General features: G+C 42.7%; 1 protein-coding gene across 3 annotated transcripts; it reads left to right on the top strand.

Moving 5' to 3' along the window:
* The first annotated feature begins 32,574 nt into the window (after positions 1-32,574).
* On the top strand, positions 32,575-43,709 carry LOC120027809 (solute carrier family 22 member 17-like). 3 transcript variants are annotated; one of them, XR_005473344.1, is made up of 11 exons: positions 32,575-33,074; positions 33,871-34,380; positions 37,263-37,366; positions 37,910-38,064; positions 38,938-39,103; positions 39,611-39,726; positions 39,847-39,952; positions 40,436-40,659; positions 41,777-41,888; positions 42,080-42,639; positions 43,059-43,709. XR_005473344.1 is itself a non-coding variant. In XM_038972851.1 (10 exons), exons 2-10 carry the CDS (start codon positions 33,931-33,933, stop codon positions 42,354-42,356), a joined length of 1,710 nt encoding a protein of 569 aa, XP_038828779.1. In that variant the 5' UTR covers positions 32,575-32,752; positions 33,871-33,930; the 3' UTR covers positions 42,357-43,070. The 3 variants fall into 3 exon arrangements, 2 of the variants coding, with proteins under 2 accessions (XP_038828779.1, XP_038828778.1); XM_038972851.1 differs by having other exon boundaries at positions 32,575-32,752; positions 42,080-43,070; XM_038972850.1 differs by having other exon boundaries at positions 42,080-43,070.
* Positions 43,710-70,128: the final 26,419 nt, after the last annotated feature.

Here is a 70,128-nt window from a genome sequence, read left to right as displayed (position 1 = left end):
TTCAATCAGTGTAGATGACGGTGAGGAGACGGGTTAAAGAAGGATTTTTCAGCCTTGAGACATGGATTGTGTATGTGTACTAGAGGTCGACCGATTATGATTTTTCAATACCGATTATTGGAGAACAAAAAAAGCCGATGCCGATTTATTAAAAAAAAAAATATATATATATATTTTTTAATTATATATATATATACTGTATATATATCATACACACACACATTTTTGTAATAATGACAATTGCAACAATACTGAATGAACAGTGAACACTTATTTTAACTTAATATAATACATAAATATACACACGCAGACAGCTCTGAAGTGACAATGATACTGAAGAGTCTGCTTAGGAGACAAATACTCTCAACTGTTTGAATAAAAATAGAGTTTAAGTTACCTGTGATGAATGTTGAAAACAAAAACTTTAATTTCTATATGCAGGAAATCCTATTTTAATAATGGGCATGGTAAGAATTGACAACCAAAGTGCGAGTCATAATTCCCATGACACCTAGCAAAATCTGAAAAGCGGTTCCTTCATTTATTCCATAGGATATTTTTTAGATTCACTTAAAATAAGGTCTGTGTTTCGTGTAGGCTTACATCACTGTGCCAATTTTATAACTGTAGATATCCATAGGACAAGGTAACTCTGATCAATATTGGCTAAATATAAGCGAAGATAAAAAAAATTGTAGAGTGGATTTATGAAAATATGTTGACAAACGTTACCTTATCCTAGTGAGATTTACACGGGTATCAAAACGTCGAGGCGGTTTAAGCCTGCACGAAACACAGACCTTATTTGAAATAGATCAAGACATTCTCTATGGAAGACATGAACGGTAAAATAACGAAGGAACCCCTTTCAAATTCAGCCGCAAGTTATTACAGGAATTATAACGCGTCGACTATTTCTCTCTAAACCATATACCTTTGACTAATCCGGAAACTATCACCTCGAAAACAAAACGTTTATTTCGTTCCGTATTTTATCTAACGGGTGGCATCCATGAGTCTAAATATTCCTGTTACATTGCACAACCTTCAATGTTGTCATAATTACGTAAAGTTCTGGCAAATTAGTTCGCAAAGAGCCAGGCGGCCCAAACTGTTGCATATACCCTGACTCTGCGTGCAATGAACGCAAGAGAAATGACACAATTTCACCTGGTTAATATTGCCTGCTAACCTGGATTTCTTTTAGCTAAATATGCAGGTTTAAAAATATATACTTGTGTATTGATTTTAAGAAAGGCATTGATGTTTATGGTTAAGTACACATTGGAGCAATGACAGTCATTGATTGATTGTTTTTTATAAGATAAGTTTAATGCTAGCTAGCAACTTACCTTAGCTTACTGCATTCGCTAACAGGCAGGCTCCTCGTGGAGTGCAATGTAATCAATGCAAGATTGGATCCCCCGAGCTGACAAGGTTAAAAATCTGTCGTTCTGCCTCGTTCTTAGGCCGTCATTGAAAATAAGAATGTGTTCTTAACTGACTTGCCTAGTTAAATAAGGATTAAATAAAGAATCGGCGCCCAAAAAAAACGATTTCCGAATGTTGTGAAAACTTGAAATCGGCCATTCCGATTAATCGGTCGACCTCTAATGTGTACCCTTCAGAGGGTGAATGGACAAGACAAACTATTGAATTGCCTATGAACGGTTCATGGTAGGTGCCAGGCGCTCCGGTTTGAGTGTCAAGAACTGCAACGCTGATGGCTGTTCCACGCTCAACAGTTTCCTGTGTGTATCAAGAATGGTCCACCACCCACAGGACATCCAGCCAACTTGACACAACAGTGGGAAGCATTGGCGTCAACATTGGCCAGCATCCCTGTAGAACGCTTGACTTGACACCTTGTGGAGTCCATTCCCTGACGAGTTGAGGCTGTTCTGAGGGGGGAAACAGCGGGGTGCAACTTGGTGTTCTTAATGATTTGTACACTAGTATTGATCACTGCATGGCAGTAAGGAGTGGCATGTCACTGAAATGTGTCCAACTCACCTGTCCCCCTCTGCCCTTCAGGGCTGTGATGTCACTGAACCGTGGGATGTCACTTAGCTGACCAGACATTCCTAGCATGCATGCCTCTAAGTGTTTCTCTCATTTTGGGGCACTTGCAGACGCATCATTGACTCAAGTTTTTTGTAAAGGAAAATAATTACATGAAGGGACCAAATGAGAGGACAAACTACTGTAGTACTATACAGTTTAAATGAGAGGACAAACTACTGTAGTACTATACAGTTAAATGAGAGGACAAACTACTGTAGTACTATACAGTTAAATGAGAGGACAAACTACTGTAGTACTATACAGTTAAATGAGAGGACAAACTACTGTAGTACTATACAGTTAAGTGAGAGAACAAACTACTGTAGTACTATACAGTTAAATGAGAGGACAAACTACTGTAGTACTATACAGTTAAATGAGAGGACAAACTACTGTAGTGTTATACAGTTTAAATGAGAGGACAAACTACTGTAGTACTATACAGTTTAAATGAGAGGACAAACTACTGTAGTGCTATACAGTTAATTGAGAGGACAAACTACTGTAGTGCTATACAGTTAAATGAGAGGACAAACTACTGTAGTACTATACAGTTAAATGAGAGGACAAACTACTGTAGTACTATACAGTTAAGTGAGAGAACAAACTACTGTAGTACTATACAGTTAAATGAGAGGACAAACTACTGTAGTACTATACAGTTAAATGAGAGGACAAACTACTGTAGTGTTATACAGTTTAAATGAGAGGACAAACTACTGTAGTACTATACAGTTTAAATGAGAGGACAAACTACTGTAGTACTATACAGTTAAATGAGAGGACAAACTACTGTAGTACTATACAGTTTAAATGAGAGGACAAACTACTGTAGTACTATACAGTTAAATGAGAGGACAAACTACTGTAGTACTATACAGTTAAATGAGAGGACAAACTACTGTAGTACTATACAGTTAAATGAGAGGACAAACTACTGTAGTACTATACAGTTAAGTGAGAGAACAAACTACTGTAGTACTATACAGTTAAATGAGAGGACAAACTACTGTAGTACTATACAGTTAAATGAGAGGACAAACTACTGTAGTGTTATACAGTTTAAATGAGAGGACAAACTACTGTAGTACTATACAGTTTAAATGAGAGGACAAACTACTGTAGTGCTATACAGTTAATTGAGAGGACAAACTACTGTAGTGCTATACAGTTAAATGAGAGGACAAACTACTGTAGTACTATACAGTTAAATGAGAGGACAAACTACTGTAGTACTATACAGTTAAATGAGAGGACAAACTACTGTAGTACTATACAGTTAAATGAGAGGACAAACTACTGTAGTACTATACAGTTTAAATGAGAGGACAAACTACTGTAGTGCTATACAGTTAAATGAGAGGACAAACTACTGTAGTGCTATACAGTTAAATGAGAGGACAAACTACTGTAGTGCTATACAGTTAAATGAGAGGACAAACTACTGTAGTGCTATACAGTTAAATGAGAGGACAAACTACTGTAGTACTATACAGTTAAATGAGAGGACAAACTACTGTAGTACTATACAGTTAAATGAGAGGACAAACTACTGTAGTACTATACAGTTAAATGAGAGGACAAACTACTGTAGTACTATACAGTTAAGTGAGAGGACAAACTACTGTAGTACTATACAGTTAAATGAGAGGACAAACTACTGTAGTACTATACAGTTAAATGAGAGGACAAACTACTGTAGTACTATACAGTTTAAATGAGAGGACAAACTACTGTAGTACTATACAGTTAAATGAGAGGACAAACTACTGTAGTGTTATACAGTTTAAATGAGAGGACAAACTACTGTAGTACTATACAGTTTAAATGAGAGGACAAACTACTGTAGTACTATACAGTTTAAATGAGAGGACAAACTACTGTAGTACTATACAGTTAAATGAGAGGACAAACTACTGTAGTACTATACAGTTAAATGAGAGGACAAACTACTGTAGTACTATACAGTTAAGTGAGAGAACAAACTACTGTAGTACTATACAGTTAAATGAGAGGACAAACTACTGTAGTACTATACAGTTAAATGAGAGGACAAACTACTGTAGTGTTATACAGTTTAAATGAGAGGACAAACTACTGTAGTACTATACAGTTTAAATGAGAGGACAAACTACTGTAGTGCTATACAGTTAATTGAGAGGACAAACTACTGTAGTGCTATACAGTTAAATGAGAGGACAAACTACTGTAGTACTATACAGTTAAATGAGAGGACAAACTACTGTAGTACTATACAGTTAAATGAGAGGACAAACTACTGTAGTACTATACAGTTAAATGAGAGGACAAACTACTGTAGTACTATACAGTTTAAATGAGAGGACAAACTACTGTAGTGCTATACAGTTAAATGAGAGGACAAACTACTGTAGTGCTATACAGTTAAATGAGAGGACAAACTACTGTAGTGCTATACAGTTAAATGAGAGGACAAACTACTGTAGTACTATACAGTTAAATGAGAGGACAAACTACTGTAGTACTATACAGTTAAATGAGAGGACAAACTACTGTAGTACTATACAGTTAAATGAGAGGACAAACTACTGTAGTACTATACAGTTAAATGAGAGGACAAACTACTGTAGTACTATACAGTTAAATGAGAGGACAAACTACTGTAGTGCTATACAGTTAAATGAGAGGACAAACTACTGTAGTGCTATACAGTTAAATGAGAGGACAAACTACTGTAGTGCTATACAGTTAAATGAGAGGACAAACTACTGTAGTGCTATACAGTTAAATGAGAGGACAAACTACTGTAGTGCTATACAGTTAAATGAGAGAACAAACTACTGTAGTGCTATACAGTTTAAATGAGAGGACAAACTACTGTAGTACTATACAGTTAAATGAGAGGACAAACTACTGTAGTACTATACAGTTAAATGAGAGGACAAACTACTGTAGTACTATACAGTTAAATGAGAGGACAAACTACTGTAGTACTATACAGTTAAATGAGAGAACAAACTACTGTAGTGCTATACAGTTAAATGAGAGGACAAACTACTGTAGTGCTATACAGTTAAATGAGAGGACAAACTACTGTAGTGCTATACAGTTAAATGAGAGGACAAACTACTGTAGTGCTATACAGTTTAAATGAGAGGACAAACTACTGTAGTGCTATACAGTTTAAATGAGAGGACAAACTACTGTAGTACTATACAGTTAAATGAGAGGACAAACTACTGTAGTACTATACAGTTAAATGAGAGGACAAACTACTGTAGTACTATACAGTTAAATGAGAGGACAAACTACTGTAGTGCTATACAGTTAAATGAGAGGACAAACTACTGTAGTGCTATACAGTTAAATGAGAGAACAAACTACTGTAGTGCTATACAGTTTAAATGAGAGGACAAACTACTGTAGTACTATACAGTTAAATGAGAGGACAAACTACTGTAGTACTATACAGTTAAATGAGAGGACAAACTACTGTAGTACTATACAGTTAAATGAGAGAACAAACTACTGTAGTACTATACAGTTAAATGAGAGGACAAACTACTGTAGTGCTATACAGTTAAATGAGAGGACAAACTACTGTAGTGCTATACAGTTAAATGAGAGGACAAACTACTGTAGTGCTATACAGTTTAAATGAGAGGACAAACTACTGTAGTGCTATACAGTTTAAATGAGAGGACAAACTACTGTAGTGCTATACAGTTAAATGAGAGGACAAACTACTGTAGTGCTATACAGTTAAATGAGAGGACAAACTACTGTAGTACTATACAGTTAAATGAGAGGACAAACTACTGTAGTACTATACAGTTAAATGAGAGGACAAACTACTGTAGTACTATACAGTTTAAATGAGAGGACAAACTACTGTAGTACTATACAGTTTAAATGAGAGAACAAACTACTGTAGTACTATACAGTTTAAATGAGAGAACAAACTACTGTAGTACTATACAGTTTAAATGAGAGAACAAACTACTGTAGTACTATACAGTTAAATGAGAGGACAAACTACTGTAGTACTATACAGTTAAATGAGAGGACAAACTACTGTAGTACTATACAGTTTAAATGAGAGAACAAACTACTGTAGTACTATACAGTTTAAATGAGAGAACAAACTACTGTAGTACTATACAGTTAAATGAGAGGACAAACTACTGTAGTACTATACAGTTAAATGAGAGGACAAACTACTGTAGTACTATACAGTTAAATGAGAGGACAAACTACTGTAGTACTATACAGTTTAAATGAGAGAACAAACTACTGTAGTACTATACAGTTTAAATGAGGACAAACTACTGTAGTACTATACAGTTAAATGAGAGGACAAACTACTGTAGTACTATACAGTTAAATGAGAGGACCAACTACTGTAGTACTATACAGTTTAAATGAGAGAACAAACTACTGTAGTACTATACAGTTTAAATGAGAGGACAAACTACTGTAGTACTATACAGTTAAATGAGAGGACAAACTACTGTAGTACTATACAGTTAAATGAGAGGACAAACTACTGTAGTACTATACAGTTAAATGAGAGAACAAACTACTGTAGTACTATACAGTTTAAATGAGAGAACAAACTACTGTAGTACTATACAGTTTAAATGAGGACAAACTACTGTAGTACTATACAGTTTAAATGAGGACAAACTACTGTAGTACTATACAGTTAAATGAGAGGACAAACTACTGTAGTACTATACAGTTAAATGAGAGGACAAACTACTGTAGTACTATACAGTTTAAATGAGAGGACAAACTACTGTAGTACTATACAGTTAAATGAGAGGACAAACTACTGTAGTACTATACAGTTAAATGAGAGGACAAACTACTGTAGTGCTATACAGTTAAATGAGAAAGGTATCAATAACAATCTGATTGATTGTGTGATGAATGCACTGACCTGCTCTCGGCCCTGTGGTGGCGGATCTCTACGAGAGCGTCGCTGTACCGGAGCTTTTGGATCACAGAGCTAAGGAGGGCGGCAAGTCTCTGCTTTATATTTGTCTGCGTCGTTCATGTCTCCCTCTGTGGGTCAGGTAAAGATAAATAAATATACATCACAGCCATGGTTTTGTAAAAGCACACCACAGAAATATGGCAGCTTTGGGAAGATTTGGGTATGGTTTTTAAGAGGGGGGTGAGTATATAAGATTTAACAGGAAGAGGAAATGGTGTTATATTGACATTACCATCAGTGCATTGGAGCAATCTTGGGGGAACATGTTTCTTGCCACTAGATGGAACTTTTCTAAGCGCCTTCAGCCTTCTCCATTTTTACCCTCGGTCTTCTGATTCATTTAGCTTTGGAATTAAATAAGACAAGGTGAAGACATTCAGAAGCGAAAAGAACAATAATGATATAATTGTATTCATTTTACACAGATTGAGATGCCAGGAGATTAGAAGTGGAAAGGAGGGCATTTTACTGTTCTTTACTGAACTTTTATACGGTCCCAAGATGCACAGAAATGCAACAACAAAATGAGAAACGGTGTCTCTTTTTTGATTTTTTTTTAATCGCATTTTTGGAAATGAGGGCATCTTACCGTTCCAACGGTGGCCAGTCTGTGAAGGGCGCCGTTGTCTAACACTTCCCTCTCGTTTGAGACTGATCAGGTGAGTGACATCTTAGGTAAACAGCAGCTGCTGCTATCACACGTCCAGGAAAGACAAACCCTACAAGATAATGGGGAAATTAAGTTTTTCATAAATTAACGGTTTCATTAATAATTTTAGAGACATAATGTTGCCTGTGAGTCCACGCCATTGTGAACTTTCAATGACCTAGTACAGTACTTACCTTGGATGTTTAGAATGTTCTGTTTTGGACCCTCGTGCAAATCTCAAACATGCACTGTAACTGAAGCCACCTAGGATTGAATGTGTACAGACCTTATACATCTGTGTGACTGGTAATAGATCTCAGTAAGTAGAAATATATATACACTGCTCAAAAAAATAAAGGGAACACTTAAACAACACAATGTAACTCCAAGTCAATCACACTTCTGTGAAATCAAACTGTCCACTTAGGAAGCAACACTGATTGACAATACATTTCACATGCTGTTGTGCAAATGGAATAGACAAAAGGTGGAAATTATAGGCAATTAGCAAGACACCCCCAAAAAAGGAGTGATTCTGCAGGTGGTGACCACAGACCACTTCTCAGTTCCTATGCTTCCTGGCTGATGTTTTGGTCACTTTTGAATGCTGGCGGTGCTCTCACTCTAGTGGTAGCATGAGACGGAGTCTACAACCCACACAAGTGGCTCAGGTAGTGCAGTTCATCCAGGAGGGCACATCAATGCGAGCTGTGGCAAAAAGGTTTGCTGTGTCAGTCAGCGTAGTGTCCAGAGCATGGAGGCGCTACCAGGAGACAGGCCAGTACATCAGGAGACGTGGAGGCGGCCGTAGGAGGGCAACAACCCAGCAGCAGGACCGCTACCTCCGCCTTTGTGCAAGGAGGTGCACTGCCAGAGCCCTGCAAAATGACCTCCAGCAGGCCACAAATGTGCATGTGTCTGCTCAAACGGTCAGAAACAGACTCCATGAGGGTGGTATGAGGGCCCGACGTCCACAGGTGGGGGTTGTGCTTACAGCCCAACACCGTGCAGGACGTTTGGCATTTGCCAAAGAACACCAAGATTGGCAAATTCGCCACTGGCGCCCTGTGCTCTTCACAGATGAAAGCAGGTTCACACTGAGCACATGTGACAGACGTGACAGTCTGGAGACGCCGTGGAGAACGTTCTGCTGCCTGCAACATCCTCCAGCATGACCGGTTTGGCGATGGGTCAGTCATGGTGTGGGGTGGCATTTCTTTGTGGGGCCGCACAGCCCTCCATGTGCTCGCCAGAGGTAGCCTGACTGCCATTAGGTACCGAGATGAGATCCTCAGACCCCTTGTGAGACCATATGCTGACATGCACATTTGTGGCCTGCTGGAGGTCATTTTGCAGGGCTCTGGCAGTGCACCTCCTTGCACAAAGGCGGAGGTAGCGGTCCTGCTGCTGGGTTGTTGCCCTCCTACGGCCGCCTCCACGTCTCCTGATGTACTGGCCTGTCTCCTGGTAGCGCCTCCATGCTCTGGACACTACGCTGACTGACACAGCAAACCTTTTTGCCACAGCTCGCATTGATGTGCCATCCTGGATGAGCTGCACTACCTGAGCCACTTGTGTGGGTTGTAGACTCCGTCTCATGCTACCACTAGAGTGAGAGCACCGCCAGCATTCAAAAGTGACCAAAACATCAGCCAGGAAGCATAGGAACTGAGAAGTGGTCTGTGGTCACCACCTGCAGAATCACTCCTTTTTTGGGGGTGTCTTGCTAATTGCCTATAATTTCCACCTTTTGTCTATTCCATTTGCACAACAGCATGTGAAATGTATTGTCAATCAGTGTTGCTTCCTAAGTGGACAGTTTGATTTCACAGAAGTGTGATTGACTTGGAGTTACATTGTGTTGTTTAAGTGTTCCCTTTATTTTTTTGAGCAGTGTATATATACAGTATAACTGTTAAACAACACTACCGTAGCTATATCATATTATTAGCAAGAAGGCTACAGAAGACAAATAGCTAGCTAGCTATTAGCCCAAGAATGGACTAAAGGAGCCTAACATTAATCCTTATAAGGACCTTACATGTTCAGTTTAGAGGTGAATTGGCTCTGGCAGCCAAAACAGCCAAATACTCCATCTAAACGTGAATCGATTCTCAAGTGCAGTATGGTTCTAGAAATATAAAGAACTGTACTTTCATATCACATCAAAAATAATTTCATAAATGCAAAATACACATTTACTATACACCAGAGGAGGCTGGTGGGAGGAGCTATAGGAGGACAGGCTCATTGTAATAGATGGAATGGAACAGTCTGTGGTTTCCATGTGTTTGAGACCGTTCCTTTTATTCCATTCCAGCTATTAATAAGCCCATCCTCCTATAGCTCCTCCCACCAGCCTCCACATGAGTATTCTTGAAGTAATAATGTATTATTGGTTTGGTTTTTGCTAAATCTGTTTGGGTGGGCCTTTTCAGGGCCTGTGTTCACCCATGCCTATATCCCTGCCTCCCAGTGTACAATAATTCTAATTAGTCTTCCAAACAGGACACAGTAACACAGGCCTATTCTGTATGTAGGCTATACATACAGTCCAAAACACAAAAAAAGCAGACCAAACTATAACAAAAAACATTACTGTAATGTAAAAGCAATATACTAGCCTAAACAATGCAAACAGTGGGACACAGGTAGGCTACCTTTAGAGACAGAGTAACAATGGCCTCTCCAAAGTTCCACAGAATATATTCAACTTTTACCAGCAAACTAATGTGAAATATATACAATATGTAACTCCTTTGAAATTATATACAGGATATAGACTACACAGGACAGGACATCTGATAGACAGGATATAGGTTACACAGGACAGGACACCTGATAGACAGGATATAGGTTACACAGGACAGGATACCTGATAGACAGGATATAGACTACACAGGACAGGACACCTGATGGACAGGATATAGGCTACACAGGACAGGACACCTGATACACAGGACAGGACACCTGATAGACAGGATATAGACTACACAGGACAGGACACCTGATGGACAGGATATAGGCTACACAGGACAGGACACCTGATGGACAGGATATAGACTACACAGGACAGGACACCTGATGGACAGGACACCTGATGGACAGGATATAGGCTACACAGGACAGGACACCTGATAGACAGGATATAGACTACACAGGACAGGACACCTGATAGACAGGATATAGACTACACAGGACAGGACACCTGATGGACAGGATATAGACTACACAGGACAGGACACCTGATAGACAGGATATAGACTACACAGGACAGGACACCTGATAGACAGGATATAGACTACACAGGACAGGACACCTGATAGACAGGATATAGACTACACAGGACAGGGCACCTAATAGACAGGATATAGGCTACACAGGACAGGACACCTGATGAACAGGATATAGACTACACAGGACAGGACACCTGATGGACAGGATATAGACTACACAGGACAGGATACCTGATAGACAGGATATAGACTACACAGGACAGGACACCTGATAGACAGGATATAGATTACACAGGACAGGACACCTGATAGACAGGATATAGACTACACAGGACAGGGCACCTAATAGACAGGATATAGACTACACAGGACAGGACATCTGATAGACAGGATATAGGTTACACAGGACAGGACACCTGATGGACAGGATATAGGTTACACAGGACAGGACACCTGATAGACAGGATATAGACTACACAGGACAGGACACCTGATAGACAGGATATAGACTACACAGGACAGGACACCTGATACACAGGACAGGACACCTGATAGACAGGATATAGGCTACACAGAACAGGACACCTGATGGACAGGATATAGACTACACAGGACAGGACACCTGATAGACAGGATATAGGCTACACAGAACAGGACACCTGATGGACAGGATATAGACTACACAGGACAGGACACCTGATAGACAGGATATAGACTACACAGGACAGGACACCTGATAGACAGGATATAGGCTACACAGGACAGGACACCTGATGGACAGGATATAGACTACACAGGACAGGACACCTGATAGACAGGATATAGGCTACACAGAACAGGACACCTGATAGACAGGATATAGGCTACACAGAACAGGACACCTGATACACAGGATATAGGTTACACAGGACAGGACACCTGATAGACAGGATATAGACTACACAGGACAGGGCACCTAATAGACAGGATATAGGCTACACAGGACAGGACACCTGATGGACAGGATATAGACTACACAGGACAGGATACCTGATAGACAGGATATAGACTACACAGGACAGGACACCTGATAGACAGGATATAGGCTACACAGGACAGGACACCTGATGGACAGGATATAGACTACACAGGACAGGACACCTGATAGACAGGATATATGCTACACAGGACAGGATACCTGATGGACAGGATATAGGCTACACAGGACAGGACACCTGATGGACAGGATATAGGTTACACAGAACAGGACACCTGATGGACAGGATATAGGTTACACAGAACAGGACACCTGGTGGACAGGATATAGGTTACACAGAACAGGACACCTGGTGGACAGGATATAGGTTACACAGAACAGGACACCTGGTGGACAGGATATAGGTTACACAGAACAGGACACCTGATAGACAGGATATAGGCTACACAGGACAGGACACCTGATGGACAGGATATAGGCTACACAGGACAGGACACCTGATAGACAGGATATAGACTACACAGGACAGGACACCTGATAGACAGGATATAGACTACACAGGACAGGACACCTGATAGACAGGATATAGGCTACACAGGACAGGACACCTGATGGACAGGACACCTGATGGACAGGACAGGACACCTGATACACAGGACAGGACAACTGATAGACAGGATATAGACTACACAAGACACCTGATGGACAGGATATAGACTACACAGGACAGGACACCTGATGGACAGGATATAGACTACACAGGACAGGACACCTGATGGACAGGATATAGACTACACAGGACAGGACACCTGATGGACAGGATATAGGCTACACAGGACAGGATACCTGATAGACAGGATATAGACTACACAGAACAGGACGCCTGATAGACAGGATATAGGCTACACAGGACAGGACACCTGATAGACAGGATATAGGTTACACAGGACAGGACACCTGATAGACAGGATATAGGCTACACAGGACAGGATACCTGATAGACAGGATATAGACTACACAGGACAGGACACCTGATGGACAGGACAGGACACCTAATAGACAGGATATAGGCTACACAGGACAGGACACCTGATGGACAGGACAGGACACCTGATAGACAGGACAGGACACCTGATGGACAGGACAGGACACCTGATAGACAGGACAGGACACCTGATGGACAGGACAGGACACCTGATAGACAGGACAGGACACCTGATAGACAGGACAGGACACCTGATGGACAGGACAGGACACCTGATAGACAGGACAGCTGATGGACAGGACAGGACACCTGATAGACAGGACAGGACACCCGATGGACAGGACAGGACACCTGATGGACAGGACAGGACACCACTATACTGGAAATAAAAAAAGAAGCAGACTACAACTATATAAAATATACTAAACACATATAGTAAACTATAGAAAGTTATACAAAATAATTGACTTACAGATCTAAAACTGAATCCAGTCCTTCTAGAAAACATTTTCCTCCACCCGAGTCATAGTGATCTTGGTCCAGGTTGCTCCCAGCATCTGTCTGACTCACTAAGAAATTCCTTCAAAGCTTCTTTCTCAGTATACCTGGCTATTGTCATCTTTTTATACCCTCCTGTTAGATAGTTTGCTTGGTTTTTCGCTTTCTTTTTACATCCCTGATAAGCCATTTTTATGCTAAAGCAATGATAGAATCTGTTCAAAATATACCGAACAAAAATATAAACGCAACATGCTACAATGTCAAAGATTTTGTTGAGTTACACTTCATATAAGGAAATCAGTCTGCAATTACACATGGTCTGTGGTTGTGAGGACGGTTGGTACTGCCAAATTCTGTAAAACGACGTTGGAGGTGGCTTATGCTAGAGAAATTAACATGACATTCTCTGGCAACAGCTCTGGTGGACATTCCTGCAGTCAGCATGCCAATTGCACACTCCCTCAAAACATGAGCCATCTGTGGCATTGTGTTGTGTGACAAAACTGCACATTTTAGAGTGGCCTTTTATTGTCCCCAGCACAAGGTGAACCTCTCTAATGATCATGCTGTTTAATCACCTTCTTGATATGCCACACCTGTCATGAATGCGCCTCTGCCTAGTTATGTCAAATCCATAGATTAAGGCCTGATTGAATTTATTTCAACTGACTGATTTCCTTATATGAACTGTAACTCAGTACAGCATTAAATATCCCAGAATGTTCCTTTAAAGATTCCCAGGTACAGCCACATGTCACTTTTAAAATGTCAGAAAACATGTAATAATGACAGGATGTGATGCTAAAAAGGGAGAAGCAAATTGAAAACAAGATTAAAAGAAAATACATACCAGCCCATGTGTGGTGTAAAAGAGAGGTAAGTCAGTCAGTATTCTGGTGTATATATTGAAACACACTTATAACAATGTAGGCTACGTGCGCAAAAAGACATTTGCATCAGAGATGGAAAGAAATGTTGACTAAATGTTAGTGAATGTTCGCATTTAATGAATGTTTGCATTTATTCGGCTTGTTTTATAACATTTTAAAACATTTCAATAGCCCTACAGTTCTAAAGTTATTCATTCACAATAGACGTGATGATTAATGTGTCTGGACGTGATTCTAAAATGAGTCTGAATCCCAAATAGTTGTCTCAGTCTTCTGTGATTCAGTCGTCCTGCTTCTGTCCCATTCACAACCTTCAGTCACATTACCACCCACGCTACTACAACCCTGGCCTCAAAACCAGACCCATCGACCCCGGCACCCTTAACCAATCATATGCCCCAGATGGAGGAGATTCCATACAACCAGTCGCTGAGGGCTCAGGGATTGGTCAGGACTGGCAGTAACAGAATAGCAGAGCAGATGATGGGATTGTCATACCTGTCCGACGCACCTTCCACAGAGACACCTGGCCAACAGAGTCTCATACTGCAACAGGTATGTGGATACTCCGCTATGTTTCTGTGTTCATCAGAATACATAATGTTGCAGTTCAATGTTGAAAATCTTTCTAATTTCTAATGCATCCTATTTTCTCCTTCTTAAAGGGAATGTTATTTCCTCCCTCCAAACCCTTACATCCCAACTCCCTCTCCTACAGAACTTTTCTCCCTTCCTCCCGGCCCCCCTGCGAAGCCAAGTACACCATGGAGTATTGAATGCGGCGGGAGAGGAACAACATTGCTATGAGGAAGAGCCGAGACAAGTCCAGGCGGCACATACAGCTCACCCACCAAAGGGCTCTGCAGCTGCAAGAGGAGAACCACCGGCTGCAGATACTCGCGGGGAAAATCACCCAGCAATTGGACACATCTCAAACACATCTTGTCACAGCGTCACCTACGGCCCAGGGGTGAGAATGTAGCCAGGGAAGAGGGCTGTTGAGTGTGTTGGGGAGTGTACATTTTACATTTTAAATAATTTAGCAGAAGCTGCTATCCAGAGGGACTTACAGCAGGAGATTAGTGGTAGAGAATTACAGCAACAATTTTTTGTTCAGTGAGGTTCTGTATGAAAACATGTTATTTTGTTGTTGGAAATTGTACATTCCTATACATTGAAACAGTCGTATACAGTTGAAGTCGGAAGTTTACATACACCTTAGCCAAATACATTTAAACTCAGTTTTTCACAATTCCTGACATTTAATCCGAGTAAAAATTCCCTGTCTTAGGTCAGTTAGGATCACCACTTGATTTTAAGAATATGAAATGTCAGAATAATAGTAGAGAGAATGATTTATTTCAGCTTTTATTTCTTTCATCACATTCCACTCCAGAAGTTTACATACACTCAATTAGTATTTGGTAGCATTGCCTTTAAATTGTTTAACTTGGGTCAAACGTTTCGGTTAGCCTTCCATAAGCTTCCCACAATAAGTTGGGTGAATTTTGGCCCATTCCTCCTGACAGAGCTGGTGTAACTGAGTCAGGTTTGTAGGCCTCCTTGCTCGCACACACTTTTCAGTTCTGCCCACAAATTTTCTATAGGATTGAGGTCAGGGCTTTGTGATGGCCACTCCAATACCTTGACTTTGTTGTCCTTAAGCCATTTTGCCACAACTTTGGAAGTATGTTTGGGGTCATTGTCCATTTGGAAGATCCATTTGCGACCAAGCTTTAACTTCCTGACTGATGTTGCTTCAATATATCCACATAATTTTCCATCCTCATGGTGCCATCTATTTTGTGAAGTGCACCAGTCCCTCCTGCAGCAAAGCACCCCCACAACATAATGCTGCCACCCCCGTGCTTCACAGTTGGGATGGTGTTCTTCGGCTTGTAAGCCTCCCCCTTTTTCCTCCAAACACAACGATGGCCATTATGGCCAAACAGTTCTATTTTTGTTTCATCAGACCAGAGGACATTTCTCCAAAAAGTACAATCTTTGTCTCCATGTGCAGTTGCAAACTGTAGTCTGGCTTTTATATGGCGGTTCTGGAGCAGTGGCTTCTTCCTTGCTGAGCGGCCTTTCGGGTCATGTTGATATAGGACTCGTTTTTACTGTGGATATAAATACTTTTGTACCTGTTTTCTCCAGCATCGTCACAAGGTCCTTTGCTTTTGTTCTGGGATTGATTTGCACTTTTCGCACCAGAGTATGTTCATCTCTAAGAGACACCGCTCAGGAAGGGAACGCGTTCTATGACAGCTGTGTGGTCCCATGGTGTTTATACGTGCGTACTATTGTTTGTTCAGATGAACGTGGTACCTTCAGGCGTTTGGAAATTGCTCCCAAGGATGAACCAGACTTGTGGAGGTCCACCATTTTTTTTCAGAGGTCTTGGCTGATTTATTTTTGATTTTCCCATGATGTCAAGCAAAGAGGCACTGAGTTTGAAGGTACGCCTTGAAATACATCCACAAGTACACTTCCAATTGACTCAAATTATGTCAATTAGCCTATTAGAAGCTTCTAAAGCCATGACATAATTTTCTGGAATTTTCCAAGCTGTTTAAAGGCACAGTCAACTTAGTGTATGCAAACTTCTGACCCACTGGAATTGTGATACAGTGAATTATAAGTGAAATAATCTGTCTGTAAACAATTGTTGGAAAAATGACTTGTCATGCACAAAGTAGATGTCCTAACCGACTTACCAAAACTATAGTTTGTTAACAAGAAGTTTGTGGAGTGGTTGAAAAACAAGTTTTAATGACTCCAACCTAAGTGTATGTAAACTTCTGACTTCAACTGTACACACACACACCATCTGGAAGTGTTGGCATATCTATCTAAATATATGTAAAGTGTAAAGTCAACAAAGGTTGTGAGTCAAAGAACAAAACGTTCCAAGTGCTTTAAAAGGTACAGTAGGACATTTAAAAAAAATCTATGGTTAAATGTGACACAGATTTCAGTACACTATCTACTTACAATGTTTTCCTTTGGAAATGACGTGGCAAGAATGATTGACGAATCTGATTACCCAATACTTTATATGGTATCAAAAAGATTCACTGAAATAAGCACCACTACGTGTAAGACTGTTGTCACCACTACGTGTAAGACTGTTGTCACCACTACGTGTAAGACTGTTGTCACCACTACGTGTAAGACTGTTGTCACCACTACGTGTAAGACTGTTGTCACCACTACGTATAAGACTGTTGTCACCACTACGTGTAAGGCTGTTGTCACCACTACGTGTAAGTCTGTTGTCACCACTACGTGTAAGGCTGTTGTCACCACTACGTGTAAGGCTGTTGTCACCACTACGTGTAAGGCTGTTGTCACCACTACGTGTAAGACTGTTGTCACCACTACGTATAAGACTGTTGTCACCACTACGTGTAAGACTGTTGTCACCACTACGTGTAAGACTGTTGTCACCACTACGTGTAAGGCTGTTGTCACCACTACGTGTAAGACTGTTGTCACCACTACGTGTAAGTCTGTTGTCACCACTACGTGCAAGGCTGTTGTCACCACTACGTGTAAGACTGTTATCACCACTACGTGTAAGAATGTTGTCACCACTACGTGTAAGACTGTTGTCACCACTACGTGTAAGACTGTTGTCACCACTACGTGTAAGACTGTTGTCACCCCTACGTGTAAAACTGTTGTCACCACTACGTGTAAGACTGTTGTCACCACTACGTGTAAGACTGTTGTCACCACTACGTGTAAGGCTGTTGTCACCACTACGTGTAAGACTGTTGTCACCACTACGTGTAAGTCTGTTGTCACCACTACGTGTAAGACTGTTGTCACCACTACGTGTAAGACTGTTGTCACCACTAAGTGTAAGACTGTTGTCACCACTACGTGTAAGACTGTTGTCACCACTACGTGTAAGACTGTTGTCACCACTACGTGTAAGAATGTTGTCACCACTACGTGTAAGACTGTTGTCACCACTACGTGTAAGACTGTTGTCACCACTACGTGTAAGACTGTTGTCACCACTACGTGTAAGACTGTTGTCACCACTACGTGTAAGACTGTTGTCACCATTACGTGTAAGACTGTTGTCACCACTACGTGTAAGACTGTTGTCACCACTACGTGTAAGACTGTTGTCACCCCTACGTGTAAGACTGTTGTCGCCACTACGTGTAAGACTGTTGTCGCCACTACGTGTAAGACTGTTGTCGCCACTACGTGTAAGACTGTTGTCGCCACTACGTGTAAGACTGTTGTCGCCACTACGTATAAGACTGTTGTCACCACTACGTGTAAGAATGTTGTCACCACTACGTGTAAGACTGTTGTCACCACTACGTGTAAGACTGTTGTCACCACTACGTGTAAGACTGTTGTCACCACTACGTGTAAGACTGTTGTCACCACTACGTGTAAGAATGTTGTCACCACTACGTGTAAGACTGTTGTCACCACTACGTGTAAGACTGTTGTCACCACTACGTGTAAGACTGTTGTCACCACTACGTGTAAGGCTGTTGTCACCACTACGTGTAAGGCTGTTGTCACCACTACGTGTAAGGCTGTTGTCACCACTACGTGTAAGGCTGTTGTCACCACTACGTGTTAGGCTGTTGTCACCACTACGTGTAAGACTGTTGTCACCACTACGTGTAAGACTGTTGTCACCACTACGTGTAAGACTGTTGTCACCACTACGTGTAAGGCTGTTGTCACCACTACGTGTAAGACTGTTGTCACCACTACGTGTAAGACTGTTGTCACCCCTACGTGTAAAACTGTTGTCACCCCTACGTGTAAAACTGTTGTCACCACTACGTGTAAGACTGTTGTCGCCACTACGTGTAAGACTGTTGTCGCCACTACGTGTAAGACTGTTGTCGCCACTACGTGTAAGACTGTTGTCACCACTACGTGTAAGAATGTTGTCACCACTACGTGTAAGACTGTTGTCACCACTAAGTGTAAGACTGTTGTCACCACTACGTGTAAGACTGTTGTCACCACTACGTGTAAGACTGTTGTCACCACTACGTGTAAGAATGTTGTCACCACTACGTGTAAGGCTGTTGTCACCACTACGTGTAAGAATGTTGTCACCACTACGTGTAAGACTGTTGTCACCACTACGTGTAAGACTGTTGTCACCACTACGTGTAAGACTGTTGTCACCACTACGTGTAAGACTGTTGTCACCACTACGTGTAAGGCTGTTGTCACCACTACGTGTAAGGCTGTTGTCACCACTACGTGTAAGGCTGTTGTCACCACTACGTGTAAGGCTGTTGTCACCACTACGTGTAAGGCTGTTGTCACCACTACGTGTAAGGCTGTTGTCACCACTACGTGTAAGGCTGTTGTCACCACTACGTGTAAGGCTGTTGTCACCACTACGTGTTAGGCTGTTGTCACCACTACGTGTAAGGCTGTTGTCACCACTACGTGTAAGGCTGTTGTCACCACTACGTGTAAGAATGTTGTCACCACTACGTGTAAGACTGTTGTCACCACTACGTGTAAAACTGTTGTCGCCACTACGTGTAAGACTGTTGTCGCCACTACGTGTAAGACTGTTGTCGCCACTACGTGTAAGACTGTTGTCACCACTACGTGTAAGACTGTTGTCACCACTACGTGTAAGAATGTTGTCACCACTACGTGTAAGACTGTTGTCACCACTAAGTGTAAGACTGTTGTCACCACTACGTGTAAGACTGTTGTCACCACTACGTGTAAGACTGTTGTCACCACTACGTGTAAGAATGTTGTCACCACTACGTGTAAGAATGTTGTCACCACTACGTGTAAGGCTGTTGTCACCACTACGTGTAAGACTGTTGTCACCACTACGTGTAAGACTGTTGTCACCACTACGTGTAAGACTGTTGTCACCACTACGTGTAAGACTGTTGTCACCACTACGTGTAAGGCTGTTGTCACCACTACGTGTAAGGCTGTTGTCACCACTACGTGTAAGGCTGTTGTCACCACTACGTGTAAGGCTGTTGTCACCACTACGTGTTAGGCTGTTGTCACCACTACGTGTAAGACTGTTGTCACCACTACGTGTAAGACTGTTGTCACCACTACGTGTAAGACTGTTGTCACCACTACGTGTAAGGCTGTTGTCACCACTACGTGTAAGACTGTTGTCACCACTACGTGTAAGACTGTTGTCACCACTACGTGTAAGTCTGTTGTCACCAATTTTGTTAAAAGGAAAGAAATTACCAGTTCCAGAAATAACCTTGTTACCATGTTATTATTTAGTAGATATCAGGCAAAAGTTAAGTAATTGTGCAATTCAATTTCTTTTAAATAAGTATTCTGATGGCTATTTCTCAACATTCTGTGTCATATGACTTACAGTTCAAATCAAGGTACAAAAAGAGGGATTTTTTATTTTTACTAACACAACATTTACAGTGCATTCGTAAAGTATTCAGACCTCTTTACTTTTTTCACATTCTGTTACATTACACCCATATTCTAAAATGTGTTCACTTGTTTTTTCCCCCTCATCAATCTACACACAATACCACATAATGACAAAGCAAAAACAGGTTTGTATAAATTTTTGCAAATGTATTAAAAAATAAACATCACATTTACATTTATACATTTACACATTTGTATTATTGACTGTATGTTTGTTTATTCCATGTGTAACTCTGTGTTATTGTATGTGTCGAACTGCTTTGCTTTATCTTGGCCAGGTCGCAGTTGTAAATGAGAACTTGTCATTAGCCTACCTGGTTAAATAAAGGTGAAATAAAAAAATAAATAAAAATAAGTATTCAGATCCTTTACTCAGAACTATGTTGAAGCACCTTTGGCATTGATTACAGCCTCGATTCTTCTTGGGTATGACACTAAAAACTTGGCACACCTGTATTTGGGGAGTTTCTCTCATTCTTCTCTGCAGATCCTCTCAAGCTCTGTTAGGTTGGATGGGGAGCATCGCTGCACAGCTAATTTCAAGTCTCTCCAGAGATGTTCGATCGGGTTCAAGTCCGGGCTCTGGTTGGGCCACTCAGGAACATTCAGAGACTTGTCACAAAGCCACTCCTGCATTGTCTTGGCTGTGTGCTTAGGGTCGTGGTCCTGTTGGAAGGTGAACCTTTGCCCCAGTATGAGGTATTGAGCGCTCTGGAGCAGGTTTTCATCAAGGATCTCTCTGTACTTTGCTCCGTTCATCTTTCCTTTGATCCTGACTAGTCTCCTAGCCCCTGCCATTGAAAAACATCCCCACAGCATGATGCTACCACTACCATGCTTCACCGTAGGGATGGTGCCAGGTTTCCTCCAGACGTGACGCTTGGCCTTCAGGTCAAAGAGTTCAATCTTGGTTTCATCAGACCAGAGATTCTTGTTTTCATGGTCTGAGAGTCCTTTAGGTGGCTTTTGGCAAACTCCAAGCGGGCTGTCATGTGCCTTTTACTGAGGAGTGGCTTCCTTCTGGCCACTCTACCATAAAGGCCAGATTGGTGTAGTGCTGCAGAGATGGTAGTCCTTCTGGAAGGTTCTCCCATCTCCACAGAGGAACTCTGGAGCTCTGTCAGAGTGACCATCGGGTTCTTGGTCACCTCTCTGACCAAGGCTCTTCTCCCCCGATTGCTCAGTTTGGCTGGGCGGGCAGCTCTAGGAAGCCTCTTGGTGGTTCCAATCTTCTTCCATTTAAAAAGCGCTGAATACAACAGGTGTAGACCTTACAGTGAAATGCTTACTTACAAGCCCATAACCAACAATGCAGTTTTAAGAAAATACCCCCCGCAAAAAGTATGAGATAAGAATAACAAATAATTCAAGAGCAGCAGTAAATAATAATAGCGGGGCTATATACAGGGGGTACCTCTACAGAGTCACTGTCAATGTACGGGGGCACTAGTGTCGAGGTAATTGAGGTAATATGTACATGTAGGTAGAGTTATTAAAGTGACTATGCATAGATAATAACAGAGAGTAGCAGCAGCATTCCAGAAGGGGGGGGGGGGGGGGGGGCAATGCAAATAGTCTGGGTAGTCATTTGATTAGCTGTTCAGGAGTCTTATGACTTGGGGGTAGAAGCTAGTTAGGAGCCTCTTGGACCAAGACTTGGTGCTTCGGTGCCGCTTGCCGTGCGGTAGTAGAGAGAACAGTCTATGACTAGGGTGACTGGAGTCTTTGACATTTTTTAGGGCCTTCCTCTGACACCGCCTGGTATAGAGGTCCTGGATGGCAGGAAGCTTGGCCCCGGTGATGTACAGGGCCATACGCACTACCCTCTGTAGTGCCTTGCGCGTCAGAGGCCGAGCAGTTGCCATACCAGGCAGTGATGCAAACCGTCAGGATGCTCTCGATGGTGCAGCTGTAAAACCTTATGAGGATCTGAGGACCCATGACAAATCTTTTCAGTCTCCTGAGGGGGAACAGGTTTTGTTGTGCCCTCTTCACAATTGTCTTGGTGTGCTTGGACCAGGTTAGTTTGTTGGTGATGTGGACACCAAGGAACTTGAAGCTCTCAACCTTCTCCACTACAGCCCCGTAGATGAGAATGGGGGCGTGCTCGGCCCTCTTTTTCCTGTAGTCCACAATCATCTCCTTTGTCTTGATCATGTTGAGGGAGAGGTTGTTGTCCTTGCACCACACGGTCAGGTCTCTGACCTCCTCCCTATAGGCTGTCTCATCGTTATCGGTGATCAGGCCTACCATTGTTGTGTCATCAGCAAACTTAATGATGGTGTTGGAGTCGTGCCTGGCCGTGCAGTCATGAGTGAACAGGGAGTACAGGAGGGGGCTGAGCACACACCCCTGAGGGGCCCCCGTGTTGAGGATCAGCGTGGCGGATGTGTTGTTGCCTACCCTTACCACCTTGGGGCGGCCCGTCAGGAAGTCCAGGATCCAGTTGCAGAGGGAGGTGTTTAGTCCCAGGGTCCTTAGCTTAGTGGTGAGCTTTGAGGGCACTATGGTGTTGAATGCTGAGCTGTAGTCAATGAATAGCATTCTCACATAGGTGTTCCTTTTGTCCAGGTGTGAAAGGGCAATGTGGAGTGACATAGAGATTGCATCATCTGTGGATCTGTTGGTGCGGTATGCAAATTGGAGTGGGTCTAGGGTTTCTGGGATAACGGTGTTGATGTGAGCCATGACCAGCCTTCCAAAGCATTTCATGGCTACAGACGTGAGTGCTATGGGTCGGTAGTCATTTAGGCAGGTTACCTTAATGTTCTTCTGCACAGGGACTATGGTGGTATGCTTGAAACATGTTGGTATTACAGACTCAGACAGGGAGAGGTTGAAAATGTCAATGAAAACACTTGCCAGTTGGTCAGCGCATGCTCGGAGTACACGTCCTGGCAATCCGTCTGGTCCTGCGGCCTTGGGAATGTTGACCTGTTTGAAAGTCTTATTCACATCGGTTGCGGAGAGCGTGATCACACAGTTGTCTTGAACAGCTGATGCTTTCATGCATGTTTCAGTGTTACTTGCCTTGAAGCATAGAAGTTATTTAGCTCGTCTGGTAAGCTCGTGTCAATGGGCAGATCTCGGCTGTGCTTCCCTTTGTAGTCTGTAATAGTTTGCAAGCCCTGCCACATCCGACGAGCGTCGGCGCCGGTGTAGTACAATTCGATCTTAGTCCTGTATTGACGCTTTGCCTGTTTGATGGTTCGTCGGAGGGCATAGTGGGATTTCTTATAAGCTTCCGGGTTAGAGTCCCGCTACTTGAAAGTGGCAGCTCTACCCTTTCAGTGTGAATGTTGCCTGTAATCCATAGCTTCTGGTTGGGGTGTGTGCGTACAGTCACTGTGGGGACGATGTCCTCAATGCACTTGTTGATGAAGCCAGTGACCTATGTGGTGTACTCCTCAATCCCCGTCAGACGGGGTCACAGTGTCTCCCAACCCCTCCTGTCTGTCTCAGCCTCCAGTATTTATGCTGCAATAGTTTGTGTCAGGGGGCTAGGATCAGTCTGTTATATCTGGAGTATTTATCCTGTCTTATCTGGTGTCCTGTGTGAATTTAAGTATGCTCCCTCCAACTCTCTCTCTCGCTCTCTCTCTCTCTTTTCTCTTCTCTCGGAGGACCTGAGCCCTAGGACCATGCCTCAGGACTACCTGGCCTGATGACTCCTTGCGGTCCCCAGTCCACCTGGCCGTTCTGCTGCTCCAGTTTCAACTGTTCTGCCTGCGGCTATGGAACCCTGACCTGTTCCCCGGATGTGCTACCTTGTCCCGGCCCTAATGTTTTTGACTCTCCCTCTCTCTACTGCACCTGCTGTCTCTAACTCTGAATGATCGGCTATGAAAAGCCAACTGACATTTACTCTTGAGGTGCTGACCTGTTCCACCCTCTACAACCACTGCGATTATTATTATTTGACCCTGCTGGTCATCTATGAACATTTGAACATCTTGGCCATGTACTGTTATAATCTCCACCCGGCACAGCTAGAAGAGGACTGGCCACCCCTCAGAACCTGGTTCCTCTCTAGGTTTCTTCCTAGGTTCTGGCCTTTCTAGGGAGTTTTTCCTAGCCACCATGCTTCTACATCTGCATTGCTTGCTGTTTGGGGTTTTAGACTGGGTTTCTGTACAGCACTTTGTGACATCGGCTGATGGAAAAAGGGCTTCATAAATAAATTTGATTGATTGATTATGGCGGTTTACAGCTCATTGAGCGTGGTTTTAGTGCCAGCATCGGTCTGTGGTGGTATGTAGACAGCTACGAAAAATACAGATGAAAACTCTCTAGGTAGATAGTGTGGTCTACATCTTATCGTGAGATACTCTACCTCAGCGAAGCAAAACCTCAAGACTTCCTTAGATATCGTGCACCAGCTGTTGTTCACATATATGCATAGGCCCTCGCCCCGTGTCTTACCAGAGGCTGCTGTTCTGTCCTGCCGATGGAGTGTATAATCCGCCAGCTGTATGTTCTTAATGTCGTCGTTCAGCCACGACTCTGTGAAACATAAGATATTACAGTTTTTAATGTCCCGTTGGTAGGAAATACGTGCTTTCAGCTCGTCCTATTTATTTTTCAGCGATTGAACAGGACGGAAGGCAAGGGCAGATTATCCACTCATTGCCTGATCCTCACAAGGCACCCAGATCTTTTTCCACTAAATCTCAGTTTCCTTCTCCAGCGAATCACAGGGATCTGGGCCTGGTCGGGTGTCTGTATTATATCCCTCCCATCCAACTCATTGAAGAAGAACTCTTCGTCCAGTTTGAGGTGAGCAATCGCAGTTCTGATGTCCAGAAGCTCTTTTCGGTCGTAAAAGACGGTAGCAACATTATGTACAAAACAAGTTACAAACAACGCGAAAAAACTATCAAAATAGCATGGTTGGTTGAGAGCCAATAAGAAGGCAGCCCTCCCCTCCGGCGCCATCATGACTCATGATGATGGCGGCCACTGTGTTCTTGGGGACCTTCAATGCTGCAGAAATATTTTGGTACCCTTCCCCAGATCTGTGTCTCGACACAATCCTGTCTCGGAGCTCTACGGACAATTCCTTCGACCTCATGGCATGGTTTTTGCTCTGACACGCACTGTCAACTGTGGGACATTTTATAGACAGGTGTGTGCCTTTTCAAATCATGTCCAATGAAGTTGTAGAAACATCTCAAGGATGATCAATGGAAACAGGACGCACCTGAGCTCAATTTCGAGCCTCAAGCAAAGGGTCGTAATAGTTCTGTAAAAAAGGTATTTCTGTTTTTTTTTTAAAACTGTTTTCGCTTTGTCATTATGGGATATTGTTTAGATTGATTAGGGCAAAAAATAATTTAAATAATTTTTGAATAAGGCTGTAACGTAACAAAATGTGGAATAATGGAAGGGGTCTGAATACTTTCCGAATGCACTGTAAATCTACCCAAAACAATGACAATTTCTCTCAACCAGTGGCATATGGGCATTTTTGGTGAGCGCTGATAATGCCCTTTGATAAGCAGTGCCCACTTTGTCAAAGGCAGGCCCACAAAATATTTTACTTGTCCATTCCCAGCGTGCCTCTCCAGCGTGCTGTTGGAGAGACGCATCTCTGCAGCCCTCCACCAACGTTCCATCAGAAAAATAATCTAACATAAATCATGTAGCAGAGAGTATATGATAGAAAGAGTATGTGGCCTTTTCTGTAGCCTACAGGCTGGAGATAACATGTATGACAATGTAATGAGACGGACACTTTTTACACCATGCAGCTTTCTCCAATCAAATAGCCTAACCTAAATGGCGCTAAATCAAATAAGAAATGCGCTGTCATGTTAACAAACAACATATCCTAAAAACAGGACAGGACAAAGTGAAATGGACAATCACAATTGTTGTTCAGGAGTTTCACCCTATTTTCATGATCAGTGGTTTCAAGTTTGTATCTGTCAATTTTTGACAAGCTGATCATAGTGAAAAAGAAATACTTCTGCATTTCCCACTCTGTAAACACATTGCAAGTAGGCTCGATATAACTCCTGATATAGTTGGGTAGCTGATATTCAGAACTTAAATAGCCAAATTGATTAGTCACAGGAATCAGGACTAATGGCCTGTTTTACAAACGGTGGGCATTCATAAATTTCCATTGCGGACTGACATAGTAGGCTACACCCCAGTAAGTACTTATTTAATTCAGTTTAATTTTTTTTACTTTTACCCCTATTTCTCCCCAATTGGTAGTTACTGTCTTGTCCTATCGCTGCAACTCACCTACGGACTCGGGAGCCATGCGTCTGAAACACAACCCTGCCAAGCCGCACTGCTTCTTGACACAGTGCTCGTTTAACCCGGAAGCTAGCCGCACCAATGTGTTGGAGGAAACTCCGTCCAGCTGGCAACCGGTGTCAGCTTGCAGGCACCCGGCCCGCCACAAAGAGTCACTAGAGCGCGATGGGACAAGGAAATCCCGGCCAGCGAAACCTTCCCCTAACGCTTTGAACACACCGACTGCGTCATTGCATCACTGCTGCATAACATTTTGCGCAGCTAGGCAACTATACTGATGCAGGTATCTTTTGCAGATGATCGCATGCGGATGGACACATGGAGGAGAGAATCATTTTCGCAGTATCCTCAAAACCGTGTATTTTTGACACAACTGCTGACAGCTACAGGGACATAAACACAAAAAATGCTGCTCGGAGACAAGTGTCTACGATAGTAGGATTGCCAGGTCAGTTTAGTAGTGAGCTTGTGCTAGACGTGGCTAGTTAACGTTAGCTAGCTAGCTAACCTAGCTTGCTAACCTAGCCAATGAGATGCGTGAGTGTGAAAGAAATAGTCATATAAATTATGCTAGTTACTACCCCTGATAACTTTCCCAAATAATCATGTTTGAAAGAGTGTGAGTGTGTATGCTAGATAAATAGTAATAGAAATGGTAGATACTACTGTACCCCTGATAATTTGGTCAGATAACCGTGTGTGTGTGTGTGTGTGTGTCTGTGTGTACAGTAGGTGACATGTTCATGATAGCTATCTAATAACTATAGTTATGCTAGGTAATGGTTTGGCTTATCATGTTCATGTCTATGTAGAAGAAGACTGTAGGAGGAAGTGGTGAGGACTCAGGGACAGGTATCAGAGAGAGAGAAGGGCAGAGAAAGAGAAGAAGAGGTCTGGGTCAGCAGCTTCAGGCCAGCAGCCTTGGCGCTTCTGCTACATTCTTTCTTTTCTGGATCCATGTCTTGTGCCTATGGCAACGAGTGTCAATTTTACAGTCAGACCCTCAACTACGTCATCCACAAGTGTTGTCCCCACCGGTGCATCAAGACCCTCAACGTCACCTACAAGTGCGACCATCGCCTCCACCGGTGCAGCGAGACCCTCTACAACGTCTACATCATCCACAAGTATGACCACCACCGGTGCAGACATGGAAGATGATGAAATGGAGGAAGCACCTATGGATCTAGGACCACCTGAGATTATTATGACCCTCACGGAAGTGACCACTGAGGACCTCGTTGAACAGGATGTGGCCGTGGAGACAAACGAGGAGAGAAACAGAGAGAAACGAAGAGGAACAACGTCACACCAGGCGTCATCGGAGGTACCAGCCCCTAGATCCACTCAACTCATTTCAGCAGAGGCTCCTCCAAGCCGTCGAGAGGGATGCAGCCCAACCTGATGCTCACAGGAAGGAGGATGAAGAGACCCTCTTTGCCATGAGCCTGGTGCCAACACTGAAGAGGCTGCCTCAGCAAAGAAAAGCAGCAGTCAAGGTTAAAATTATCAGCTGCTTTTCCAAGCCGAGTTCAATGGTACATTTTTTCTCTCTCCACATCACAGGTAGTGTCATAAGTGTTGCGACAGTGAAGTAAAGTAGGTCATTTTTACAGTATACTCATGTAGGCTAATTTGTATTTCAGATCAAAGGATTAATATGAGGCAAATGTATAGCTGTTGTTTCTGGGTTAGAAAATATCCTAAAACAGTTTGCTGTCTAAATATTTGCCTGTCATATTCATCTTTTGATCTGAACTACAAATTCCACGAGTAAACAGTGAGTATTACCAACTTTACCGCACTGTTCCAATATTTATGCCTCTAACTACACTATACAAGCAGTATTTAGTTAACATAAATCTCACCTTTTATGGTTTTATATTATGTTAAGCTTGTATGTGTTGTTTTTCTCTTTCCTTTCAGAGATGGAGTCCATTTAGCCGACCAGCTCACAGGAAGGACAGGAAGAGGAGAGGAAGGACAGGAAGGACAGGAAGAGGAGAGGAAGGACAGGAAGTACAGAAAGAGGAGAGGAAGGACAGGAAGGACAGGAAGAGGAGAGGAAGGACAGGAAGAGGAGAGGAAGGACAGGAAGAGGAGAGGAAGGACAGGAAGAGGAGAGGAAGGACATGAAGAGGAGAGGAAGGACAGGAAGAGGAGAGGAAGGACAGGAAGGACAGGAAGAGGAGAGGAAGGATAGGAAGGACAGGAAGAGGAGAGGAAGGACAGGAAGAGGAGAGGAAGGACAGGAAGAGGAGAGGAAGGACAGGAAGGACAGGAAGAGGAGAGGAAGGACAGGAAGGACAGGAAAGACAGGAAGGACAGGAAGGACAGGAAGAGGAGAGGAAGGACAGGAAGAGGAGAGGAAGGACAGGAAGGACAGGAAGAGGAGAGGAAGGACAGGAAGAGGAGAGGAAGGACAGGAAGGACAGGAAGAGGAGAGGAAGGACAGGAAGGACAGGAAGAGGAGAGGAAGGACAGGAAGGACAGGAAGAGGAGAGGAAGGACAGGAAGGACAGGAAGAGGAGAGGAAGGACAGGAAGGACAGGAAGAGGAGAGGAAGGACATGAAGGACAGGAAGAGGAGAGGAAGGACAGGAAAGACAGGAAGAGGAGAGGAAGGACATGAAGGACAGGAAGAGGAGAGGAAGGACAGGAAGAGGAGAGGAAGGACAGGAAGGACAGGAAGAGGAGAGGAAGGACAGGAAGAGGAGAGGAAGGACAGGAAGGACAGGAAGAGGAGAGGAAGGACAGGGAGGACAGGAAGAGGAGAGGAAGGACAGGAAGAGGAGAGGAAGGACAGAAAGAGGAGAGGAAGGACAGGAAGGACAGGAAGAGGACAGGAAGAGGAGAGGAAGGACAGGAAGAGGAGAGGAAGGACAGGAAGAGGAGAGGAAGGACAGGAAGGACAGGAAGAGGAGAGGAAGGACAGGAAGAGGAGAGGAAGGACAGGAAGAGGAGAGGAAGGACAGGAAAGACAGGAAGGACAGGAAGAGGAGAGGAAGAGGAGAGGAAGGACAGGAAGGACAGGAAGGACAGGAAGGACAGGAAGAGGAGAGGAAGGACAGGAAGGACAGGAAGAGGAGAGGAAGGACAGGAAGGACAGGAAGAGGAGAGGAATAACAGGAAGGACAGGAAGAGGAGAGGAAGGACAGGAAGAGGAGAGGAAGGACAGGAAGGACAGGAAGAGGAGAGGAAGGACAGGAAGAGGAGAGGAAGGACAGGAAGGACAGGGAGAGGAGAGGAAGGACAGGAAGAGGAGAGGAAGGACAGGAAGAGGAGAGGAAGGACAGGGAGGACAGGAAGAGGAGAGGAAGGACAGGAAGAGGAGAGGAAGGACAGGAAGGACAGGAAGAGGAGAGGAAGGACAGGAAGAGGACAGGAAGAGGACAGGAAGGACAGGAAGAGGACAGGAAGGACAGGAAGAGGAGAGGAAGGACAGGAAGAGGAGAGGAAGGACAGGAAGAGGACAGGAAGGACAGGAAGAGGAGAGGAAGGACAGGAAGAGGAGAGGAAGGACAGGAAGAGGAGAGGAAGGTCAGGAAGAGGACAGGAAGGACAGGAAGAGGAGAGGAAGGACAGGAAGAGGAGAGGAAGGACAGGAAGAGGAGAGGAAGGACAGGAAGGACAGGAAGAGGCGAGGAAGAGGAAGGACAGGAAGGACAGGAAGAGGAGAGGAAGGACAGGAAGAGGAGAGGAAGGACAGGAAGAGGACAGGAAGGACAGGAAGGACAGGAAGGACAGGAAGAGGAGAGGAAGGACAGGAAGAGGAGAGGAAGGACAGGAAGAGGACAGGAAGGACAGGAAGAGGAGAGGAAGGACAGGAAGAGGAGAGGAAGGACAGGAAGAGGACAGGAAGGACAGGAAGAGGAGAGGAAGGACAGGAAGAGGAGAGGAAGGACAGGAAGAGGAGAGGAAGGTCAGGAAGAGGACAGGAAGGACAGGAAGAGGAGAGGAAGGACAGGAAGAGGAGAGGAAGGACAGGAAGAGGAGAGGAAGGACAGGAAGGACAGGAAGAGGCGAGGAAGAGGAAGGACAGGAAGAGGAGAGGAAGGACAGGAAGAGGAGAGGAAGGACAGGAAGAGGACAGGAAGGACAGGAAGAGGACAGGAAGGACAGGAAGAGGAGTTGTCTGGTTGTTGTTTTGGCCTCCCTCATTGTACCTTTCTTTTCACACGTCAGTTCTGTTTAAATTCAGTCAATTCGTAAAGTCATTTGTTTTTAAAGTCTTAGGATAGCATTCATTATTAGTGTTACATACATTTCTGAATTGACAGAATTGAAACTCATACACCAGAGAATTCACAGATGCTCTTTGTTGGTCTCTTACGAGACTAAAGGTGAATTTATTTATTTCATTTAAAACCACTTGAAAACCAGGGTGTTGAAACTTTTTGTGAACGTATGTTCCATCGACTGGTCCATGACGTCCAGGGGCTATTTGTTTGTTTAGCTGTGTTATGGCTACATATTATTTTCTTTTTTTCAGACACACACACACACCTCTCCTCCACTCCTCTCTGTACCGCAGATCTCCAGTGCCCTGCCCTCTCTCTCTTTATGGCCATGTTTGAAGTTCCCCTACTATGTCTAGGCTTTATGAGTAGTCCCTGTATCAGTCTGCAGTTGTGCCAAAAATACACGCTCTTGTTGTTCTCTTACAGATTACAGGCTACACATTCTTTTATTTTTACAACACACATACCTGTCATGTTCTTTCCTGTACTTGAATACTTATTAAATTATGTTTTCAGTCAGTTGTTTCAGTTGTTTATTAATATCTCATTTAGACTTAATCTGCTTATTTCTTCCCTACACTTTTGCAGATCTAAGACAAGATGAAAGAAAAAACACATTCTCTTCCTAATTAGTTTTTTTTCCACTTGTATTTTGTCAGGGCAGTGAACATGGTGGTAAACTGTACTATTTGTATGGACCCTAGGTTAACCTTTCCCTTTGTTATCATACTAACTGTATGTCATAGAACCTTAATAAGTGCTCCTGCTCACCTGATGTACCATGCCAGGTGTGTATCATACTGACGTTAATGGGAGAGGGAAGGGGTTAACCATTTCTGGACCCACACGGACCTGCGCTTTCGGCGGGGCTGGTCCCGGCCCAACAGCGCGATCAAGACCACCTTCCTCAACGTTGGTTTCATTGTTGAAAGAGCCTACTCTGCTATCTTGACTTTATTATTGCGTTTCGCTCCAAAACTGCATTTTGGAGGGAAATTATATTAAAGGCTCTCACAATTAATTTGTGGATGTCATCGAATAAATAATATACTTGGCAAATAAATGAATAAACAATTTAAAGAAATTATGCAATTAAACGGTTTTTATTATGTAATCCCACATTTTTTTACTGGATATGTGTGCATCAAAAATTAAACATTCACATTTTTGATGTATGGCCCCACCATGCGGTAGATGACTCAATTTGCAGTGAAAGCTGGGGACGTCTCCTCAACGATTACACCCGATTTCTCACGAGTCTGGAGATCGCTTCTACCAATGCAGTTTCCACCCCCTCTTTGTCCCAGAGACAGAAATGATCGGTTCGCGTTGTTCAGCCAGCCAGCAGTTATGTGACCCGTCCCCTTTAAGATGATGTCAGAAATAATAATTTAATATTTAATTTCTTTGTTTCATGTCGGCGGACATATACTTCGGTCGAGCAACAACGTTAGAAATCAGGGACGGTAGAAGTCGAGCATCAACCTTTCTGCCAATACAGCAAAACGGATTGCTTCCTAAAGTAGGTTTCAGTGGGTGTCAATGTTGAAGCCCTGCGTTATCTTCTCTGACAGGACTTTAGTTTCCAGTGCTTCATATAACACTACCCCGGGACAGAAGCCTATATGTCACAGGATGGAATAATAGCCAAAGCCGGCAGAGAGAAGACGCATAGGAAGAGTTAAGGGAATGCGGTGAAATTTCAACTCAATTCGGAACTGTTCCCTTTATCCCCTTCAATGTTTTGGCTTTACCTAAACGGACGTTGGAAAGTGACAATGGGCAATCGTTAACCCAGTGGATTTATTATCATATCCGACGACTATAATAATAGTGGAAAGGGGGTACGTCATTAATTTTGCTGCAACTGTCCCCATGCCACACAGCCTGTGACAATATTGTATATTTACAAAATAATGTGTTTTGCTGTCTGCCCCGGGCAGATGCGTTTGTTTCAGTAACCGATTATGTCACCACCATGTCAGTTTTATTCATGTTACAATGTTACACAATAATGTTAGGAATTTTTATTTTCTGGTGCTTTGTGTGTGTTGCTCTGTGTTACCTCTTAAAATATGCGTTGGCTCTTTTCCTTCAATGCAGTACTTTCCCGTCTGAAAAACCTATTATGTAACTTCATTTCTTTAGCAGTAGCCTAGTTCATGGCCTTGCCAGTATAATGGACCATGCCCTTATGGCTGATAGTATAGACGTGTCCAAAAACCTTCCATGATCTTGGGCTATAAAATATAACTGTACAACGTATTTCTTACACGTGTATAGTCATGCTACAGATAAAAACGTGTCTTAAAAAAAAAAAAATGTAATAGAATGGGTATGTCCACCAATTGAATAATTGGCTAAACATTATGTCATGCGGTTGGCATTGCTCCCTCTAGACTCTTTTAAGGGATTGATTGGAGATATCATTTTGCCAGGCTTTATGATTAATTAAGTATGTAAACAGTTGTAAAACTGACTGTTCAAGTCTGTAGATAAATAAGAAAGCAGATCCATTCACGGAGCTATTTCTTCTTATTCTGCAGGTGAACTGTTTACTGTAGCTAATAGTATCTTTTGGAGAAAGTAGCAATGGTGAATCCAAGCTTGTTAATATTTGTGTATGTTTTCCCACCACAGATATTTCCCATATTTCCCAGTCCGTCTAAGAAGTGACCACAGCCTCTCTGGCCCTCAGTCATGACATCACCTGAGTCCCCCATCCCTTCCCCTTCCCCCTGTCCGCCTCCCCCTTCCTCCCTCCCCTCGTCTCCCACTCCCTCCCCCCTCCCACCTCCCCCCTCCCTGACTCCCACAGGGGAGGTGATGGTCCTGGCCCTGGGGAGGAAGAAGCAGAGGATGCTCATCGGTCTCTCCATCCTGCCCAATCTCTTCCTGGCCTTCCTTCTCTCCTCGGACGCCCTGCTTACCCTCACCTCACCCCACCACTGCCGCCTCCCGGGACCCTTGCCTGCCGCCCAGATCCTTAACACCTCCCTGCCCTGGGAGAAGGGGGGCAGAGTGGGGGACAGCGGGGGGCTGTCTCAGTGCAAGCAGTATATCAACGGTACCCAGTCCGGGGTGGAAAACTGTGAAGCTGGCTGGGACTACAACGTCACAGAAGGATTGAGGATTAACATTGTTACTGAGGTACCTCAAGGAACTTTGTAGGCTTCATTGTTTTCTTGATTAGTTTGTAATTCGCGGTCTCAGAATCCAAGTGGCTCCTAGTGGAACAGGGAATGATTGTTTAACAATGATATAATGCATTCTTCAGTGAAGTTCTGATATCCTTACATGCACTGTAACAGAAAACTGTAATTTATACAGTGATTTTTGGTAATAGCATTAGTAAAATACTCTGAAATATTTAACTGCAGCGTAATGTAAATTATGGTGCATTATGGGAAAATGTTGTGGGTTGGGTAAGAATGGCTGTATTTAGAATGGTACTGTAATCCACCAAACAGAATACAGTAACGTACCGTATCTTTGGAGTGCCAAAAACTTTTTGACCAAAAGTGTGTACATGGTATTGTTGTTTCTGACTCATTACCATATTTTGAGGCGTGCCTTGTAAGAGGCTATATTTGTAGCACCCGTTAGTGAGAATGCTGTACCAATTTAACTCCTATGTGGTTATAGTGCCCCATCAATTTGTATAGGGGCCATAATTGGAGTGGCAGCAAGTCTTAAACATGAAATGGTTGAGCATTTGAACATGTTCTTTTGGTCTGATTTGCCCTGTAGTCACTGTCAGTTTGGAAGCCTTTGTTAAAACCTCTTAAGGATCCGCACCTTTCTTTACATTTTTGCCTAAAATGACATACCCAAATCTAACTGCCTGTAGCTCAGGCCCTGAAGCAAGGATATGCATATTATTGGTACCATTTGAAAGGAAACACTTTGAAGTCTGTGGAAATGTGAAAGGAATGTAGGAGAATATAACACATTAGATCTGGTAAAAGATTATATATTTTTTTGTACCATCATCTTTGAAATGCAAGAGAAAGGCCATAATGTATTATTCCAGCCCAGGTGCAATTCAGATTTTGGCCACTAGATGGCAGCAGTGTACATGCAAAGTTTGACTGGTCCAATGAACAATTGCATTTCAGTTCAACATTTTGTATCAAGACTGCCCAAATGTGCCTAATTTGTTTATTAATAACTTTTCAAGTTCAAAACTGTGCACTCTCAAAAAATTGCATGGTATTGTTTCACTGTAATAACTACTGTAAATTAGACAGTGCAGTTAGATTAACAAGAATTTAAGCTTTCTGCCAATATCAGATATGTCTATGTCCTGGAAAATTTTCTTGTTACTTACAACCTCATGCTAATCGCATTAGCCTACATTATCACAACCGTCCTGTGGATGAGACACCGATCCCGAATAAGTTAAGGCCTCTAGAAGTGCAAGTGATATAATACCCCAAATATTTATAGATATGCTGTAATGTGTATCCCTTGTAATTACATAAAAATACTGTGAAATACAAACCCCTCCCCTCAATGAATTTCATCCATTGATCCATTAATTCCGATTACAGTTGTATTTACTTTTTTTTTTACGGTATAATACAATACATTTTACAGTAGTGTACTGTGTGTCATTACACGGTACTTGCTTTGATACCGTAATTAGATTACAGTAGGTGTACTGTAATATGAAGAAAAAAAACAGAAACTTACTTGTCAATGAGCTGCCAGTAAGTAACTGTCAAATTCACGGCAACGGTAAAAAACGCTTTCACCATTAACACAGCTTTGATGAAGTAGGCCTATGTTATAAACAGTCACGTAGAGGGGGGTAATGGGAAATGTACAACCAAACTCATCCTGCCTTTCTTCATTTACTGATGTGTGTACTTGTTCTACAATGCCTTATGACGCACCAGGCCTAATGTCTTTGGCAGAACTCTTGACAAATGTCCACCACACCCAATTTTTCTACGGAGGTCTTAAGCTCTCAATCGGCCCGCTGTGGACCGACGCTCTATTTGTTTTGAATTCCAATGCGTGGTGACGCGGGTGGCATACCCAATGCTTCTTCTGTAAACTGTTCTGTGGGCCTGTTGCCCTCTGTGGTTAACTGAACATACACTGGTCTCAAGGAGTCACTCTAACTGAAGAGACAGACTACAGCAGCGGTTTCCATGCACCTATAGACGGCAGGAATATCATTCAGTTACTCTTTTCATAGACACAAGGCCTGATTCAGTGGTTGGTTTCAGAGTGTATTTTTACCATGTCATGATCCACCAGTATAACACCACGGTGCTTCTTCAGCGACTTCTCACGGAGGCCAGAAAAGCTCTGATCAGTACACGCCTTTATTCAATAAGGCTTCAGTGGAATACTGAACTAAGCACCTTTAAGCAGCTGCCTTGTAACACCATGTCAGCCTATATGCTCCTTTGACATGAGGACGTTTACTGTAAGAGGGGAAAAAAATGCAAGGCAAAGGTTTTGACCAAGGGCATTATAATGCTTTCGAGTCATGTTTAGAACCGGTTTGGGCAGTTTGTGAACTTGTTTTTGTGCCTTTTTGGCATTTTTTCTTTTGTCCCAAACCAAGCACCTCATCTGCTATGCTCTCATTTGTGAGGTTACTATACAGCGCAGCTATGCCGACCAGTGAGGATGAGTGATAGTATTTGACAGGCTTTTATGCGTCCCTGCATAGGTTCCAATGACATAAGGTATTGTTAGCAGCAGCTTCCTGACTGCCCAAAAACGATGCTATCTCTGTAGATAATTATAATCACTTAGCTTTCAACAGTAGAAAATGCAGAGCTCTTCAGATGTAATAACAAAGTCACGCTCAAGTCATTACAAACACTGAAAGGAAATGATTGAAATCACATTTAAATATACTGTAGTTTGGTTGAAATGACTTTTTCTGTATGATCTGGAAAAATGTCCTAACGATGGAGTTGTTGTGTATAACATAAAATGTTTAACTGTCTCTTCCCTTTCTGTATTCTTCTGTTGGTTTCCCACCTCGTTGTTTTCCTCTCCTCTCCCAGTGGGATTTGGTGTGTGGTCAGTACTGGCTGGTTCCAGTCGAAGAGGTGTCCTTCATCCTGGGCGTTCTGACAGGATGCCTGGGACTGGGCTTTGCAGCTGACAGGTGAGACGAGCTGAGAAATACAAAGGGTTAGACTGGGGGGAGGAGACCTCTTCAGGATTTAAAGTGAGATGAAGCAAATGTAATTAGCCAACACGATTCAGTTCATTAAGATCATCGAATTAAGCTTTCGACGACAGTTTCAGACTCAGGCCTGGGCTGCACTTGAATCCAGACTCAGGCCTGCACTTGAATCCAGACTCAGGCCTGGGCTGCACTTGAATCCAGACTCAGGCCTGGGCTGCACTTGAATCCAGACTCAGGCCTGGGCTGCACTTGAATCAAGAAATGTGGTTGAATGAACACTGTTTCCATATATTTCTAGACTCTAGACTAGATGTCCCTAAATAACTATGTATTTACATGGAAATGACCCTGGTTATTTACTTGCTTTATTCTTGGACTCCATAAACCAGGACTGTTAACTTGGTTTTTAAACCTGTTTTTAAGAGGCCTATATCTGGATTTAATTTCCATGAAACCGGCCAGTGCTTATGCACGACTAAAACAGAGCTTTATATCTTCTCTTCTCTATGTTTTCCTCAGACTGGGCAGGTTGAAGACACTACTCACCTCTCTGACCCTCTCAGTGGTATTTGGCGTGCTTGTGTGCGTCTCTACCACTCCCCCATTCTTTATTGTCATGCGTTTTTGCCTGGCTGCTGCTAGCGCCGGTGTCTACCTCACGCTTTACATCACACGTGAGTAGTCTCAGCTACTGGTGTCATAGTTAGGGCCTTTACATCACACGTGAGTAGTCTCAGCTACTGGTGTCATAGTTAGGGCCTTTACATCACACGTGAGTAGTCTCAGCTACTGGTGTCATAGTTAGGGCCTTTACATCACACGTGAGTAGTCTCAGCTACTGGTGTCATAGTTAGGGCCTTTACATCACACGTGAGTAGTCTCAGATACTGGTGTCATAGTTAGGGCCTTTACATCACACGTGAGTAGTCTCAGATACTGGTGTCATAGTTAGGGCCTTTACATCACACGTGAGTAGTCTCAGATACTGGTGTCATAGTTAGGGCCTTTACATCACACGTGAGTAGTCTCAGATACTGGTGTCATAGTTAGGGCCTTTACATCACACGTGAGTAGTCTCAGCTACTGGTGTCATAGTTAGGGCCTTTACATCTCACGTGAGTAGTCTCAGATACTGGTGTCATAGTTAGGGCCATGTGTATTGCGCAGTCATATGGCATATCATGATTTTATTCTGTATTTCAAGCCTTATCCAGAAATGAGAATAACTCCAAAAATGAAAGCAATTTCCTGAGGATGGTGCTGGACCATCTGACATACGGAGAGAAAAAAGGGACAGTTTGATCAAAAAAATAAAAGTTAAAATCCAGGCACGTCACATGATTGGTCAAAACACAGAGCCATAGTACAAAAGGCTCTAACAATAGCATCAAAAGACTACTGCCATGACCACTGCTGAGCTTTTGAAACCTGACACCACACAGGCAATAGCATCTTAAAACTATTTTGAGTATACTTAAAGACCAAACTTGTTTACTAATTGTTCAGCGTTGTTGTGTCTGTAATCATTCATTGTTTTTGATTGACAGGTCTTGAACTCTGTGACCCCTCACTACGTCTGCTAGTCACCATGGTGGCAGGACTAACTACAGTTGCTGGGGAGCTGCTGTTGCTGGGTTTTGCTCTGGGTTACCAGTCCTGGAGAGGCTTACTTGGAACTGGGGCTGCACCGCTCTCTCTGTTCCTCACCTATGGGTGAGTGAGTGTGTTGGGGGATAGTAGCTTATGGACAACGGAAGGGGAATATGGTAGTCATTTCATTAAAGAAGTAAATGCAAACTGACTTGCTGAGAGCATCCCGGCTTTGTATTGATTTCAGCCATTAACTCAAGTCAGAATACATTAGCATTTGGCTTCAAGGTGCAGTGTTCCTCCCACATTCCTCATGACCTTTTATTGCAAATAGTAAATTGAACACTGAGCAAATGAAATATGAACTTTGCTGTTCCAGGGGAGAGAATAGCTTGGTATGAATCCTAGGTTGAAGAACCTAATAATTCCACGTGGAAGCTAACTAGCATTGCCGGTCCCATTATTTAAAATTCCTCCTAAGAACAGCCCTTAATCAGGAGTTATCACACGGTAATCCCTGGATTCTCATGCCTTATGGCTTAATTACAACCCTCTTGTCTTAACCGTTGTTATCTTCCACCTAGAAGGAAGCTAGGAGAAAATGACATGAACATTTTTGTTTTGTTTCAGTATTCCAGGGGTATTTCCTGAGTCTCCTCGCTGGCTCCTCCTCTCTGAGAGATCAGCTGATCTGAATTCCTTCAGTGAAAGAAGAGATAGAGGGAGGGATGACGAGAGCTTCACAGGTGTGTGGGAACCATTTTGTCTTTTTGTGTGGGTCTTTTCATGAGATTTATGACTTTTATTAGAAAAACAATTCTCTGCTGATGCCTCCAGTGTGACTTGTGGTGTTGTCATTATTTCAGAGCTGGACTCCGAGCTATCTCCCTCTACTCGCCCACACCTGTCCTTCCCAGAGCTCGTACACAGCAGGAACATCTGGAAAAATATATGTGTGCTCGGCTTCACCTCGTAAGTCACCTAACTGTGCTGTTTGAAGTTTGCCCTCACATGTTTGGTCAGACTTTAATTAGCTACACACATAGTAATAGTAGTAGGTCTACCAGTAGTAGATATACAGTGGTGTAATAATGTTATATGATGTACTGTTTTATATTTTGTTTTATATGTAAGTGCCTTAATGTGTTTGGACCCCAGGAAGAGTAGCTGCTGCCTTGGCAACAGCTAATGGGGATCCATAAGAAATACAATTACAAATACAGTACATGAAAGTTTAACTTCTTTGTGTTTCTACACAGTAACTACACCGTTTACTAATAAGATGTAACGACATTTTGGTAACCAAACATAGTAGTATATATGCTACATATAGTGTAATATAAAGGTTTGCCCTGGCTTCTATCAACATTTACAGGTTGGCACCCATAGGATTCATACAGTAGTTGCCAATCAGACCATGATTCTCCCTCTCCATCTTCTCCCGTTGTCTGTCAGGTTCATTTCCCATGGCATTAGTCACTGTTACAGCTCGTTCCGCGGTGATGTCAGAGGCACTGCCCCCAGCTTCTATTGGACCTATCTACTCTCTGTCTGTGCGGGAGGAGGGGCCTTGCTGTTGTTATGGGCAACCGTGAACAGGTGTGGTCGACGTGGTATCCTGCTCCTCGCCATGACGATGACGGGGCTGGCATCTCTGATTCTCCTCGGACTGATGGAGTGTAAGTTGACGTTCAAGGTAGAATCCTTGGTTACTACACCCATTTTTGGACTTGTAAATGTATGATTTATACCCATTGATTCTTGAAGAATATAACTAAAATGCCTCATGAGCTTAGTTCAACTGTTATACCCCATCGGAAACCAAAATATAAGCTTGTTTTACTTCAATGTTTGTAAACAATCACTGTATAACCTTAAAACATGGTTAAAACTATAATGTTGATGTCACTGATGGTCAGTCCTTGCATTCATAGCTCTGTCTATGCATTTGAGTGGTTACATTTATCCAGGCCTATCCCTCAGCTTTTTACCAAAACAGAGATGGGGTGGCCACTTTGTAATTGATTCAAATACGGATTGGCATAATGCTTTGTAGAAATAGTCCCTTAACCACTGATATAGGATCAGATATGTTTTCATCCACTAAAACATATAATCCTGTGTCAGTGCTTAAGGGCCACTTTACCTACCCCTCACCTGGAATACATAGATTTAGGGGCCGAATTCTACCTACCCCTCACCTGGAATACACAGATTTAGGGGCCGAATTCTACCTACCCCTCACCTGGAATACACAGATTTAGGGGCCGAATTCTACCTACCCCTCACCTGGAATACACAGATTTAGGGGCCGAATTCTACCTACCCCTCACCTGGAATACACAGATTTAGGGGCCGAATTCTACCTACCCCTCACCTGGAATACACAGATTTAGGGGCCAAATTCTACCTACCCCTCACCTGGAATACACAGATTTAGGGGCCGAATTCTACCTACTCACCTGGAATACACATAGTTAGGTACACATAGATAGAATACACATAGATAGTCCTCACCTAGAATACATAGAGAGTAAATGTAATTCAGTTCATAGGAGACCACATGTCATGAAGTAGTTACGACTCCATCATTTTCTCAATTGACATTGAATACAGGAAGCACAGGTTATTTTTTGCATGGCACCACCTTGTGGCTGAATGGTGGTATATCAGCTCATGAAGGACACTGCCGTGGCAGTAAAGTCAAAGTCGTGTCTCAGTTTCAGATGTAATCGTCAGCCAGTCAGTCTGTGGAGTTCAGTCCTAAGTTAACTCTCCCTCCTATCCTTCTCTCAGATCTAAGTGAGGCGGCCATCACTGTGTTCTCAGTGATGGGTCTCTTCTCCTCCCAGGCGGCTGCCTCTCTCTGTGTCCTCTTCACAGCAGAGATCATGCCCACCATCATCAGGTAAGGACCAGCAACTCATAGACTGTCACACGAGTCTTTCCCATCTAGGCTTGTTCCGTATATTAGACGTATTATTAGGCCTAATATTCATATTAATGGGTGTCATTTTTGGCTTGATCCTCATGTTATCTCTCTTCCCTGATCTTTCCTCTTGGAGATCACTAACCTTTGAACTTTTGCCTCTCGTCCAGGGGCATTGGCGTGGGCACGGTGTTGGCCCTGGGCTGTGTGGGTCGGCTCACCTCGCCGCTCATGGACCTGCGCAACCACTATGGCTACTTCCTTCACCATGTGGTGTACTCCTCCCTGGCTCTGCTGGCCGTGCTCTCCATCCTGCTTCTGCCCGAGAGCAAGAGGAAACCGCTGCCCCAGACGCTGGCCGACGGGGAGCAGTACCGACGCCCCTCGCTGGGCCGGAGGAGGAGGGACAACGTGCCCCTGCTGGCCACCCCCAACCCAGAGACATAGCATGTCATAACGCCAGCCCAGAGTTTCAGCAGGTCGCGGAGAGGAAGATGGAGAGGGACAAGAGGGTCAGCTGTCTGCTGAAAATGGTTGTGCCGAGCCAATGAAGGAGGGTGGTTGAAGGGACCCCCACCCCCCTCACCTTTCCCATAAGGCCTGTCTGTCAGGAAAGGGAGCAGATGCTTTCTGCCCATGCTCCCGACTGCCACCATCAGAGAGACCCTTTTGATTTGTGTATTATCTGGCAGAGTATGGCATCACACACAGCTCACGGAGGCAGAGGCAGGTATGTTATGGAAACGGTCCTGTAAATACCTACAACTTAGTTTCTTTAACTTTATGAATGCTAGGTTATCTATTTATAAAAAAACAGTAGGAGTTTTGTTTCTGGAAGTTTTTGGAAGGGTACTTTGTATTGTGCAAAAACATCATACTAAGACAAGATGAGGGCAATTTTGTCTACTGCTCTTAAAGACATCGGGGGAAATTATATTGATTGAAGATTCTTTGAGCAAACGTTACACTTGAGGGTAGTTTGGTGAAACTTTGAACTTGCATTAAATAAATACTAATAGGCTCCCTCCTCAAACCCAAGAGTCATTACAATCAGTTGAATAAAAAAATATAGAGAAAGTGACATTTAAATGTACTGTAGTTCCTCAGACTTGGTTGGATGTGATGAAATGATATGAATTAAATTTCCAGATGTGACTTGGAGCCAGTACTGTTTATGGGTCATTCATCTTGATCGTCTGGGCTGTCAGACCTGTCTTCCTCTGGGCTTCACTGAAGACATAGGGAGTGTGCCTGTGCATTCAGAGCTGAAAACCTTGGGTAGATAGAAATGTATGGTAGAAAATGGACACACATTTATATATTATATCAGTTCTACGCTAAATATTATTGTGGGGCAATGCCCTGAAGAGTTTGCAGCATTGAATTATAGCCACGCCCAGAAACCAGCCCAAGCCCCCACCCCTTAGGCACTGATCTGAAAGGATTGGCTAGGTACAAACAATCCATCCAGTTTATCAGGCGGCATGGTGAAGCTATTACGATATTGCTTATACCTTTCTGATCCTTTCAGATCTCCACAAGCATCTTGGCCCTAGGCTAGGTGGTAAGGCCTAAGGGCTGTTTCCAGACCTGGGCTATTCTCTTTTTAGAATACAGGAACTCACTATAATAGAGTGATGGTGACGTGCATAACAGGCACCTTGTTGCCAGGCACCTTGTTGCCAGGATTTGGTACTGTATGTTTATTTGAAACATTGAGGACCTAGCTGTTTGATGGTTTTTTTTGACAGGTTTTTGACTGGATCTGCTCCAGAACCTTCTCTGGGCAGAGGTGTGTGTGTGGGGGGGGGGGGGGGGGGGGGTGTGTGGGGGGGCACTGAATGGGGCTTGAAGTTGGGAAGGGGAAAAGAGACACCTCCCGCTGCAGGTCTTTGGTAGTTTATTTAAAATGCACTAAACAAATCTAATAATAATATGGATATTATTAATGATGATAATAACTATGAATACCTTGACAACAGTAATACGTTGTTAGACATTGCTAGGTCCTTAAGATGATCTATTAAGCAATAACAGCAATGTAATTGTTAATAACTCTAATAACCTGATTGAATCGAAAATAAAATGTTAAGTAAACAATGGGTTGTTGTGTGTCTTGTCTGTGTTGATGGATGAAGAGGGTCTTGTCGTCAGGAAGCTAACAGATCATCCTATTGATCTTGTATATTGGTTTTAAGATTGTATAATTTACTTTTTGTTATGCACACCTTTCCCCCCAGAAAACAACGTAGAGATTTTTCTAAGTGTTTCTGATAAAGATGGTACGAGCGCCGCAAATCCATTAGGGATGCAAAAAAATTATACAAACTCAAACTTGAATCGATGTTTGACAACTCAGACTCGCAACGCATGTGGCAAGGACTACAAGGCTATCATGGACTACAAAGGCAAATCCAGCTGTGTGGTTCCCACCAAAGCCTCCCTCCCAGACGAGCTGAACACATTCTATGCCTGCTTTGAGGCAGACAATACCGACCCATCCAGGAAGACTCTCGCTGCTCCGGACGACTAGGTGTTTTCACTCTCCCAAGGTTGACGTGAGGAAAACTCTCAAAAGAGTAAATATAGTTCAGCATTCAACACGGTTGTACCCTCCAAGCTCTTAGCTTTGTGTCTGAACACTACCCTCTGCAACTGGATCCTGGACTTCCTGACGGGCAGACCCCAGGCTGTGCGGATTGGCAACAACACCTCTTCCACAATGACTCTTAACACAGGGGTCCCCCCAGGGGTGTCCTCAGCCCTCTGCTGTACTCCCTGTTCACCCACCACTGTGTGGCTTTGCACAACATCAACTCCATCAAGTTTGCTGACGACACAACGGTTGTAGGCCTGATAATCAACAACAACGAGTCAACCTTTAAGGAGGTGGTAAGTGAACTGGCATTGTGTAATAGGACAATAACTTCTCCCTCAAAGTCAGCAAAGCAAAGGAGTTGATTGTTGTTTTGAGGAAGTAGAGGGAACGCCCCGTTCCACATAAACGGAACTGCAGCAGAGAGTCAGCAGTTTTAAGTTCATCGGCGTCCACATCACCGATGACTTAACATGGACCAACAACACCACCCCTCTTGTCAAGAGGGCGCAACAACGCCTCTACTTCCTCAGGCGGCTGAAGAAATGTAGCATGCCATCCGGGGTCTACTCCAAATACTATGGCTGCACCATCAAGAGCGTACTGACCAGTTGCATCACGGCCTGGTACAGGAATTGCTCTGTCCACGACCGAAAGGCTCTCCAGCGGGTGGTGAAGACGGCCCAGTACATCACTGGGACCATGCTCCCATCCAGGGAGTCCAACACACCCCAGCCATGAGCTGTTCATACTCCCTTACTGTTGGGCAGATGGTATTGAAGCTGGAGGTCTGACACCAACAGGCTTAGAGACAGTTTCTATCTACAAGCCATCAGACACACACATCACAACTGCTGCTACCAGACTATTATTTACTATTGCTAATACTGCACGATTTAAACACTTGCCCCCCAATCACCCCTTCCCTGATACATGTGTAAATATAAAATGTGCCTTCCTGTATTATACTTATGCTAAAATGTTTATTCTGTTCTACTGAGCCAATTACTTTATGTTCAAATTCTTATTTTCTTTTTTATTATTTCTTATTGTTGTTGCATTGTCGGAAGGAACCTGCAAGTAAGCATTTTGTTGGACAGTGTATACCTATACCATGTGTATCCTGTACATATGACTAATAAAACTTGAAACAGCAACGTCATTTCAATGTTATTATTTGTCGGACAGGAATGGCAATATCTTATTTACTTCACAAAACATAATTCCCTTTTAATGTACTTTTCCCTTTATGCGTATTTTCACCTTGAAATTAAGCATGAGAATAGTGTGCTGATATGTTTTGAACTTTCATCCTACTCGGAATTGTAAATTCGGGAACTCGGGCCTCTTTCTACAGCTACGACCTGAAGATCACTGACGTCATCATGAATCAACCTTTTTTCCCCTCTGGTTCCCAGTTGTCTTGAAAGCACCATAAATCCAGAGAATGCCAGACTTTGATGACAAAGTTTGATGACAAAATGTGCCCACGAAGGACCGCCGTGCCGCCTTCCTGTTCAAGTGAGCACAGCACAGCAAGGTAAGTCCCAAAATGTATTGTATGCTGCTGCATAAATGACGTAATATTCCAGGGAGATATGTATACTGTAGCTAAGAAAGTAATACTAAGTGTATGTTGTGTAGTAAGCTGTTAGTAGCCCATGTGCCTCACCCTAATAATTTGGTCTACTTTCACCTCTTAATTTCACCTACTGTTCTGACTTGGTGGTGCACATGTAGCCTATAACCTGTTTTAGAGAAATGTAGTCATTGAATATTGTAAGATCTTTCATTGCCTGCTTATATGCCTCCTTTATTTATCCTACGGTTCTGACTTGGTGTACAGGGAGAATACTGTAAGAACGGCCCATGTTCTGAATTCTGTTGCTGTACATTTCAAAATTGCTGAACAAATAATTATATTGACTATGTCCGTCCTAGCTCGCTCATTAATGTCTTATTCGAAATTCTGGATTGCCTCTTATGTCACGTCCTGACCATAGTTCTTATGTGTTTTGCTTGTTTAGTGTTGGTCAGGACGTGAGCTGGGTGGGAATTCTATGTTGTGTGTCTAGTTTGTCTGTTTCTGTGTCCAGCCTAATATGGTTCTCAATCAGAGACAGCTGTCAATCGTTGTCCCTGATTGAGAATCATATATAGGTGGCTTGTTTTGTGTTGGGGATTGTGGGTGGTTGTTTCCTGTCTCTGTGTTTGTGGTCTGCACCAGATAGGACTGTTTCGGTTTGCCACACTTTGTTATTTTTTGTTCGTTGTAAGTGTTCACTGTTTTTTGTTTAATTAAACATGTTGAGCACTGGCTACGCTGCGTGTTGGTCCGATCCCTGTTTCACCCCCTCTTTTAGTGAAGAGAGGGAAGGCTGCCGTGACATCTTATCTGCTTGTCGTCCCCTTATGGACTGCTGTTGGGACTCTGCTGTTGGGACAGCTTTATCTAGGCCCTAACAGTTTGTGGGCACCGTTTGTCACAGTTATAGTGCAATTCATGTATTGTTTAGTGTTGTGTAGTGGCTTTGCTGGCATGCATCCCACAATTATTATTTTTTGCCCCACCGAGATGTACATGCTAAAATCGCCACTGTATGTAACCATGCCAAACATAACATATCATACTAAATTGAGTGTCTTGGATTTACGTACAGAATAATACGAAATGCTCTGAGACCAGGTTGGCCGTTTTCAATGGATTGTTAAATAAATGTTAGAACTATTTGGTTATAATATCCTCATCTATTGAGCATAGTCAGAACTACAATTTTTTCCGATTATTCCATGTATCTCCATCATCAGAGTTATACAGCAAGTAGCTATATGCTATTCATGATCAGTTAACATTAATGATCATGTAATTTCAGATACGTGAAGCTAAGCAAACAACTTCATTTAGTTTGCTTCATCAGAGATTACAGGATTTGGGAAATAGCTTGACATCGGCAAATCCTCGTCCTGGTAAAGTTGTCAGACTACTGTCATCACCACTATAGATGGCAAGTTTATCCCCTGAAAGTTGGCTTGTTAACTAGCCATACTGACGTGATCTTTTAGATAGCTAGCCATTTGATGCGGTCCATCAAACAATGTAGCCTTATATCATGTCTGTCAGCAGCAATCGTAATTAAACACAACGTTGAAAAGGGGAACATTTTAGCTAACTTAGCTAGGTAGGCCTACATTAGGTCCACTTACCACTATTAGCCAACTGTACAAAGTTTCTACCGGTAGCTTACAAAGTAAACATCAGCTAACAGTAACGTTACCACTGCAAAGGCGCCCTTCTGCTGCTTGACAGGCAGAGCCGACAAAAGATGGGACATTTAGAAAAATCACTCATACTTGTCAAGTATAGTTAACTTTTTATATCACTCAAATATCCAATCAATGATGGCCAATATTGAGAGATATCCGTATCTGAAATGACATGATCATTGATGTTTACTCATCACGAATAGCATGCAGTTACTTGCTGTATAACTCTCATGATAGAGCTCAATGTGCGCAATAATTTTTGCATGAATAATCTGAAATGTGTAGGTCTGACTATGCTCTTCAAGAGGTTATATTACAACCAAATAGTTAACATTTAACAATCCATTGAAAACGGCACGCAGGTGTCAATGGTTTTAGCGGAGATGTAGGTCTCTTTAACCCAGATTGGGGTCCAAATCAAACATCTCTCAGGAAAAGTGGGAGTTTCAAAAGGAACCAATGAGAAATGGGGATTTCGAAAGGTGCCACTCAAGACGTTGTATGGTTATCGGACGTTAGTCATGGTCTGCAGAGATGACAGTAAGGAATTTAAGTTATGCCCCAAAAAATATATATTCACTCACTGTGAGCTGTGTCTTTGAACGTTACCTACCGGTAGCCATGTATGTAATGTTACGTTTTTCGTAAATGTAAATGCTAGCTAACGTTATCTACCGTAATTTAGTCATCAGAGACAGTGGCGTTTCACGAGCCCCCCGAAAGGTTCGAGCAAGCCCCCCCTGCTGTTTCCTGCTATGCTACACATTTTGACATGAAGCTGAGAGAATATTTTCCAATTTTAAAAGCTAATTTCTCAAAAAGAGTTTCATTTCCATGACCTGGACAATAAGGCAGGTGGTAGAATGAATCTCTGATAAAACATATAGCACCTAATCTAGATCAGATATCAATGTACTCCACAAACTGTCCACCTCAATCAGAGAAAGGCAGTCAGCAGGACTTTCACTGGGTTATATTTGTACTGAAGGACAAAGGAAGGGAAACAATGTGGTGTAAATAAGACAGAGTTAAGGTTACACCTCACAAACCATCAAGTTGAGAGACAGCAACAGCTACACCCCCACCCCCATTATTGAAGACACCTCCTACACATAGTCAGGTACAAAATTATTGGCACCCTCGATAAAGATTGTGGAACGTCCCAGCTAAGGTTACACCTCACAATCCATCAACTTGTGAGACAGCAACAGCTAGGCCTACGCCTCATTATTCTTTACATCCCACATTCTACCTTTGGCATACACACACTATTTTCGATGCAATTTTTTTATTATGTAAATGCATTTCATCGGTTTTTCTGTAAACTGTAAGCAATTCATGAATCAAATCAAAGTCACTCAACTGCAATAACTGAGGCAGTGGGATTCCTGAGATACCAGCACTAAAAGTGACACCAGTGCTCTTTATAAAGAGAGGCCAGTGCTCTGAGCACAGTATCTGTCATCACATCGTGATTGCAAAGGAAAGAATTGTTCAGGACATGTTGCATTTCTGCATTCTTCAGGTAACAAAATCTAGCCACATTAATTACAAAATACCTTTCCTAATGAGTTAGCTAATCATATATTCTAGATAACTTTCAATGAATTGGACAAGCGCAAACAATATAGGCCTACACTACTCACAACAATAAAGCATTTTGTGTATGTTATTTATTGTAGCAGGTTCTGCGTGTATTTACCATATTATGAGGAATTGTGGACTTTCATGGGAGTGTTTGATTATTGTCTTTACTTGCAGACGTGACGTGAATCAGGTCCTATTATTAGCAGGCTCCTCTACAGCAAATAAAAATACTTCTCCACAGCAATTAGGCTACTCAGAACAAGCTAGGCTGCTCTCGTTAGCCACTGGAGGTAAGGTGCCCTTATCTATATTCAATTGTTTTGAATATTTTAGGATTCTGACATCAGATGACATTTTCTCTTTCAGATTTTATAACATAAATGTAAATGTAGAAGCTGTTATTTTTCTGCCAATAATCAAAAGCAGTTAAATTGAAAATGCTGTGGTGCTTTGATACAGTACTAGGATGAAGCTGAATCTTAACTAGCACTTTAAACAATCCTAAAGGATCATTCATTAAAACGTGCAGCTCCACCACCAGTTGAGGTATGGGGCTGGGGAATTCATCAATTCTGTCAAATTCATTAAAATTAGCCCAAACCTGGGCTACTTCACTCCCATGCGTCACTGCAGAAATATCAAAGTGACTTCTCCCGAGTGGCGCAGCGGTCTAAGGCACTACATCTCAGTGCTTGAGGCGTCACTACAGACACCCTGGTTAGATTCCAGGCTGTATCACAACCGGCCGTGATTGGGAGTCCCATTGGGCGGCGCACAATTGGCCCAACGTCGTCTGGCCGGTGTAGGCCGTCATTGTAAATAAGAATTTGTTCTTAACGTACTTGCCTAGTAAAATAAAAATAATTTTTGTCTTGCCATATTGCTGTACCTTGCCATAACACTGGAGGGAGTGTCAAAGCATGAAACAAGTGTCTCAGAAGAGCCTTGCTACCCTTTCAAACACATGACGTCTGTTTCAACATAAAGGCCAACTGTTTTAGGCGCATCAATGTCAATGGGAGGTTTATAACTATAAATGGTGGACAACTAACCTAAGCAAGAGGTCATGGCTACATATCTTACTGTATAAAGACACCATACATGTTTTCATTTTGTGTGTCACATCAATGCACAAATATGAATGAGACATGTAGGCTACTGAAACAGTTTTTTGCTTTATTCATATTTGGAATTAATTACATTACTGTACTGATCAACCAAATATTATTGCAGATGGTAAATACAGGAACCTCCATTTCCCACTAAGGAGTAAAATGTTTTATTTACCTGTAATTCAAAATTAAATTTAAAAAAAGGAAACAACTAACACTTCCGAGCTGACAAGGTAAAAATCTGTCGTTCTGCCCCTGAGCAAGGCATTAAACCCACTGTTCCCCGGGTGCCGAAGACGTGGATGTCAATTAAGGCAGCCCCCTGCACCTCTCTGATTCAGAGGGGTTGGGTTAAATGTGGAAGACACATTTCAGTTGAATGCATTCAGTTAGACAACTGACTAGGTATCCCCCTTTCCCTTTCTTGTTTCCCCCGCCTACAGTAAGCTTGAAAACTGTGTGACCTCCTGGGTACTTCCAATGTTGTCCACTTGGGGAAGGTAGAAAATAAGCTGTACCATTACCCACCTCTTTACTGGCTTCTCATGCCACTACTGGTAAGTTATCAGAACTCATGCATTGTGTAAGCATTAAGATAGGGAAAGGGGGATACCCAGCCAGTTGTACAACTGAATGTCTTCAACTGATAACATACACTATTTTGTATATTGAATTAAAAACACAAAAGAGATAACATACACATTGAAGTGAAAGCCTGTAAAATCAAGGCTTTTTTTTCTTAGTCTTTGAGACACAGACCATGAAACCCACTCATTCCCTAGGAATACCCAGGAATCCAACTAACCATGTTTGGGCAATCTGGTAATAGTGTACTAGTTCAAAAATTATAAACATGACTTGGATCTAATGTACATTAAGCAGAAGACACCATTGTCATATCACATGCAGTAAGCTACCATATTATGCTTCAAGTATCTTTATTCCGTAGGATTAAAACACAATATAGTTGACACTTTATTCGAACTAAAAGCAAAACAATTAGCTATTTTAATTCAATTTTAAATAGTATTTTTAGGAAGTATATTACTTTTCGATGTACACAGTGCCTTCAGAAAGTATTCATACCCTTCGACTTATTTCACATTTTGTTGTGTTACAGCCTGAACTCAAAATGGATTCAATATTTGTTTTCTTCTCACCCATCTACACAGAATACCCCATAATGACTAAGTGAAAACATGTTTTTAGAAATGTTTGCAAATGTATTGAAAAGGAAAAATAGAACTATCACCCTTGAGTCAATACTTTGTAGAAGCACCTTTGGTGGCATTTACAGCTTTGAGACATCTTTGGTATGTCTGTATAAGCTTTGCACATCTGGATCGCAGATTTTCTCAAGCTCTGTTAAGTTAGATGGGGAGCGGAGGTAAACAGCAATCTTCAAGTCTTTCCACAGATTTTCAATGGAATTCAAGTCTGGGCTTTGGCCGGGCCACTCAAGGACTTTCATGTTCTTGTTCTAAAGCCATTCCGGCATTGCTTTGACTGCCCCAGTCTAAGGCCGTTTGCCCTCTGAAGCAGGTTCTCATTAAGGATTTTCCTGTATTTGGCTCCATTCATTGTTCCCTTTATCCATACCAATCTCTCAGTCCCTGCTGCTGAAAATAATCCCCATTGCATGATGCTGCCACCACCATGCTTCACGATAGGTGTGGTGTTAGACGGGTGACAAGATGTGCCTGGTTTTCTCCAGACATATTTGGTATTTTATTAGGATCCCAATTAGCTATTGCAAAAGCAGCAGCTACTCTTCCTGGGGTCCACACAAAACATGAAACATGACATAATACAGAACATTAATAGACAAGAACAGCTCAATTACAGAAGTACAGTGCATTCGGAAAGTATTCAGACCCCTTCCCTTTTCCCACATTGTGTTATGTTACAGCCTTATTCTAAAATGGATTTAAAAAATAATTATCATCAATCTACACACAGTACCCCATAATGACAATGCGATAACAGGTTTTTAGAAATGTTTGCAAATATATTAAAAATAAAAACAGAAGTATATTATTTACATAAGTATTCACACCTTTTGTGCTAAGGTGCGTCCTGTCTCCATTGATCATCCTTGAGATGTTTCTACGAATTGATTGGACATGGCTTGGAAAGGCACACACCTGTCTATATAAGGTCCCACAGTTAACAGTGCATGTCAGAGCAAAAACCAGGCCATGAGGTCGAAGGAATTGTCCGTAGAGCTCCGATACAGGATGGTGTCGAAGCACAGATCTGGGGAAGGGTACCAAACATTTTGCAGCATTGAAAGTCCCCAAGAACAAAGTGGCTTCCATTATTCTTAAATGGAAGAAGTGAGCAATCGGGGGAGAAAGGCCTTGGTCAGGGAGGTGACCAAGAACCCGATGGTCACTCTGACAGAGCTCCAGAGTTCTTCTGTGGAGATGGGAGAACCTTCCAGAAGGACAACCATCTCTGCAGAACTCCACCAATCAGGCCTTTATGGTAGAGTGGCCAGACGGAAGCCACTCCTCAGTAAAAGGGACATGACGGCTCGCTTGGAGTTTGCCAAAAGGCACCTAAAGGACTCTCAGGCCATGAGAAACAAGATTCTCTGGTATGATGAAACCAAGATTGAACTCTTTGTCCCAAATGCCAAGCGTCACGTCTGGAGGAAACCTGGCACCATCCCTACGATGAAGCATAGTGGTGGCAGCATCATGCTGTGGGGATGTTTTTCAGAGTGCTCAGGACCTCAGACCGGACACGAAGGTTCATCTTCCAACAGGACAGTGACCCAAAGCACACAGCCAAGACAACGCAGGAGTGGCTTCAGGACAAGTCTCTGAATGTCCTCGAGTGGCCCAGCCAGAGCCCGGACTCCAACAAACATTTCTGGAGAGACCTGAAAATAGCTGTGCAGCGACACTCCCATCCAACCTGACAGAGCTTGAGAGAATTATCAGAAAATAATGGAAGAAACTCCCCAGCGATGCTCCCCTGTGCCCTCTGAATCGTGGCATTGAACACTTTAGCAGCATTCTTTCTCTTCACAACTGGCTACGTGATTATTGCAGCACAATGGGTGTAACTTTTGTTAAAAATGTCGATAACTTTTAGAAACAAAACACGTTTTATAAGGAGGATGGGATACACCCAAATCATTTAGGTTCCTGGATCCTTTCACACCATTATAAGGCTGCGTGGAGACAATTACTTATCAATGACCCAAGCTCAGCTCAGTTAATCCCTACCATTGTGACACTGAGTGGTCAAAAAGCTTTAGCAAATGTACATAATACTAGAGGCATTGGTAAACACAATGTAAGTAGCCTAATTTATGTTCCCCTAACTGTCCTGAATGCCTCTGCTGATCCTACAGCTTTTGTATGCAGTAATCATGTGCCTATGAACCAGATGTATACTGTTAGCACTGAGGCGGTGTGCCCAAGTAGGAAGTCCACTGTGTGCAGCTCACCCTGCACTAACATAAATAACATGAGAATATCTACTTCTGCTAAGCTTCCCAGTAAAGCAATGAAAACAAGTAAGCATCCCGGAAGAAAAGTGCTCAAAATAGCCCATAGCTTGGATGAAAGGTGCACAGAGGTGCCCATAGTAAACTGCCTGCTCCTCAGTCCCATTTGCTAATATATGCATATTATTATTCGTATTGGATAGAAAACACTCTGAAGTTTCTAAAACTGTTTGAATGATGTCTGTGAGTATAACAGAACTCATATGGCAGGCAAAAACCTGAGAAAAAATCCAAACAGGAAGTGAGAATTCTGAGGTTGGTAGATTTTCAACACAGCCCCTATTGAACAAACAGTGGGATATGGATGAGTTTGCACTTCCTAACGCTTCCACTAGATGTCAACAGTCTGTAGAACCTTGTCTGATGCCTCTACTGTGAAGTGGGGCCGAAGGAGACAGGAAATAGTCAGGTCTACCATGACCTGACCATGCTCTGACCATGCGCATTCACATGAGAGGGAGCTCTGTTCCATCGCATATCTGAAGTCAATGTAATTCTTCGGTTGGAACGTTACTGAAGATTTATGTTAAAAACATTCTAAAGATTGATTCAATACATCGTTTGACATGTTTCTACTGACTGTTACGGAACTTTTTGACATTTCGTCAGCTTTTAGTGTACGCGCTTTCTGACATTGGATTTGTTTACCAAACACGCTAACAAAAATAGCTATTTGGACATAAATGATGGACATTACCGAACAAAACGAACATTTCTTGTGGGAGTCCTGGGAGTGCATTCCGACAAAGATCAGCAAAGGTAAGTGAAGATTTATAATGCTTTTTATGAGTTTTGTTGACTGCACAATTTGGCGGGTAACTGTATGGCTTCCTTTTGTGGCTGAACGCTGTTCTCAGATTATTGAATATTGTGCTTTTGCCATAAAGCTTTTTGAAATCTGACACAGCGGTTGCATTAAGAACAAGTGTATCTTTAATTCTATGCAAAACATGTATCTTTCATCAAAGTTTATGATGAGTATTTATGTTATTTGACGTGGCTCTCTGCAATTTCTCCGGATATTTTGGAGGCATTTCTGAACATGGCGCCATATAAATATGAGCTTTTATCGAACAAAACATATATGTATTGCGTAACATGAAGTCCTATGAGTGTCATCTGATGAAGATCATCAAAGGTTAGTGATTAATTTTTATCTCTTTCTGCTTTTTGTGACTCCTCTTTGGCTGGAAAAAGGACTGTGTTTTTCTGTGATTTTGTGGTGACCTAACATACTCGTTTGTGGTGCTTTCGCTGTAAAGCCTATTTGAAATCGGACACTTTGGTGGGATTAACAACAAGATTACCTTTAAAATGGTATAAGATACATGTATGTTTGAGGAATTTTAATTATGAGATTTCTGTTGTTTGAATTTGGCGCCCTGCACTTTCACTGGCTGTTGTCATATCATCCCGTTAACGCGATTGCAGCCATAAGAATTAACATATGTAGCTTAAGAAACAAGGTTCATGAAATCAATAATTTGCTAGTAACAGATGACATTCATATTCTGACTATCTCTGAAACTCACCTAGACAATACCTTTGAAGATACAGTGGTAGCAATACAAGGTACATACATACATTTACAGAAAAGACAGAAATGCCAATGCTGTTTATATTCAGAACCACATTCCTGTAAAGCTTAAAGAGGATCTCATGTTAAATACTGTTGAAGTAATATGGCTACAGGTTCATCTGCCTCACCTAAAGCCCATTCTTGTGGGAAGCTGCTATAGACCACGATCAGATGGCTCATTCATCACAAATCCGACTGATATTGCCAACTTCTTTAATGATTTTTTCATTGGCAAGATTCGCAAACTTAGGCATGACATGCCAGCAACAAACGCTGACACTACACATCCAAGTATATCTGACCAAATTATGAAAGACATTGTAGCATTTTAATTTTGAATTCCGTAAAGTGAGTGTGGAAGAGGTGAACAAATGATTGTTGTCTATCAACAATGACAAGCCACCGGGGTCTGACAACTTGGATGGAAAATTACTGAGGATAATAGCGGACTGTATTGCCACTCCTATTTGCAATATTTTCAATTTAAGCCTACTAGAAAGTGTGTGTCCCCAGGCCTGGAGGGAAGCAAAAGTAAATCCGCTACCTAAGAATATCTGGATGAGGAATACCTATGTAAGAATGCTGTTCATTGACTATAGCTCACAACACCATAGTACCCTCCAAGCTCATCATTAAGCTCTGGGCCCTGGGTCTGAACCCCGCCCTGTGCAACTGGGTCCTAGACTTCCTGACGAGCCACCCCAGGTGGTGAAGGTAGGAAACAACACCTCCACTTCGCTAATCCTCAACACAGGGGCCCCACAAGGGTGTGTGCTCAGCTCCTTCCTGTACTCCCTGTTCATCCATGACTGCGTGACCACGCACATCTCCAACTCAATCATCAAGTTTGCAGATGACACAACAGTAGTAGGCCTGATTACCAACAATGACAAGACAGCCTACAGGGATGAGGTCAGGGCCCTGGGAGAGTGGTGCCAGGAAAATAACCTGACACTCAACAAAACAAAGGAGCTGATCGCGGACTTCAGGAAACAGCAGAGGGACACGCCCCTATCCACATCGACGGGACCACAGTGGAGAATGGGCAAAGCTTCAAGTTCCTCAGCGTACACATCACTGACGATCTGAAATGGTCCACCCACACAGACAGTGTGATGATGAAGGCGCAATACCGCCTCTTCAACCTCAGAAGGCTGAAGAAATTTGGCTTGGCCCCTAAAACTCTCAAACTTTTACAGATGCATAATTGAGAGCATCCTGTCAGGCTGTATCACCGCCTGGTATGTCAACTGCACTGCTCACAACCGCAGGGTTCTCCAGAGGGTAGTGAGGTCTGCCCAACTTATCACCGGGGGCAAACTACCTGCCCTCCAGGACACCTACAGCACCCGATGTCACAGGATGGCCAAAAAGATCATCAAGGACATCAACCACCCGAGCCACGGCCTGTTCACCCTGCTATCATCCAGAAGGCGAGGTCAGTACAGGTGCATCAAAGCTTGGACCGAGAGACTGAAAACCAGCTTCTGTATCAAGGCCATAAGACTGTTAAATAGCCATCACTAGCCGGTTACCACCCGGTTACGAAACCCTGCACCTTAGAGGCTTCTGCCCTATATACGTAGACTTGGAATGGCCACTTTAATAATGGAACACGAGTCACTTTAATAATGTTAAAATACTGTTTACATACTACTTTACTCATCTCATATGTATATACTGTATTCTATTCTACTTTATTTTAGTCAGTGCCAAAATCGAGCACACAGCCATGCAATCTCCATAGACAAACATTGGCAGAATGGCCTTACTGAAGAGCTCAGTGCTTTCAACATGGCACCGTCATAGGATGCCACCTTTGCAGCAAGTCAGTTCGTCAAATTTCTGCCCTGCTAGAGCTGCCCCGGTCAACTGTAAGTGTGGTTATTGTGAAGTGGAAACGTCTAGGAGCAACAACGGCTCAGCTGCGACGTGGTAGGCCACACAAGCTCACAGAACGCGACCGCCGAGTGCTGAAGCGTGTAGAGTGTAAAATATCGTCTGTCCTTGGTTGCAACACTCACTACCGAGTTCCAAACTGCTTCTGGAAGCAACGGCAGCACAAGAACGGTTCGTCGGGAACTTAATGAAATAGGTTTCCATGCCCAATGCCAAGCGTCGACTGTAGTGGTGTAAAGCTAGCCGCCATTGGAGACTGGAGAAGTGGAAACACGCTCTGTGGAGTGATGAATCACGCTTCACCATCTGGCCGTCCGACGGACAAATCTGGGTTTGGCGGATGCCAGGAGAACGCTACCTGCCCCAATGCATAGTGCCAACTGAAACATTTGGTGGAGGAGGAATAATGGTCTGGGGATGTTTTCATGGTTCGGGCTAAGCCCCTTAGCTCCAGTGAAGGGACATCTTAACTCTACAGCATACATTCTAGACGATTCTGTGCTTCCAAATTTGTGGCAACAGTTTGGGGAAGGCCCTTTCCTGTTTCAGCATGACAATGGCCCTGTGCAGAAAGCGAGGTCCATACAGAAATGCTTTGTCGAGATCGGTGTGGAAGAACTTGACTGGCCTGCACAGAGCCCTGACATCAACCCCATCAAACACCTTTGGGATGAATTGGAACGAGGACTGCGAGCCAGGCCTAATCGCCCAACATCAGTGCACAACCTCACTAATGCTCGTGGCTGAATGGAATCAAGTCCCCACAGCAATGTTCCAACATCTAGTCGAAAGCCTTCTCAGAAGATTTGAGGTTGTTATAGCAGCAAAGGGGGGACCAACTCCATAGTAATGGCCATGATTTTGGAATGAGATGTTCGACGAGCAGGTGTCCACATACACTACATGGCCAAACGTATCTTCATATCATATCTGAGGAATGATCTATGCTTCTGGAAAGCAATAGCGCATGCTGAATAGTACCTCGATAAATTCTGTTTGTTTTTCAATCTGGTGAAAGTCTCAGTGAGATAAAAATGCTTAGCCAACACATTATTTTGTTGGAACTCATTTTAAGAGCCCACACAGCACCCTGGTGTGGATTGGAGGCTACCCCTGCATCACTACGCTAGCCAACTACAGATCCTCTCCGTTTTTCACTCACCCTGTCAGGGATCCCACGTGCCTTGGTTAGGAAAGAGATCTCAGCCAGTTGTCATTCTATGGAGACAAAAGATGACAGGAGAATAGTTTAAGGTGAGTCCATGTGTTCAAGTACACCAAGCAAGGCTCAAATAACCCCAAAAAGGGATAGTTCACCCAAATTACAAATGTACATATTGGTTTCCTAATATCGGGGTTATTTACTTGCATTTTGGGCCAGAAATGCATTTTGAGACAATGGCTAGTTAAACAAAACCAAAGCATGGTTTTACCTTGTCCATACACTGCTTACCAGTTAAGGAAACCTAATTTGGGTGGACAATCCCTTTACCCCCTTCCATAAGTGTAAGTGAACATTTGATCAAGTGTATTAAGCAAGACTCAAATGCCCTCCACACACGCACACAAGACAGCTGGGAATGGGACCCTTAACAAATCATTGAGGGACACAGACTGGTATGTGCTAGGTGCAAGGTGTGAAGTTGTCAAAATGGCTTTAATGGTTTACAGAAGACGATACAGAACACTCTTAGAAAAAGGTACACTCTTAGAAAAAAGGGTTTCAAAGGGGTTCTTCGGCAGTCCCCATAGGAGAACCATTTTTGGTTCCACATAGAACCCTCTGTGAAAACAGTTCCACATGAAACCCAAAGGGGGGGGGGAAGGGCTCTATCTGGAACCAAAAAGGGTTACTCAAAGGGTCCTCATATGGGGACAGTCGAATAATCATTTTAAGTTATAGATAATACCTTTTTTTTCCTAAAAGTGTATAAGTTCCTTTCCAGCTGTGTCAACCACTACATATATCCATTTGTAGACAGCTTCACACTTTCACTAATGTCTTACCACAGCCACCGTGTCTCAGTCACAATGTCTGTTGCACTTATCTGGGTAGTTGTCAATCGAAACACCCCACCCCCCCCAACAAAAAGTATTTCCTTATCAAAAAGGTCAAATAGTTTCTCACCATAATGTATTATTACATTACCCAGGAAGCAGTTACATACAGTTATATTACTTTATAAAATATGTTATCCATTGTCATATGGCCGGATAATGTTGACTTTGGCCCAATTTAAACTATTTGAATGGCCAGATTTATCTACGCTTGTAAGTTATTTAGCACATCCCCACCTATCTCCAGAGACAGAATGATCATCTATAACTTGTTAATATCAGTGTCGTAACCAAGATTGAGTTAATGCATACATTAATCAGAGGATGCTAATAAAGAGATAATGTCGATATAGAATAATTAGGTACAGCAGTCCATTTCACCTCTGTGACACAGCAGGAACGTGCGGAGAAGTGACAATATGCACGTGGAGAGGTATACACCCACTAAAAACCACTTAGCACCCCGAGTGATGGAGTAGCCACTATTAACCATGAAAAATTTGTGTGGTAGGTGAAAACAGTGGCAGTGATAGCCATGGAGAAGGAGCAGCTTCCAACAAAGAAATTGTTGATAAAAAGGGTTAAATTGTTTCAGTAATTTGGAAGTGGTTTGGCTTTTTGAAGTCCGACAAAGAGCAGAGCAATGTTCAGTGCAAATTGTGCCGTAGACAGGTGGCTACGAAGTCTGGTAATACAAACAATTTTCAACATCAGAAAAAAAATCACTCTTTGGAACATGCAGGAAGTTTGAGTTTGCGCCACGGTATTGATAAACGCCCCTCAAGCACCAGCCAATCTAGGGATGTTTGCCCGAAGCAGTCAACACTGACAGCGTTTATGCCCTACAAGCAAACATTGAAAAGACAAAGGCATCACAAATGCTATTATGCATTGCATTGCTAAGGACATGCTACCAATTATAGAAGTCGAAAGGGAAGGTTTCAAGAGGCTTATCAATTTAATTGACCCCAGGTATGTGCTCCCTGGCCGCAAACATGGAACAATTTTCCTTCAAGTATAATTTTATGTGTAGCTCACATATATATATATATTTTTTACCTTTATTTAACTAGGCAAGTCAGTTAAGAACAACTTATTTACAATGACGGCCTATCGGAGAACAGTGGGTTAACTGCCTTGTTCAGGGGTAGAAAGACAAGATTTGTACCTTGACAGCTCTGGGATTTGATCTAGCAACCTTTCGGTTACTGGCCCAACGCTCTAACCACGGTTTGTTCAGGCATTCTTGAGTTTAAAGCAGACATGCACCTTTTAAACATGATTTGATTAATATCGTGATAATTATCGTTATCGAATGAAAAAATATATAGATATCGTGATAATTTATTTGCCATATCGCCCAGCCCTAATGGTATCTGTCATGGTGGAAGCAGAGGCGTAATCCACCCATTTCTTTTTTAAAGGAGCCACTGATAGTACATTTTATCAAATTTGACGTAATTATGTGTAAAATTAACAATATTTTCTATATTTCCCAGGGCATGATGCCCTGGGGTGGACGTTTTGTTAACATCTCATAAGGTAAATGGAGTCTAACATGAGTTGCTTGAGGAAGGTGACAAGTGTTCTTTCATGTATGGCCAAGATGTATTTATTTTACATTTACATTTAAGTCATTTAGCAGACGCTCTTATCCAGAGCGACTTACAAGTTGGTGCATTCACCTTATGATATCCAGTGGAACAACCACTTTACAATAGTGCATCTAACTCTTTTAAGGGGGGGGGGGGGTTAGAAGGATTACTTTATCCTATCCTAGGTATTCCTTAAAGAGGTGGTGTTTCAGGTGTTTCCGGAAGGTGGTGATTGACTCCGCTGACCTGGCGTCGTGGGGGAGTTTGTTCCACCATTGGGGTGCCAGAGCAGCGAACAGTTTTGACTGGGCTGAGCGGGAGCTGTACTTCCTCAGAGGTAGGGAGGCGAGCAGGCCAGAGGTGGATGAACGCAGTGCCCTTGTTTGGGTGTAGGGCCTGATCAGAGCCTGAAGGTACGGAGGTGCCGTTCCCCTCACAGCTCCGTAGGCAAGCACCATGGTCTTGTAGCGGATGCGAGCTTCAACTGGAAGCCAGTGGAGAGAGCGGAGGAGCGGGGTGACGTGAGAGAACTTGGGAAGGTTGAACACCAGACGGGCTGCGGCGTTCTGGATGAGTTGTAGGGGTTTAATGGCACAGGCAGGGAGCCCAGCCAACAGCGAGTTGCAGTAGTCCAGACGGGAGATGACAAGTGCCTGGATTAGGACCTGCGCAGCTTCCTGTGTGAGGCAGGGTCGTACTCTGCGAATGTTGTAGAGCATGAACCTACAGGAACGGGTCACCGCCTTGATGTTAGTTGAGAACGACAGCGTGTTGTCCAGGATCACGCCAAGGTTCTTAGCACTCTGGGAGGAGGACACAATGGAGTTGTCAACCGTGATGGCGAGATCATGGAACGGGCAGTCCTTCCCCGGGAGGAAGAGCAGCTCCGTCTTGCCGAGGTTCAGCTTGAGGTGGTGATCCGTCATCCACACTGATATGTCTGCCAGACATGCAGAGATGCGATTCGCCACCTGGTTATCAGAAGGGGGAAAGGAGAAGATTAATTGTGTGTCGTCTGCATAGCAATGATAGGAGAGACCATGTGAGGATATGACAGAGCCAAGTGACTTGGTGTATAGCGAGAATAGGAGAGGGCCTAGAACAGAGCCCTGGGGGACACCAGTGGTGAGAGCACGTGGTGCGGAGACAGATTCTCGCCACGCCACCTGGTAGGAGCGACCTGTCAGGTAGGACGCAATCCAAGCGTGGGCCGCGCCGGAGATGCCCAACTCGGAGAGGGTGGAGAGGAGGATCTGATGGTTCACTGTATCAAAGGCAGCCGATAGGTCTAGAAGGATGAGAGCAGAGGAGAGAGAGTTAGCTTTAGCAGTGCGGAGCGCCTCCGTGACACAGAGAAGAGCAGTCTCAGTTGAATGACTAGTCTTGAAACCTGACTGATTTGGATCAAGAAGGTCATTCTGAGAGAGATAGCAGGAGAGCTGGCCAAGGACGGCACGTTCAAGAGTTTTGGAGAGAAAAGAAGTGATTTATGTGAGTCCTTTGCAAACAGGCTCCAGCTATTACAATGTCAGATGGTGAGGCCCAGACAGTCACGCACGTTGAAGTGCCTCATGGTCAGTTGAAGGAATCCAAAAACAATTTCACAGGTTTATCTTTGTCCTCAAGGATAAAAGGAAGGAACAATGACATGTAAACAAGATGGGAGGAGGACTACTTTTTTATGGCCCTCTCCATATAGGGCTGAACAACACTCTTTATAAAGAGGGATGAAGGCCTGGAGATAGACAATGCACCGAACATCCTGAAGGTAGAAGAAGTCTGCAGAGGAAGATAAACATTAAAGTACCTAACAACTATCATTGACACATCACTAGGCACAAATCAGAAAATACATAGCTGGTCAGTTGACTGATGTTGGTCTGAAGTATTTGTCTATTTCATCCTCAGTAGAGATCTGTTCCACCAAACAAGGGGTGACCAACAACAGGTAAGAATCGTAAACTTCCACCCTAAGATTGTAGTGTAGGCACACACTCTTGACAATGGCCCCAATTCAATCTATTCACTGAAATAAAAGAAAGAACACTACACTTTGTTACGGGATAACCCGGATCACTCAGTTCCAATGTGGAAATTGTTTGCTTGCCGAGGATCATAGGCTTGAGGTGCCTTCCTTGATCACGCAGGTCGCAAACCTACGTAAGAAACTGGGGGAAACGCAGAGTGGAATGTTTACCTTTTCTACGCCGGTGGCTGGACGGCGTTTGCGGTTGTTGGATTCATCTCCGCCTCGTCGTTTGTCGTTATCCGACTGGTCGGTGTTGCCCGGAGCTTCCCCATCTGATAGCAGAGTCGAAGGAGCACAGCAAGAGGAGCAAGACAATCAACGATGGTCACATGTCACGAGCCGTGGAACCTGTGTCTGCGGCCACAGTGCCTACTCCTACGATTTCGAAGTCAGCAACCTTCCGTCCCTGCCCTGGATCGAGCGGGGCTTCTCCATCTGTCGGAGGCCTGCACCAGGCGCAGGGAGCAACGGGCTCAAGTTATCCTGCCTCTCGCCCGTCCATAAAGGGTTCTCCGAATCCTGTGAAGCGTGGGAGTGGGTGGATTTCCTCGTACTGCTCGCCAGCCGTGATTTTGGGCAGCTCCATGGTAAGAAATGTGACCATTCCTGGTGAAAAAACAATGTCCTATCCTAGAGCTCCAGTAAATTACATTACTAAGCTGCTCCCGAATGTACTATGTCGTTACATGGAAATTGATTGTATAGTAGTCCATGTGGTTTTAATGATATTATGAAGGGCAGTTCTGAAGAGTTGAAACTGGATTTTAAAGAGCTGATTGACTCTCTGCTAGACACTAATAAAAGACCCATCATATCTGGCACTGTGCCCTCTCTGATCATATCTGGCACTGTGCCCTCTCTGATCATATCTGGCACTGTGACCTCTCTGATCATATCTGGCACTGTGCCCTCTCTGAATCGTGGCATTGAACGCTTTAGCAGGATTCTTTCTCTTCACAACTGGCTACGTGATTATTGCAGCACAATGGGTGTAACTTTTGTTGACAATTTTGATACCTTTTGGAAACAAAACACATTTTCTATGGAGGATGGGATCCACCCAAATCATTTGGGTTCCTGGATCCTTTCACAGCATTATAAGGCTGCGTTGGGACAATGACTTATCAATAACCCAAGCCCAGCTCAGTTAATCGTTACCATTGTGACGCTGAGTTGTCATGATGCTTCAGCAAATGTACATTATACCAGGGAAGTTGGTAAACACAATGTAAGTAACCTAATTTATGTCCCTCTAACTGTCCTGAATCTCTCTGCTGATCCTACAGCTTTTGTATGCAGTAATGATGTGCCTATGAACCAGAGTTATACTGTTAGCACTGAAGCGGTGTGCCCTAGTAGGAAGTCCACTGTGTGCAGCTCACCCTGCACTAACATAAATAACATGAGAATATCTACCTCTGCTAAGCTTCCCAGTAAAGCAATGAAAACAAGTAAGCATCCCAGTAGAAAAGTTCTCAAAATAGCCCACGTTAACACCTCTTAAGAAACAAGGTTCATGAAATCAATAATTTGCTAGTAACAGATGATATTCATATTATGACCATCTCTGAAACTCACTTAGATAATACCTTTGATAATACGCTGGTAGCAATACAAGGTTATAACATTTACAGAAAAATACAGAAATGCCAGTGGTGGTGTTGCTGTTGATATTGAGAACCACATTCCTGTAAAGCTTAGATCTGTAAAGATCTCAAATACTGTTGAACCTGTAGCCATATTACTTCATCTGCCTCACTTAAAGCACATTCTGGTGGGAAGCTGCAATAGACCACCAAGTGCTAACAGTCAGTTATCTGGATAACATGTGTGAAATGCTTGATAATGTATGTGATATCAACAGAGAGGTATATTTTCTGGGTGATTTAAATATTGACTGGCTTTCATCAAGCTGCCCACTCAAGAAAAAGCTTCAAACTGTAACCAGTGCCTGCAACCTGGTTCAGGTTATCAGTCAACCTACCAGGGTAGTTAAAAGCAGTACAGGAATGAAATCATCAACATATTGATTTTATTTATCCTTTATTTAACTAGGCAAGTCAGTTAAGAACAAATTATTATTTACAATGACAGCCTACCAGGGAACACTGCCTTGTTCAGGGGCAGAATGACAGATTTTTACCTTGTGAGCTCCGGGATTCAATCCAGCAACCTTTCAATTACTGGCCCAATGCTCTAACCACTAGGCTACCTGCCGTGATCACATCTTTACTAATGCTGCAGAAATTAGCTTGAAAGCAGTATCCAGATCCATCGGATGTAGTGATCACAATATAGTAGCCATATCTAGGAAAAACAAAGTTCCAAAGGCTGGGCCTAATATAGTGCATAAGAGGTCATACAATACGTCTTGTAGTGATTCCTATGTTGTTGATGTAAAGAATATTTGTTGGTCTGTGGTGTGTAATGAGGCGCAAACAGACGCTGCACCTGACACATTTATGAAATTGCTTATTGCAGTTACTAATAAGCATGCACCTATTAAGAAAATAACTGTAAAACCTGTTAAATCCCTGTGGATTGATGAGGAATTGAAAAATTGTATGGTTGAGAGGGATGAGGATAAAGGAATGGCAAATAAGTCTGGCTGCACAACCGATTGGCTAACGTACTGCAAATTGATAAATCATGTGTCTAAACTGAACAAAAAGAAGAATAAACTACACTATGAAACAAAGATAAATGACATAAAGAATGATAGTAAAAAACTTTGGAGCAACTTAAATTACATTTTTGGGAAAAAAGCCAACTCATTGAATCAGATGGCTCATTCATCCCAAAACCCACTGATATTGCCAACTACTTTAATGATTTTTTCATTGGCAAGATTAGCACACTTAGGCATGACATGCCAGCAGCTGACAGTACACATCCAAGTATATCTGACCAAATTATGAAAGACAAGCATTGTAATTTTGAATTCTGTAAAGTGAGTGTGGAAGAGGTGAAAAAATTATTGTTGTCTATCAACAACGCCAAGCCACCGGGGTCTGACAACTTGGATGGAAAATGACAAAGAATAATAGTGGATGATATTGCCACTCCTATTTGCCATATTTTCAATTTAAGCCTACGAGAAAGTGTGTGCCCCAGGCCCGGAGGGAAGCAAAAGTAATTCCACTACCTAAGAATAGTAAAGGCCCCTTTACTGGCTCAAATAGCTGACCAACCAGCCTATTACCAACGCTTAGTAAACTTTTGGAAAAAATTGTGTTTGAGCAGATACAATGCTATTTTACAGTAAACAAATTGACAAGACTTTCAGTATGCCTATAGGGAAGGACATTCAACAAGCACAGAACTTACACAAATGACTGATGATTGGATGAGAGACATTTATGATAAAAATATTGTGGGGGATGTTTTGTTAGACTTCAGTGCGGCTTTCTATATTATTGATCATAGTCTGCTACAGGAAAGACGTATGTGTTATGGCTTTAACCCCCTGCTATATTGTGGATAAAGAGTTACCTGTCTAACAGAACACAGAGGGTGTTCTTTAATGGAAGCCTTTCCAACATAATCCAGGTAGAATCAGGAATTCCCCAGGGCAGCTGTCTAGGCCCCTTGCTTTTTTCAATCTTTACTAACGACATGCCACTGGCTTTGAGTAAAGCCAGTGTGTCTATGTATGCAAGGACTAAACACAATACACGTCAGCTACTACAGCGACTGGAATGACTGAAACACTCAACAAAGAGCTGCAGTTAGTTTCAGAGTGGGTGGCAAGGAATAAATTGGTCCTAAATATTTCTAAAACTAAAAGCATTGTATTTGAGACAAATTATTCACTAAATCCTAAACCTCAACTAAATCTTGTAATAAATTATGTGGAAATTGAGCAAGTTGATGTGACTAAACTGCCTGGAGTAACCCTGGATTGTAAACTGTCATGCTCAAAACATATTGATACAACAGTAGCTAAGATGGGTAGAAGTCTGTCCATAATAAAGCATTGCTTTACCTTCTTAACAGCACTATCAACAAGGCAGGTCCTACAGGCCCTAGTTTTGTTGAACCTGGACTACTGTTCAGTTGTCTGGTCAGCTGCCACAAAAAGGGACTGTAAAGCATCTGTGTGTAGCTGGTGAGATGAGTCAGGCGCAGGACAGCAGATAAGAGTAAAGAAAACAATTTTACTCAAAATATATCACAATACAAGTCGTAAATACAAGGCCACACAATACGGACCACAATACAATAAACAATTACTCACAAACAAGCATGGGGGAACAAAGGCTTAAATAATGAACAAGTAATTGGGGGATTGAAACCAGGTGTGTAAGACAAAGACAAAACAAATGGAAAATTAAAGTGGATCGGCGATGGCTAGAAGGCCGGTGACGTCGACCGCCGAACGCCGCCCGAACAAGGAGAGGGACCGACTTCGGCGGAAGTCGTGACAGGGACTTAGAAAAACCCTTATTCAGAATAAAAATATTCCAAAACATGCATCTTGTTTGCAATAAAGGCACTAAAGTAAAACTGCAAAGAAATGTGGCAAAGAAATTAACTTTATGTCCTGAATACAAAACGTTTTATTTGGGGCAAATCCAACACAACACACAACAAAAGGTAAAATATACACTGGAGTTGCTTACCAAGACGACATTGAATGTTCCTGAGTTGCCTAGTTACAGTTTTGACTTAAATCGGCTTATAAATCTACGACAAGACTTAAAAATGAATGTCTAGCAATGATCAACAACCAACTTGACAGAGCTTAAAGAAATGTAAAAAGAATAATGCAAATATTATACAATCCAGGTGTGCAAAGCTCTTAGACGTACCCAGAAAGACTCACAGCTATAATAACTGTCAAAGGTTATTCTAACATGTATTGACTCAGGTGTGAATACTTATGTAAATTAGATATACACATTTTCACTTTCTCATTATGGGGTATTCTGTGTAGATGAGTGAGAAAAAATAATAATAATTTAATCAATTTTGAATTCAGGCTGTAAAACAACAAAATGTGGAATAAGTCAAGGAGTATGAATACTTTCTGAAGGCACTGTATAATGAGTTATGCACTTTTCCTTTTACTGATATTAAAAATGAAACAAAACATTTGTTGATTGAATTGATAATATCATTTAAAGTAATAGGTTGCTCAAGCTGGAGACAACATAAACTGTGGAAACATAATTTACTCTTCTTTTAGAATGTTACTGTGAAGGAGATTGACTGCCACCAACAGAACCCGCCATAGTTTGATAATGGCGATGTTCACCATCCTGCACGAGCCCGCTGAGCTGTTTAACCTCAGAGAGATCTACTGTACGCAGCCTGGATGATCTACGTAAGTAATGACCTGCCTGCTGAAATCTCAATTAAATCAAACATTGATTGGAAAACCTTTCATCATATAACTCAGTGGTTCCTAACCCAGGGGTGCTAAATTACTAAAAAGGTAAATGTGAATCTTGCAGAACTTTCCCAAATTGGAATTGGCTTGAAAAAATATGAATGATTTAATCTCTAGCAAACACAACATTTCGTAGGTTACAGATACATCAGTTAATCAGGGGTCCCTTTTCCCTCCAGGGACCCATATTTTTTAAGTTGCACTATGCAGAAATCGCTCCGCCATTTCCTGGTTGCTATAATTCTAATAGTTTGCCTAATTTCAGTTTATGTGACAAAATAGGGTAGAAAATCATTGTACCATCTAAACCGCTGTGAAATATATTTTCCATAACCAAAAATATTGTTGTTTCAGCTGTTTGAAGTACTTGTACAAAACCGAAAGCAAAAGACCAAAAAACAAAACTTAATAACGGGAAGCATAGAAATAGCGTACATAGAACTGATCTACTGCTTCTTAGACTTTCAAGCAGAATGATAGATCTATAACAAATGTGAATTTGGTCAGGTCGGGGAAAAAGTTACATATTTCCACTTTAAGACCAACTGAAGATATCCCCATGTGCAGCAGGGTTGCGTGTTTTTTTTTTTTGGGGGGGGGGGGGTTACCCCTCAAATCAAGTAAGGCCCTGCGATCCCCCCAGGAAACTTTGGTGTGTGGGGGCACCAAAGAGCCAAGAGTCATGTTACCGGTTCCAAGGTCTGTAGGTGCTGTTTCAATTTTCTATTAAAGCTGCAATATGTAACCTTTTGGGCAACCCCCCCCCAAAAAATCACATAGAAATGTGGATTATAGATCTGTCATTCTCATTGAAAGCAAGTCTAAGAAGCAGTAGATTGGTTCTAGGTGCGCTATTTAGATGCTTCCCGTTCTTAAGTTTCTTTTTTGTGTCTTTTACTTTCGGTTTTGTACACCAGCTTTAAGAATTTGTTCTTAACTGACTTGCCTAGTAAAATACAAAATAATATATATATATATATATTTTTTTTAAATGATAATGGATGCATACAGTATATCAAACAGAAAAATTATTGATAGAGGAAAGTCTTACAGCAGATATAAATTAGCAAAGTAGTGCAACAGCTTGAACAGAGAAAAACCTACAAATTATATGGAGAAATGCATGGATAAAGTATAAAAATAAAAAGTAATCCAATTTAAAAGAAAATCTAAACAAGAGCAATTGTTTTACATAGGCTACTTAGAGGCCTACCCATTAAAAACTGTTAACGGTACTTGAACTGTATTCGGTTACAAAGAGTACATTTATAAGGGTCCAATCTAAAGTTTAGAAGACATGGAGACAACAATCAGATAGAATATTTAGAAATGAGCTGATGTACAGATGTAGAGGGGAGAAGGAACTTGAAATGAGCTGATGTACAGATGAAGAAGGAACTTGAAAGCAAAATGAATTAGCTGAAAGAGATGAAAAGTGAAATGTAAGATCAAATTGAGAAAAATAAATAAAAGTTTATCACACAAATCAGCTGGTTTAAAAGTTATCCTCCGTCCCGATGGAAATTCAATAAATATCTAACGTTCTACGGTAAATTCTATAAAAATAATTGAATGTATTTTCTTCAAA

Source organism: Salvelinus namaycush, chromosome 33, assembly GCF_016432855.1.
Source record: "Salvelinus namaycush isolate Seneca chromosome 33, SaNama_1.0, whole genome shotgun sequence".
NCBI classification, from domain to species: Eukaryota; Metazoa; Chordata; class Actinopteri; order Salmoniformes; family Salmonidae; genus Salvelinus; species Salvelinus namaycush.
The sequence above is the reverse complement of the archived record's forward strand: the minus strand, read 5'-3'. Positions and strand labels throughout refer to the sequence as shown.

Excerpts from the sequence above, each read along its gene's own strand:
- LOC120027809 (XM_038972851.1), top strand. The coding sequence starts at position 33,931 with ATGACATCACCTGAGTCCCCCATCCCTTCCCCTTCCCCCTGTCCGCCT. Across the intron at positions 37,367-37,909 it reads CTGGGCTTTGCAGCTGACAG|ACTGGGCAGGTTGAAGACAC; the intron begins GTGAGACGAGCT and ends TGTTTTCCTCAG. Across the intron at positions 39,727-39,846 it reads GGATGACGAGAGCTTCACAG|AGCTGGACTCCGAGCTATCT; the intron begins GTGTGTGGGAAC and ends TCATTATTTCAG.